The 72,089-nt window shown below is 37.0% G+C and overlaps 1 protein-coding gene across 1 annotated transcript; it reads right to left on the bottom strand.

The window, feature by feature from the left end:
- Positions 1–36,693: 36,693 nt before the first annotated feature.
- angpt2b (angiopoietin 2b) lies at positions 36,694–65,971 on the bottom strand. Its single transcript, XM_081375638.1, has 9 exons — positions 65,372–65,971; positions 55,217–55,363; positions 53,348–53,469; positions 49,282–49,514; positions 48,937–49,061; positions 45,621–45,722; positions 43,947–44,113; positions 40,373–40,503; positions 36,694–37,338 (listed from the first exon to the last, which is right to left on the bottom strand). Exons 1-9 carry the CDS (start codon positions 65,651–65,653, stop codon positions 37,178–37,180), a joined length of 1,470 nt encoding a protein of 489 aa, XP_081231764.1. The 5' UTR covers positions 65,654–65,971; the 3' UTR covers positions 36,694–37,177.
- Between the last annotated feature and the right edge of the window lie 6,118 nt (positions 65,972–72,089).

Below are 72,089 nucleotides of genomic sequence, written 5' to 3'. Positions count from 1 at the left end.
CTTAGAAAAAGTGCATCATGTCAGAACAGAATGCCAAAGAAATGTTTACCCGGCAAAGCTTTAAAGCACGAGCATGAACTTTTGTTAAGTGCACAGTGTCATCGCTGTAGGGCGATACTGCATATTTTAGTTTCCATTCTTATTTTGTTTCCACGATGTGTAAGATGTAGGGCTACCACCAGCCGCGGCGCTACCATTGGACCCGGTGGGCATTTAGGTCCGGGCCCACCCATTTTCTATAGCCTATGGTTTTGTACGTTTCTTCATTCGGATCTATTTGCGATGATCGATCCAAATTCTAAACAAACAGTTTACATGCTTCGTCCTTGTTACATTATTCATTAAGATAATAATTAATAAATGCACGCATAATTATCAGTGAACTTGATAAATGTTGGAGATATGTTTTACATGCATGCACAAACAAATGCATTTCAACTTGTGTGTGCAAAATTCAGAATAAAATGAATGTGCAGCAATTTGTACAAATACAGAGTCTGTAGGCCTACTGTGTTGTTACCATTAAATAAGCTCATTTAGTTCCATTTTTGTTAAAATATAATAATGTTATTTTGATTATGAAAAGTGAACCGCACACACGAGTAGCCTATACGCAATATCGAGAGACATGGAGCGGGTCAGAAATGATTTTGACCACTTAATTAAGTTTTGTTTTGCAGAAAACGATTTTTTAAGTGAATTTCGTTTTGTATAAATTGTAGCCTATCTTAATTTTAATATTTTTTTTTATCAACCAATTGCCAAATACCAAATATAGCAGACAACACAATCATAGAGGCGCCCGCGTGGTCACTTGCACTGCTCGTAAACAGGAGCGCATCTCATCCTAACTTAACGAAACTCAGCATATGCCTCACATAGCCTACATGAAATATATCTTAAGAAAGCTTGAAATGTCTTTTTAACCATTTAAAACGAAAAGAAATAGGCTACTCTCTGGTTAATGATGTGCATTTCTCTCTATAGGCGTGTTCACTACTACGGAGATGGCGATCGTCAACTTCATCTTTACAGCTGTTGTTGCTGTTAATAAACTAAAAATAATAGGCTTATAATTTTATTAAACAATAAATTAAATGAAATTTTTATTGTATTAAAAAAGCAATAAAAAAATCCTGTTTAATATATTGATATATATATATATATATATATATATATATATATATATATATATATATATATATATATATATATATATATATATATATATATATATATATTAATATAATATTGAAAAAACCGGTCAAAAACCCCACTGTCAGTGTTTTGTAAGGAACAGGCAAATATGTTCAATATAGCAGGAGACATTTTAATTGTTTACTAATAAAACAGTTATTTTTATGTCAGTGTCGGCTAGACAGATGAAGTTGACGACTCGCGATCTACGCAGCGCTACCACATCTTTAAATCACTATTAGTAGGCTATTATTTAAGTTAACATAAAATACATAGACCTACACCACAAAAACTAGTTGAGGATAAATTCGTTAAAATTGGGCGATTCCAGTGAATGGACGTGACATTTGCAGTCAAAACTTAAAATAAAAATTCTCAGAAAATGCATTTATTTGAAACGTCTGAAAGGAGTCAAGACATTAGAAAAATATCAGTCTACACATGCGTTTTATATTTAATATGAGGGAAATACACATGTGACGTGACACAAAAAATCTTTAACTTTTAGGTGGCAAAATATTTTTTAGTAGGCTAATTCTATAAATTACACTGCAAACCAAGATATATATACCCACCGGATGAATAAAGATCGGCCTCCACAGAAAATTACATTTTATATTATTTTTATTTTATTTTTCGTGTTTGCATTTATGTAAAAAAAAATAAAAATAAATGTTACGGACGTGACAGTTCTCCATTACGCACGCACATGACTGCTCTGAAGAGACTTTAACAATGGCACAGAGACCTCAAACAGAAAGTACAAAGCCTTTCTTTAAAGTGAATTTCGTTTTTTTTATTAATTTTATCTTAACTTTAATCAATGTTTCATCTGGATTTAATAAATAAGAAGTAGTCTAAATATAGTAGAAAATAGATAATCATGACACGGAGGCGCGGGCGAGTGAACTGGACTCTTGTCTCATAAATGAACCGAAACTCAGCGTAAGGTAGGCTACTTGCCTCATAGACCTGAGAAATATATAGAAAGCTTGAAATGTCTGCTTTTAAACATGCAGAACAATTCAAAACGAAGGAAAACAGACTGCTTTCTGCTTATGAAATCTCTCTGGCACGTTCTGAGAAGATCGCGACGCATCGTCAACTTCATCTTTGCAGTCGACACAGAAAACACTTGTTTATTAAAAACAATTAAAATTTCTAGCAATATATGACATATTAATAATCATTACTTTTGCCGGTTCTTTGTGACAGCTTTTAGATGCTTTATTCGCAACGCCACCCACATGTTGAACGAGTCACACCGCATCAGCACCGAAAACATGATTTTTTTTTCAAATCTAAAATAAAAAATCGTGATACGAACCGAATCGTAGGTTTGGTCTATCGTTACAGCCAGATGAGAAAGCAAGAGTTTATGGTTTAAAAAACAAACAAACAATGGCTATCTGAACATCTTTGCCAAGCGCAAACCAGTACAGAACAATAAATTATCGGGGAGGGTCATGCCTTTTTTCACAGTCATTTTGGAGGGTCATAGAAAAAATTATTGCTGGCGAAGGGAGGGTCATGTCTTTTTTGACAACAGATCTCAAAACTCCTCCGGTGGCCCCTTAAATAAATAACGAACAGTCCCTAATGTCCAGCAATCGATATAGCTTACATCACAAAAATAATAGTCTTTTTTTTTTTTTTTTTTACTATAACGGTTTCCACAGTTCAGTGGTATTTACCTAGATTTTTCTTTGTTTTCTTTACTCATTGTGTCTCAAAAGCTGTAAAGATATTAGAATTCAAATCGGATAAATATGGATTGTCATGCACCAGCCGAGCAACTGCTTTTGAGATTAATTAATGGTATTTTTCGTAGGCTTCATTGTGTAAACCTTTACTGTTCATGAATAAGGCAATTCTGTATATACAGGGTAATTTTTAATTGGTACAACATCGTACAAAGGACATCAACATAAAGGATAAATGTCAACTGTCAAAGTATGTCACAACTGCCTTTGTGAGTGCCAATAAACAGCTTTTTAAATGGCACTCAGAAGTCCACAGAACTGCTAATTTCTGAAAGAATAGATTCTGATTCAGACCATTATTATTTTACTTTTCTGTTAGTGCAACCTTGTGCAAAGTAATAAAAAGTAACAGAATAAAAATCAAATAGACTACACCACGCATACCAATTTGAACTATCAGTGAATGTTCTCCGCTTCTGTACTATTATGGAAGCTTGTTTCCGCCACAGAATAAAAAAATACAGTTTACATCTTGCAATTCTGACTTTTTTTTCCCAGAGTTGTGAGATGGTCTAATTCACAGCAATAAAGTCAGCTCACAATTCTGGCATTTTCTCACAATTCCAAGTTTATATCTCGCAATTCTGCCAGGTCTGCCTGGTTCCTGCACTACACTTCCCATCACGCTCCTCTGTTCCCACCTGCACGTCATTCCTGATCACACACACCTGCACCTTATCATCACTATCATCACCACCACTATAAAGACAAACTCTTCACCTGTTCACTGTCTGGTCTTGTTCATATGAAGAGGACTACTTACCCTGCAATCTCTAACCTTGTTTCTCCAAACGACTAGTCTCCACTATAGTGATGGGAAGTTCGGATCATTTTAAGAAGTTCGGACTCTCTTGTTTGATCTCGTTCATCAAAACGAACAAATGTTTTTTTGAGTCATTTTGTTCATTTAAGGGGCTTTAAATTTTATATTTTTAACAGGCAAATTCCCCGAACACATCCACCTACGCAATCTTGATCATATTGTGAATTAAGAAATCATTATAATGCAGTCAAAAATAATTTACAGGGAACCTAAATTAATTACTTTACCTTTCGTTCATTTGTCAAGTGACAGACGCAATGAACGGATCGTTCATGAACGACTCATCACTAGTCTCCACTCCAACATCTCCATTGTCTCCAGCGTTCTTTGTTCCAGCCATCCGTCTCACCCACGACCCTGCCTGCACACTGCTCTCAAAGTATCATTGTTCATATCAGTTACCAGCATTCTGTCTCTGCTCAGTGTTAAACTCCTCCTCAATAAACTCCTATTAACTTCATTATTCATCTCTTGAGTCTGCTTCTGTAACAGTGAGATTATATCTTGCAATTCTGAGAAAACGATCAGAATTGCGAGATATAAACTTGCAATTGCGAGAAGTCAGAAATGAGTTTATATCTCGCAATTCTGACTTTATAACTTGCTTTATAAACTTGCAGACTTTATAACGTGAGTTTCTATATCACAATTCTGAGAATAAAAAAAGTCAGAATTGTGAGATTTTAAACTCGCAACTGGGATCAGAGTTGTGAGAAAGTTGCAATTACTTTTTTTTTTTTTCTCGGTAGCTGAAACAAGCTTCAATAATACAATTCAGTGAGTGATGCACCATTTTGTCACATAAAAGTTGCTGACTTGCCATACATATAATAAAGCTGCTATGAATAAGCTGTCTGACTATAAGGAAGGATTATAGCAAGTACACTCATCTAAAGGATTATTAGGAACACCTGTTCAATTTCTCATAAATGCAACTATCTAATCAACCAATCACATGGCAGTTGCTTCAATGCATTTAGGGGTGTGGTCCTGGTCAAGACAATCTCCTGAACTCCAAACTGAATGTCAGAATGGGAAAGAAAGGTGATTTAAGCAATTTTGAGCGTGGCATGGTTGTTGGTGCCAGACGGGCCGGTCTGAGTATTTCACAATCTGCTCAGTTACTGGGATTTTCACACATAACCATTTCTAGGGTTTACAAAGAATGGTGTGAAAAGGGAAAAACATCCAGTATGCGGCTGTCCTGTGGGCGAAAATGCCTTGTTGATGCTAGAGGTCAGAGGAGAATGGGCCGATTCAAGCTGATAGAAGAGCAACTTTGACTGAAATAACCACTCGTTACAACCGAGGTATGCAGCAAAGCATTTGTGAAGCCACAACACGCACAGCCTTGAGGCGGATGGGCTACAACAGCAGAAGACCCCACCGGGTACCACTCATCTCCACTACAAATAGGAAAAAGAGGCTACAATTTGCACAAGCTCACCAAAATTGGACAGTTGAAGACTGGATAAATGTTGCCTGGTCTGATGAGTCTCGATTTCTGTTGAGACATTCAGATGGTAGAGTCAGAATTTGGCGTAAACAGAATGAGAACATGGATCCATCATGCCTTGTTACCACTGTGCAGGCTGGTGGTGGTGGTGTAATGGTGTAGCATTGTTTCTGACCATGTCCATCCCTTTATGACCACCATGTACCCATCCTCTGATGGCTACTTCCAGCAGGATAATGCACCATGTCACAAAGCTCGAATCATTTCAAATTGGTTTCTTGAACATGACAATGAGTTCACTGTACTAAAATGGCCCTCACGGTCACCAGATCTCAACCCAATAGAGCATCTTTGGGATGTGGTGGAACAGGAGCTTCGTGCCCTGGATGTGCATCCCACAAATCTCCATCAACTGCAAGATGCTATCCTATCAATATGGGCCAACATTTCTAAAGAATGCTTTCAGCACCTTGTTGAATCAATGCCACGTAGAATTAAGACAGTTCTGAAGGCGAAAGGGGGTCAAACACAGTATTAGTATGGTGTTCCTAATAATCCTTTAGGTGAGTGTATATTTGGCATGCAGCAACTTAATAAGTATTAACTTCTGGTTGCCATCTACAGGAACATCTGAATAAGGAGATTCCTACGGTTATGTTGCAAACAGTCAGTGAGAATGGAGTAGGTTTCTTCACTGGGCCAAATGCGTGCAGAACTGCTTACCTCACAAACTCATCAACAGGCTTGACAGCCTTATTGTGTCCTGGATGCTCACTTTCCATAATCTGGGGAAACTTCTGAAGTTCCAGAAGTGGATGACAGGATATGCTGTAGTGAGAGGAACTGGGAGGCAAATCATGTCAGGTTACAATGTTCTATTTGACACCAGAAGATCCAAGCAGATGGCAGATCCAGACCAGCACCCACTTTCCAACCTTGACAGATGGTTTGGCTCTTTACTAGAGAGCTTGCTCTGAAAGTCTCAAGCTGTAAACTCAGTCCAAGAAATGTAGGACCCTTCAAAGTTATAAAACATATCAATTCGGTTTCATACTGTTTACATCTCCCAACTAATTACCATATCTTACCCCCTTCTGGTGAAGCCAGTGTCCTCAATCAATGATTACAAGGATAATGGTTCAGAAAAATGATGGTATATGAATTCATTTCCAAAACTTTTGCTATGAAAACCCAGAACATCCAGCTCCTAGGCCAATAGAACATCCAAAACGGGCAGGTTAAAGGGTTAGTTTAAAGGGTACCATCCAGTTACAGCTTTTGTAAAAAAAAAATTTTTTTAAAAAGTAAAAAAAAAAAAAAAAAGGCTGAGAGTATGCTCTGTTCCAAACCTGTAAAACTTTCATTCTTGTTTCGGATGAATGAATGAAGATTTTTTTTTATTTATTTTTTTAAGAAATCTGAAAGATTTCTGTCCCTCAATTAACAGTCCATGCATCTACCACTTTGATGATTCAAAAAAACTTATAAAGAAATCTTAAATCTAATCCATATGAATTGAACGGAAGAGACACGATCACTTTATATGATGAACATGATTTTATTCACATATAAATATTGATCAGCAAACTTAAACAGAAGCTCAACTGAACTTGCTTGACACCTGAGAACAACCCTCATTGGTTTCTGCGGAAGCTCAAATGTGCTGTGTAACACACAAGAATGAACCTCATTGGTTCTCGCACGTCAAGCAAGCATGCGTGAGCTTCCGTTTATCACTACTGATGTGTGCATTGATGAATGTGTGGAACTGTCCGGTTGGCATCAGCACCTGTTCTATAAATAAACTGGATACACAGCCAGCTAGGTTTCCTTAACGTCACATGTCAGGCATCAAAACACATCATTAGTAGTGAAGAGAGGAGTCTGACAGCTAAATTAAACTCAATTATGCCATCTAATCCAATAACGTTCTCCATTGCGAATGACATGCATTCAAAGCTGTCAAACTGTGCTGCTAATAAACTAATACCACCAACAATAGGTAATTAGGCATCCCAGAGTAAGCAATTAATTATCATTTTACAATGTGGCTTCCCTCGTTAAAAGTTGGTAAAAGACAGCTCACTTGATGTTTTGTTTAATAGTCATAAACTTTATTGCTTCTCAAACATGAAAAGTCAATTACATGTGACTGAGGATGCTTAACATAGGTCCCTGCAGAAGGGGAGGTTGATTGAGGGCACTCAATTCCTCAAAGTATTAAACGGATGCCGGCCAAATAAATGAAAGGCTGATAATTAAAAATCATCAAGAGACAAAAGTATCAACTCTCTCAGATTCCCTCTCGCTTTCAGTCCACCACAACCCTATAAAGGTGTCACAGTGAGACATCTAGATTACCAAATCCCTTTGGCAGGCGATGTGCTCTGTAACATTCATCTTTTTTTTTCTCTCTCTCTTTTTTTTTGTGAAATATTTTTTTTATCATTAATACGAAGACCACTTTAAATATTTTATTATCTTAAATGTTTTAAATGGTAAACTAAAAAGTAAAACTGTAAAAAATAAAAATGGTCTCAAAACAAATGCACATTTAAAATGGTCTCTCTTAAGAGGATTGCAGTGATGCTATAAATGGACATAGTGGTGCTCCAGTAGTTTCTACAATAGACCAAACTGGCTGATGATTCATTCACCCAATACTCAGAGTCACAGCGGCTCAGAGGTTTCTGGCATGTCATATATTGTTAAGAAAGCTACTTGTAAGAAGACTAAGTTTGGATGGTTGACAGGATTAAGTTTAGGTGGCTGACAGCGCTAAATTTGGTTGGCTGCCAGAGCCAAGTTCTGATGGCTGATTAGGGTCGTCCTACAGGGGCGAAAGCCAATTGTGCTGAAATGTTTTTATGCTGAAATATGGGAGATGGGGGATGATTGAAACACTTTTTGCTTTAATGTCTGTAACTCAGTGGGTTATTGTTTGTTTTTTCTCTCTATTTATTACAGACGCTGACATGGTTTTCTGACATTTATCTGCTACAAATTAAAGCAAATTAAAGCTAAATAAAATGTTTTGGAGTTGGTAATGTTTCTGAGTTCTCCTCAACAAGGCTGCATTTACTTTAAAAAAAAAACAAAAAAAAACAGTAGTGCTGTCAAATCGATTAATCGTGATTAATCGCATCTAACATAAAAGGTTGTGTTTACATAATATATGTGTGTATATATATATATATAATTAAATATATATATATATGCATGTCTGTGTGTGCGCATGTCTGTGTATATACACACACACACATATATATATATATATATATATATATATATATATATATATATATATATATATATATATATATATATATATATATATATACACACATGTTATTTAAACACAAAATTTTATGTTAGATGTGCGAATAATCGATTTGACACTGAGAGTATTAATTCTAAATACAATAGGCAAGTACTTTTTGTGCCCACATGCTTGCACATAGATAACAGCTAGGTATGGCAAATGCCATTACACATACGTTGATGAGGGATATAGAGAAAATAGAGAAGAGAAAATGTTTCTACTGCATTTCTCAGGCTCGGCCAACATAGCTCTTTGAAGCCATATTGTGTTTGGTTAGATTTTGTTCTTGTCTATTTGTTTGTTTCTGACATGTAAACAGGACAGCTGATGGGCTTGCTTTCTGACATAATGTGGCTGCTTGAAGTTTCAGCTGACAGTGCTTGAGAAGTTCAGCAGTCAGTCAGAATACCTTCTCTCTGCTGTCCTCAGTCACTGAGCCAAAGCTAAAGGCCGCCTAAGGCTGGACAGACGTCAAGGCAACCTCTGGAACATGCCACCTGTCACCAGCACATCAAGACAGAAGGTTTCCTGAAGTGAATTGCAGAAGAGGGCCAGGATATGAGGGCATCAACTAGTGGCACATCTAAAGGAAAAAATAAAACAATCCGCTTAAAGTGTCTTCTTTATTGCCAGTTGGTTTTAATGGGACACAATACGACAGGTCATATTGAGTCTCCTTTACTGATAAGTACGTGCAAAAACAAATTCTGCTGGGACAGGTGCACATGCACATAAAACAAATTAAACCCCATGTAACCTACTATTTAAATCGATTGCTGGACATCGTAATGTTATTGGCATCCATCTTCATTGAATTTTGAAATCAGATAGAGCCGGCCAGAGCGCTGCATAATAAGTAGCCACGCCAGCTTATTCAGTATGGAAATACACACAGACAATGACACGCCCCTACTGCGTGCTAGAAACTCCGAAAAACAAGCCGATTTCAACCTCAAAATGTACACTTTTAAATATACCAATACTGCTATCTCAAACATGGAGAGGCTTCTTCGTGATCTCAACTAACAGATTCTGCAAAAAAACAAAAATCACCAATTCTGAAAAAAAAAAACGCTTCTTTCTCATTTTGCACGAAAGTTGTGCTGCCGACTTGTGTCCCTGGTTTCCGTGACGGGTCACAATTGCAATAATATCAAGTTTGTCTGACTGTATTTTAGTTATAGGCAACAAAAATCACTCTTACAATGTTCAGAAATAAATGAATAAATGTGTTATTCACTCACCAATCACCATATTCAAAATCTGTATGATGTTTTAATCCTTGAAAAACAAGATGAGAGGATGGTGATTGTCACGGTCAACTACCATAAACGTAGTCCATGCTGATCCAAAGTCTTCTCAATTCATTCGGTTGATTTTTGTGAAAAACAAATCGAAATTTAAGTTGTGTTTACTCAAACCCAATTTTGTTTAAGTTGTATGCGCAAACTCCTTTTCGCCAACTGGATCATTCGGACGGTTTGATTCAATCAACTGGTTTATGTGTTTGACATATGACATATATCTAATAAGTTGTTTTTAAAATCACTCAGAGGGGTCTGAGCAATCGTCATCCATTCACACCATTCCGAGCCATACATTTGATTATTATTGTTAAAGGGTAGTCGATTTGTTCCAGAAAAAAAATGCAAATGCTAGTTGAAAGTCTCTGCACATCCTGATAGCAATCACTAAGTTAAGTGGTCTAAATATATTTATACATATCATCTGTGGAAGGCATATGACCATAAAATGTTTGTCCAATCATTGCATTCGGTACGAAGCTTTCAAAGCTAACTTCATACCGTAATGCTAGCCGCTCCGAAAATTGCCTACCCTAGCGTTAAATATTAAATTGTAAAGAAATTAAAGGTCCATCTTTGACTATAGACATAATTCCTGGAGAAGTTCACCCTCCAGCCAATATGATTTCATGTAGCATTTTCATCGGTCAGTCGAAGAAGTCTATTCCGACTGGTTGATCACTTTTGACAACGTTTAATCTGGCAGCTTTCTAGTTCAGAAGAGAGATTGGCGAGAGCACAGGACACAGTTTGAGCGTGCACATGCAATATCTGAGCGAGATGAGAGAGAGAGCGAAGAGAATTTGCGGTCGTGCATTACATGGATATGCTCTCGAGTTACAATAATGTGCTTCTAACTTTTTTTCATGACTGTAAATTGTTACATTATTAAGAACCCTGCACTTGTCGGCATCGGTTTTCCTGTTTACTGCAACCACAAGAAGGAAACTAATCCTAAAACTCGTGTTGTCTGTTGTTCTCTTGCCTGAAGAGCAGCCCTACAGGCAAGTGTATCAGCAATTCCTTGCACAGCATGTGCTCACTATTGCAGACTATCACTTTCCAATTCTTGGTGAAATTTCTTACAGCAAACCAGAAAACAAAAGGTGGCTTCTCCTGTTTTACCAGAAGATTGTGTCTCCAAGCACATGAGATGCTCTTTCTGACCACCTTTCCTCTTTCTCCACTGCCTCAAACACCTGAAAGATACACATGGCCGACCAGCCACTATTAAATTTAGATTGTTTATTTGTATGGAGTTTTAATCTTGTCAAGAAGGTTATATTGAACATCTGCTAGGTTTACAGCAGTATTTGTAATGTATGTTGAACAATAGTGTGGTTTGCTCCTGCATGTCTATGGATCTACAGTGACCCCTGATGGTTGGGTGAAGCAGTCTTGAGTCTTGAAACAGGAAGTACAGTGAATGCAATCCATGACCTACTTAGTTCCTCTATGAGTTTCTTACTAATCTCAGAGAATTGTGTGCAGAACTAATGCAAATAGATCTGCCCAGAGTAAAGCAAAATATCACAATGGACGATTACAATTAAAATCAAGAAGAATCACATGTACCATACATATTATAAATAACTTGTTAACTAATAAATAAATTAAACAGACATCTGTGTGATGTAAATCTTAAGATTGAAAGTAATTAATCTCAGAGTAAAATTCACACTTAGATCCAATATTAAAGCATACAGCCTTTCCTTTCCATTACGATTTTACCCCACAGATGTGTGCTCTCCTGTGTAGTTCAAAATCCAGATGTCTGTGCATCTCTGATTCTGCACCCACTAGATCATGAAGAGAATGACTTCATCCCTTGTAAAGGCATCTGATCTTTGCAGGAGTCAGTAATAATGAAAGCCAGCACTTGTTTACACAGACAATTTACTCAGACCTACTAAATGTATGCAAAGTGCTTTGAGTGTCACTCTTACAATTAAATGAGGTGAATTACTATTTTAGGTCACAGGCAACAAAACCAGCATCTGACAGTGAAATGCAGGTCAAAGCTTGTGGATTTGTTATAAAGAAGATTTTAAAAGAGTGCGGGAGTTCAGACAAACTCTAAACCAACAGATCAAGAGAAAACAACGAGTGGGATGCCAACATGAGTGGGATACCAGCAACAAGGGATCAGTATTTTTAACAATGTGCTACTTAAACAGTATAGTTAACTTTTTTTTCTGTCAAAGCAATTGCCCGTATTATTGCTTTTCAAATATTCCCTTTCATGCAGTGTGTAACATAGCTGTTTGTGAATGTAAACATTCTGCAAAGTTGTAAAGTCGAAAGTGCACAATAAGACAAAGTTATTGTCTCCCAAAAGAAAGAATTGACTCTGAACAGACTTTACGAGTCGTTTTTGTTTCAAATCCTACTGCTTTACGGTTCTACGTCACTAAAAGACATTTGCATAATGCTGACTATGTTGTACGCTGTCCGCCCGCGAACAACTTGACACGGCCACAATGCGGGATTTGCAAATTGCTTTTTTTCATGAAAGATGGGTTAGTACTCAGTTTTGGACCAGCTTGCTCCTCAGAATCACAACCTGTAAGTATGATTCATCATTGATGTATATATTTTCTACCGGGAGTTCAAAAGATGTAGGTTTGTGTAGGTCTTATTGAAATACTTCTTTTAATCAGCTGTGGGCCACTATTACCTAAAACTGTGTCTATAAATTCAGATTGTCTGTCGTTCTTACTACTTTGTGTAATGATAAAGTCATTCACGTTAGTGCTCGGCTAACATATGCACCGTTATTGATACAGTTAATAGTCCCTGCATGTGCAACGCAATAAATTAGAAAAACGTACATGCGCTGCGCTGTACGCGATAGACCATTCACAATAGACTGGGCCGTCTGGCCAATCAGAGCAGAGTAGCTCACGAAATGTGTGATGTGCAATGTATATTATGAGAAAATGAAAGTGTTTTTTGACTGTTGATGCATGTAAACCTGTTGTAGGAGACCTCAAAAACAAAATGAGTAAACTTTATAATAGCATATATAGGGGCACTTTAAACAAACAAAGAGGTCCTTTTAAGAATCTGCTAATCTCACTATAGTATTGAGGATCCGTAATCTGCAAGTGAATCATAATTTCAGGTAACAAAACTACAGTAGCTACACAGCAGGCTACATTAGGAAGTTACTTAAGGCGACAATATGTTTTTACAATTAAACTAGTTGGCTATGATAATATAGAATTGTATCATATTTTTAAATGAACAACTGACCAGAGTTACAGTACAGTATCATTCTTGAACAGATAAATTTGTACTACATGTAAATAGGTCTACAACAAAAACAACCTAATTTACATAACCAAGTCATAATGGAAACAAACCACTATACTCGAATGGATCAATCATTTTCGTATTTTTTTTTTTTTTTTTAAATGAACAAATGCTCAGACTTTCCCATACTATGTATAAGAGAGCGGACCGTTTCAAATTATCTGGTTTGTGAGAATAATAACTTTCCTACTGAGTTTGAGAGAGAGGACTGTGAACCAATTCACTTGAATAACTCATACTTATGTGCTACATCCCAGATAGCAAATGACATCTGGCCCAGTTGTGGGCCACATCTCCCACATTCTTCTGGCCCACATAACACATGGAATGGCAGTGATGACTCAACCTGAGTGTGGCTGGCAATAGCATACAAATCCGGGCCTCATCTGGGCCAACTATGGCACATTTGGCTCAGTTCTGGCAGTGTCAAAGTTCACATTGGCCACATCTGGGCAACACACAGCAAGCCACAACTCACACTAAAACCGGCAGATACGGCACATATGACCTTTGCCGTTGCCAAAACTGAGCCATATGTGCCATGGTTGTCCCAGATGAGGCCCAGATATGTATACTATCTGGGATAAGAGTGAGAGGGACGGTTTTTGAGCCAGTTTGCTAGAACGATTCTGACTTTCAGGACTGTTTAGGAGAGCCCATTGGATTATTCCTTCAGCTCAGACATTTAAAAACAGCATTGTAGCGTTTTCTCGTGCTACATCATTACTTGTTGAATAAAGCAGCTTGTTACTGAAAAAAGCTACACACTTATGAAAACTACTGGCAAGTTGCAATGAATGTGTAGTTTAGATGTGTTAGCTGCTCCCTAACAGTGCCTCACAGAAGATAAAGCCTCAGCTTTCTCAACCACATCAGACTGCAACTGGGATTTTTCCATCCAGACTAGGCTACCTAAGGGCACGGCGTGACGCTCTGGTTCATTTTCTACATTCATATAATGTTAGGTTTTGTGGGGATGAATTTTTATCCACAAAGCAAGTCTACCATATCTTCCACCAAAGCTCCGTGGCTCCAACCAATCAAACACTTCCCTCTAGTCGCCATAAAGTCTCAGTCTGTTAATTTCCTCAAGGACCCAGTACCTCAGTCCAGGGTTTAACCTTCCTGAGCGTACCCTTGCCCTTCTTTTGGCAACAGCACTCTTTTGACTTTAAACTCTGTTGACCTTGCTTTCCTCTAAGAGGATGTGTTACCCAGACTGCACATCAACTTCGGTATCCTCTCAGAGAGTCCAGTCTGCAATTTTCTTTCCTGACATACTCAATACACGCCATTACTGAATTGATTATGAGATGAGAAAGTAATTTTTTGAACCTTTAAGTTTCAGTAATAATATATTTACCATTTTAATGTACAGTATTAATTTGGGTTACACTACTTTGATGGTCCCTTTAACACATTCTGTTAACTATAAGTAATGTTGCACCTAAATACTAACTCTCATTAGAGGTTATGGTTTGAATAAGTTGACATGTGGTTGCAAAGTTACTTCACAATAAAGAGTTAGCAGGTTTTAAGCAGACATACTACTTATACTCTAATGAGAGTTCATTGGCATATAGTTACAAAGTTACTTATACTCAACAGAATGTTATGCAAAATCTTAAAACTAATCCAAATGAATTGAGCAGTTTAGTCCAAATTTTCTGAAGAGACTCGGCCGCTTTATATGATGAAGATATTTAATTTAGGCCTTTATTTTTTTAAGCTCTCAGATTTCATCAAAAATATCTTCATCTGAGTTCCGAAGATGAACGATAGTCTTACGGGTTTGGGACGACACAAGGGTGAGTTAATGATGACAGAATTTTCGTTTTTGGGTGAACTATCGCTTTAATATCCAGTGACCATGTCTGAGAACATGGGAGGGATTCTCTTGCATTCATCTCGTTGACCTCCACAAACAGCTCTGCCCTATTCCTTACGTCAAACCGCAATTTCGCTCTACAGATGATAAACCTTCTGTGAAACTTCAGGGGGGTCATGGCAGCATCAAACATAGCAGAACCATTGATGGAAGGCCCAGGTCTCTTTGACAACTTATTTTCCTTGGTATATCCGTCACCCATGTTGATTCCATTAGCTGTTGCTGACGGAGAGCCTAAGCGGCTGGGAATATATCAGTCTGGTGTCAGGCAATGCAGAGTGACTGAACCCTTAAAGCATCGCGTTCTTCTATAATAGCCCCTGGAGGTCTGCTCCACTCTGAGAAATATACAAGTGAGTGATGATAGTTTCAGTGCCAATGTGAAAGAGAGGATTACACACTGCCCCTTATCTACTCTTGAAAAGGGGCATCAAGGTAACAGTAATTATCAAATGGTTATGTTGTGATACAGCCGTGAACTTCGGCCTCTGATTATAATGTTAAAATATTCTGCTGTGACTTTTATGTCACTTTTACTCTGTGGTCCCCTTTACACTATACCGTTCACAAAATTGAGGTCAGGAAGATTTTTCTTTCTCACAATAGTATTGCTTTTCTTTTTATTCTGCTGTCATGTGAATAAGATAACAGACACTCTTAGGATTTGCTCACCTGCTTTAATCAACACTATCTAATTATTTATTGAAAAAGAGTGCTTTAAAAATTATTTATTGATTGATTATTTATTGAAAATGAATTAAAAGAATTCTGTAATACAAATTCCTGTTTTCATAAAGGAAGTAAATGCAGTAAATGGCAGAGAGCATTTTGAATTATCCATCAATTAGCTAAATTATCAAAATGCATAATGCAACCTCTCATGCAATACGTAGGGTGATTTGCATTTTGTGCGGGAAGTGACGAGTGGGATTGAACATACATGCATGCGATCCGGACATGAAAGGTGTAAAGAGGACCTGTGTGAAGTATATTGCTGGGAAAATGTGCCATGTAATACACTGCATGTCCATTGTCATTGACTGACTTTAAGCATCCATTGGTTTTCTGTTTCTGCCTTGTTCAAAATGGGTCTTTGTGGAAGTGACATTGTTTAACATGGCTGATTCTGCCATTTTCAAGACATCTTTGTTGGTATATAATATTGAAATCGTGTTTCTTCTCAAGCTGCGTTTGAGCATCTCAAACCTCCCTCTTTAAACAGTTTGGGGTTAAAAAAAATAAAGCGAATATGCAGATCAGAGACCAATTGTTTAATCTTTAATACTGACACTTTTGAATTTTTCAGTCTGTTTGCACTCTCTTCGTTTCAGAGACAGTGCCAGCACTCACATTACAACAGCCAATAAGCAGCTTCAGCCCTGTTCGATGGGAATGGGAATCTGTCCCCTTTTTTGGAGTGCAGATTAGGAAATCAACATTCTTATCCCTCTTGACATTTTTATTAACTTCATATCCTGCGCATTCTCAGATCCTGAGATTGCCATGCACAGCAGTCACAAGCTGCAAATGTAATAGGAAAATAAAATCATAAGAGATCTCGAAATTTCAGTCAAGAAAACAGCTAAATGACCTTCCGTTTCAAATACATCATATGCAGCTTGTTTTATTTTATTCTGTCAGGGAAGAGAGTCATAGAGTAATTATATTAATAATCCATTATCCTACATTTTAATGAAAAACACATTTATTCCTTTTTTTTGGTAATTATTTATTTTATTATGTGTTTTTATACAGTGAGAAGGTATACGTTTATTAATGTTAATTACCTGTGTGCGTGGTTGGACATAATTAATAAAAGTGTGGTGAGGTCCAGAAAAACATAAGCATTAGATATTTTTAGGTTTAGAAAGCTATACAGAGATTAACGCAGTTTGAATTGGTCTCTTAAGGTAGTCGTTTACATTCATTTTTATTAAATGGCTCCTCAGGTTATTGATTAATTACGGAGAAACTGTTAAATTCACATGCAACAGTGAGCGTGAATTGAGATAGAGAGAAACTGTGAACATGTACGTACATACATGTCTCTGATAACTTAAAACTCTTGATTAGAAAGAAATCTGTGAAAATTGAGCCTCCTAATATGGTGTAACCAGGTTTTTCTCTCTTCATGCCATGTTTTTACAGGCAACAAGCAATTACTTTGTGGGTTTGGCAGAACGAAATGCGTGTCTATGTGAAAAGAATATGAAATTTTCATCCAACAGGAGTTCCCTAAGGCCTCACTGTCTGCTGAAGGAATCGTCTGCGTCTGTGCTGGTTGAATCTCAGTTCAACATCACATTTTATGTTTATAATCAGCGTCATCGGGAATTCATATACTGTATGTACACCTGCACGCTCGTCCCTTTCCATTTCCGGAAATGATGTGATCGTCTCTTGAGATAAACTCAGTAGAAGTGCAAATGCTTAAGGGGTCTATCCTGATGTTTAGAAGAGCGCAATGCATTTTAGGGGGCATGACTAATGTCCTTGAACATATTGCTGCTATGGCTGGTTATTCTCATCTCCAGCTAATGAGCTCTGCTGAAATCACAATTACCGTCACAGTGAACGAATTAATAAATGAACGGGTTGCACCCTGCTGGTGAACTCTTATGTCTGTCATTATATAATAATCATCAGTTCTCTCTATGTCTTCCTCCTTGAATGAATCTGACTTTTGTTCAGAAGGGGTTAACCCACACTGCCCCCAACATGCAAATTGTTGTTGTTTATTATTATTATTATTATTATTTATTTTTCTTGTATTGTACACAATAATTAGAATGTCTTTAATGGCAGTAAATGGAACCTTGAACGCTACAGAGTTTCTGAAAACTCAAGTGTCATGATGATGTTGAACTTTTTAATAACTGATCATAAAAGCATTAATAGGAGACAAAAGCTGAATATACATGACTCAATAAGTGAGTCACTTAAATATCTGCATATATATATATATTATATATATGCATATTTTTATGTTAACAAATACGTATGATTGGAATATGCATGTTGAAATCAAACAGAAATAAAAAGAAATAAAATACATTAATAAAATAAATTCAACTTTATTTTACAGTATGTGTACTTAAAGTAGGCATGTGTACTTACAGTGTATTACCCAAGAAAGTACTGGTAATAACTACTGTACATGGGTTAAGGTTAGGTTTAGGGGTAGGTTCAGGGTTACGAACTAGTTATTACCCAGTTAGTGTCATTACTACGATAAATATATAGTACTGTATATTCGTGTGAAACAGGACTGTAAAATAAAGTGCTACCAAAATAATAACATGCTTATTTTTTTCTTTTGCACAAAATCACAAATGCAGGGAGAATTACCTTTGACCCTTACTGATTTGTTTGCCAGTATCATGTTTTGACACGCCATTTTCCATGGTACATAAAAAAAACAAACATTTTGTTATCTTTAAAAAAAAAAAAAGGAGATAAAATTATTATAGTACTGGCTGTTTTCCCCTGACATCAAGAACAGACTCATTAAAAAAAATAGGGCTCAGTTGGAGAAAAGTACTGATTCTTGTTGGCTTGGAGTGAAGCTCCCAGTACGCATTTCACTACTACACGTACCTAACACCGTGTCCTAACCAGACCCGATGTGATAAGGGGTGCTTCTCAAATGGACAACTGCTGTCCTTCCTAGTCCAGTCCTTCAGAGGCTTGTAAACTACAGTCCTCCTCAGCATTAAACGCTATGGGAAGGTCACACCCAGTCATGACATTAAAAAACGATTAAAACTTAATCGTGGAAAATAAAATTGTATTGACTCTTTCCCTGCCAGTGTTTTATATAAATATATATATATATTTTTGATAATATTCACAAAACTTTCATGGCCCCCAGAATATTTTGTTGAAGGAATATCTAATCTGAACAGAGCCTCTTCTTTTAAACAAACAAACAAAAACTCTATTCTAGCTTCATGCATTTTTTATGAACGCTTGATTGTGGGTTTCATAAAAAAGCAACATTTTGAGCAAAAAGCTGAGTTTCAGAACGATCCATCAACACCCTCAAAAGCTTGCACAGTCCTACCTCGTCCTGGGTCAACATTTCATTCGGCAGTTTTGATTTATATGTTGTTTAATGTTGACGATCGCGTTATATATATGCATCTGCTTACTGTATGTCATAGAGCTTGTTTCTGCTTCTTTTTCTGTTTTAATCCAGAGATTCTGTTTTCTTTCAGATCAGAAGATATGTAATAGCGCCCCCTACCCTATAACAGTGAAAACACGGAAACCATGGATAACAAGGCGCCAATGGCAGGGAAGCGTTGTCTCATTAATGTTAAAAATCTTCATATGAACTGGCTTTCTATTAATGCAGTACAGTGAATGACAACCGTCTGTGGTCTCCTAGTGAATTACATTATTGGCAGTTTAGTGTTAAGTGATTAATATACACCAAAACAAAAGATAATATGCCTTCATCTCTGAAAACATTATTTTTGTAATGTTTTATGGATTTCATTAAAAAGATTTTCATTTGTGTTCTAAAGATGAACGAAAGTCTTTGATAAAAGGTTTGGAACGACATGAGGGTGAGTGATTAATGACAGAATATACATTTTTGGGTGAACTATCCCTTTAACACTTTTAAAAACATTGACTACTGAGTGACTGAAACAAACTTTTTCAAAATGTTAAGTGAATTAGGCTATACTGTCGCTTTCAGTATGGCTACAAAAGTCACGCAAAATCATATTCAAACTCATATTAGACCCTTTTAACATGAGTACCTGAGATTATCATTGATTATCATTATCACGATGCCGCAGAAATACAAACTTTTCTTTCATAAATTACTTTTGAAATACGTCGTCAACATACTGGTAAAGTGGCTATGAATTAGTATTTCTTTTGGCTGCATCCATCAAAAAACAATGATTAAAATGACCTTTTTTTCAGCCAAAGTCAAACACACTTGCTAAACAATTGAACAGATACACTTTCATGAGTGTTTGAGGGGAAAAACAACCACTCACACCTCTCAATCACTGAATTTGACTTTCATGGACTTGAAGAGAGACACAGAAAAGGGCTTGATGAAAAACAGGCCCAGAGGTGTCGAGCTGTGGCGTATCTAAACACCCTGAAGTCCAAACATATTTAGGTTGCAGTTTTCTTTCTCACAACATAAATCGTGAGTGTCTTTGCTATTTTTTTAAGTCCTTAGGGCTCAGTCTGGCAGACCTTATATTGGAACTTTAATAAAAAACAACTCTCTTTTTCAACACACTTATACATGCAGACAGGGTAGCTACAAAATTTATGTTTTACTTACGGGACCAAAAACTTTTCTTATCGGCCATTAAACTGTATTTTGCATCTTTTTTTATTAAAAAAAAATTGGCATAAAATAATTTAATTAGTTGGATATTTTTCTATGCAACTATGGAAGCTTGTTTCCGCCACAAAATAAAAAAAAATGAAATGATAATTGTGACTTTTTATCTCACAATTGCGAGTTTACATCTCGCAATTCTGACTTTATTTCTCAGAACTGCGAGATACATAGTCAGAATTGCGTGAAATAAAGTCGCAATTGCGTGTTATAAAGTCAGAATTGCGAGATATAAAGTCAGAATTGCATGAAATAAAGTCAGAATTGCGTGTTATAAAGTCAGAATTGCGTGTTTTAAAGTCAGAATTGCATGTTATAAAGTCAGAATTGCGAGATATAAACTCGCAATTGCGAGATATAAACTCGCAATTGCGTGTTATAAAGTCAGAATTGCGTGTTATAAAGTCAGAATTGCGAGATATAAACTCGCAATTGCGTGTTATAAAGTCAGAATTGCGTGTTATAAAGTCAGAATTGCGAGATATAAACTCGCAATTGCGTGTTATAAAGTCAGAATTGCGATTTTTTTTTCTCGCAATTGCGACTTTATCACGCAATTCTGACTTTATAACACGCAATTGCGAGTTTATATCTCGCAATTCTGACTTTATAACACGCAATTGCGAGTTTATATCTCGCAATTCTGACATATTTTCTCAGAATTGTGAGATATAAACTCAGAATTGTGAGATATAAACTCACAATTATGAGATATAAAGTCCAATTCTAAGGGGGGAAAAAAGACAGACTTTTTTTTTTTTTACCTCTGAATAGTTTATCTCACAATTCTGACTTTATAACACGCAATTGCGACTTTATATCATGCAATTCTGACTTTATATCTCCCAATTGCGTATTATAAAGTCAGAATTGCGTGATATAAAATCGCAATTGCGAGAAAAAAAGTCAGAATTCTGACTTTATAACATGCAATTGCGACTTTATATCTCGCAATTCTGACTTTATAACACGAAATTGTGACTTTATTTCACGCAATTCTGACTTTATATCTCTCAATTCTGACTTTATAACACGCAATTGCGATTTTATTTCACGCAATTCTGACTTTATATCTCGAAATTCTGAGAAATAAAGTCAGAATTGCGAGATGTAAACTCGCAATTGTGAGATAAAAAGTCGCAATTATCTCTTAAAATGTTTTATTCTGTGGCAGAAACAAGCTTCCATAGCAAACTGCGCATCTCTTGCTGAAAACTGAATCTGTCACAGTCAGTTTCGAGAAAAAAAAGCATTTTCGAGGCTTCCTAGAGAAATATATGAGTATAACTATCATTTTAAACTAAATGAAGATTGTAAGTTCAAGTTGAAGCACTAAAATTACTAAATAAAAAAAAAATTAAAATAAAATAAATCTCAACAATATATATAAAACAATTGAAATAACAAAAATGACTAACAAATGAACTAAAATTAAAATGAAGCTGAAAATATAAAAATAAAAGCTAGTTCTAAACATTAATAAAAACTATAATAGAATATAGACACTATTGCACAGCAATAAAAAGTTTAACTTGGCTGTAAACTCACTAATGAACTTTGAATATCATGGAGGAACACACTCATAAGGTTCATTTGTACTGCGACTCTTGAATGAGAAGTTTTGCAAATTTGAAATGGCTCAGTGGATTCTAGAAGAGTGTCATTTACTCCCTCTCTCTGCACAGCTGCTGTATGCTAGAGCAAATTAAAAATGCTCATAGGCATATTTTATCACGCTACTCCTCACCTAAAATTAGCTGGGGTCAAATACAGTTCCTCTCATTTGCCTCTTCAGAGTTGAGTACAGGATTTAAGACTCGTCTGACCGTGGCAGAGTTTTTTTTTCCTTCATTCATCCTGAAGTCCTTTAAGCCCACGAGAGACCTTAAGCGTTGCTAAAGGACCCTGCAGAGCAGATGTGCCGCCCACCTGCTATATAAACACTAATTCTGTTTAATTTGCTTCTCCCCTTCTTCATCATCTTCCTCCTGTTTCTCAGTCTCTCTTGGAAGCTTTGGGCTCTCAAAGCAGGTGATGCATGCCAGAGGCCTTTAAACACACACACTTTTGTCCTTCTGACCCGTAGCGAGAGGCAGTCATGTGGAGAACATCATGGCATCTGGCCCTTGAGTTAAGAACTGACAGCAAAGTTTTAGCAAGATGACAGCTGAAGGGGCGGTCACTACACTTTTCATTCTATTGGCTTCCATTCATACGCATGCGAATGCGTCAGGCCACAAACGTAAGCTCAATGTGAAAAGTTTTGCATTTTGCTGCGTTCCAAATTTCAAGTTTGGTTGTGAATTCGTGTGACGTGAAGACATGTGACCAGTAGATGATCGATATGTCACATGACCTCTTGGCTGAATTATTAGAATGATATTTTTGCAGTGAAGTCGAGTAGACTATATTTTTTGAGTGTATTACTATTTGTTATATGTTGAATTCATGTTTTTAAAAATGGAAAGAATTTCCATTATGAAATCTAGTAAATCAGCTTGTACCTTTCTATTTGACTCAGATTACTGAGCATATTCATATATACTGTATGTTTTATCCATGGTTAAATCTCAATATAACTCACTACATCCCGTACAAACTTTCGCAGGGTATTGTAAAATATTGCTGAAATATTGTTCCCCCAAACTTTTGAATAGTAGCGTAAGTAGCAGTTTATATATTCGTACTCTGCCAAGATAATAGTTTGGATTAAGACATCCATTAAAAAAAAGAATAATATTAAATATTAATTATTATTAATATTAATAAAATATTATAGGCCTATACAATATAAAACATGGTATCAAATAAAAATATATAAAAAGATCAAATGTATTTTTGAAAGCATAACAATAGTTATGCAAGTTTTAATAATACTGAAATACTCACTTTATTATAATTGTCTGCTTCGGCTTTTTACTCAATGATTTATCGTACTTACTATAAACACACTCTATTAAGTTGGGTCATCAATTACAACCTGATTGGCCGAGTGGAATGTTTCTGGCTTCCTTTTACAAAACTAAGTTGTTCATAATGTATCATATCGCCTGCCAAAATGTACTTCTCCCGACCATCTGCTCAGGAATTCTGGAGTTTCACATGACAGAAAAGAAGCACTTTTTTTTCAAGGCCTCCTGAAAAATGTCCCATTTTTAGCTGTTGTAACACAAACACATTCTTCATCATGTTCCGCAATCTTTAAATAAGACATTTTTATGAAGAAGAATTGGTCCTTGTGTTAGTTGCTGGACTACAAACAATATATGTTAAACGGACTCTGCTGGTTTTAGATAAATGGTACTAGTTCAGAGTTAGGAAATCATTCTTCTGTGGACTGTTGATTTGAAAAAGCCATATAAAGCTTGAAATAACAGATAATATTACGCATTGGGATTTGCTGCTTATGAGAAGACCGGTGCTTTAGAGAATACCAAAATGAGCTCAGACACATCTATGGGAAATAGAGAATTTTGCAAAGGAAGTAACTATAAAAGAGGTTTAAAAAGGAGAGGGCACATTTAATGGGCTATGAGGTTTTAATTCAGGCATTCAAAATCAAAAGGATTGCAACAGCACAGAAAGTTAAAATGCATCCGTGTTCCTTCACCAGTGCAGTAAATGGACCCTTTGAACCTCACAATTCCTCCCATTTCCAGGTCACTCTAGGAAGCTGACTCTGTTGAAACTAATGGTGTTTTTGCCAGGTTTATCAGCACCTTCTCCTCTTACCATCCTTGTTTCACTTGAAGGATTGGGATGAATTGAGAAAGGATATATTGGAGGGTCGAGTGCAGTGCAGGAGCACAAAGTGGCTGAGGAACAGTGGCGGCAATGAGCTGCAGTGTGTAGCGAGGGAGCAGAAAATGTCATCAGAAGGGGGGGAAAAATCAATTGGCCTGAATTAATTTCTTCCAGCCATCAAATATGCCATGACAACTCATGCATGAGCCTCATTTCTGAAGTTTCAGACGCAATTGCGAGCATTCAATAGAGATTGAGATGGAAAGGATGGATTTTTCAAGAATTCTCAAGGATGTAACCGAATAGCCAAGATTTGGGGGAAACAAATGTAAAAGTTTAAGATTATTGATGAAAACTGAGTGATCGGCGAAGGGTGGCTTTTCAAAACTTTAAATCAACTGAACCAATTGCTTCACAAAATGATCCACTCTTTGTCAGCACAGACAAGGCTTAAACTAGTCCAAGACTAAAATGAATGTTTGAGCTGTTTTAACTAAAATCAACTTGCACTGGCATATCTTAAAATATGTCAGTGCCATTGTTTTGTCTCAAGATGCACACCGGTTATGATTTTTCTGAAGCACGTTTATAAAATATATTGAAATGCCCTAATTGAACTAAGGCCTAATCCTAACTTAATTTAAGCCCTGTCTGTGAAACCAGGCCTTTGTAGTTAGTTAGTATTTAGTCTCAGCCTCAGACGTCACACCCACGGAACGTTGGCTAAACGTCTGATGCATATGGTACACTTAACTGGAAACACTTCAGGAATGTCGAAGTCGTCATCTGATTGGTTGAATTTTATCGGATTCCCGGGGGGCGCGAGTGTCGCGTTTATTTTCGGTCACCCGGGAAACAAAGCGCAGACGTGTGATTGCGGAAGAAAAACTGTTGTGTTTACATGAGTGACAATGAGCATTTATCAAGATCAGCTAAATGTAGGATTCTCAAAAGTATACGTGCACGAATAGATCAATGACTTACTGCTTGTTTTCTTCTCCTTCTTTGATTTTCTATGCTGACTGACTTGTTGCACGCCGGTCTGTTGTTTTGGGGACATTTCCACGCCCCGAAACGTGACGCTGAACGATACGAACTGTAATTGGTTGTTTGACATGTCGGTCAAACGGCCTTATGGGCGGGCCTTGGCCAAAGAAAGCTGCTATGAATTCCAGACCTTCAGCCATCAGTCTGAAGGTCTGGCTACGCGAGACTAGTTAGTATTAGTAGACTGCTTTATATCTGCTAGCGCGATTAGTCGTTAAAACATTGCAATCTCGATTCAGACACCCACATGATCTTAGCCCTAAATGACAACGATTCAACTGTGTCTATTAAACCTTTGACAAGTACGTTCACAGTTCACATCTATGTTGGTCTTTTCAACCACATCATGTCTTAGTTACATCATTATTAGAAACAATAATTCAAATCAATACAGAAGTACTGGAATAAAAGTTTGTTCGGATATAAACACTGATGTCTATATGGTATAGCAATCAAAATATACTTAGTCACCTTTTTAAAGTAACTTGACACTTCAAATAAAGATTGTATCAATTACATTGTCACACCAGTAGGTGGCGACAAGTGACTTAAACAACATATTTGTCATTAAATCGATTCAAAAGATTCGTTCAAATACATCCAGTAATGAAACGAGTGAAGTCTTTATGTGTGAGTCATTGAATCATTCATCTGAACCGATTTAAAAAAAGAAAATGTAACAGACTACAGCAGTAAAAAAGTAGTCTGTTCAGAATCATGGAATCATGATCTAAAATAAAATGAAGATTCTCAATTTATCCAGAATTGTGCAGCTGCTAACACTTAATTTTGATGCTCCCCCAACAGATATTCTTCTGTATAAGTACCTTTTCAAGTATGTGTAAACTTATTTTACTATTCTATTCATTCTACTATAGTTAGTAGAATGTCTAAAGTGAACTATTTAGATAAAGTGTAACCTACAAAAGTATTGCAAATATTTGGCAGGCAAACGCAAGCAACATTTTGTTCATTTTGTAGTATATCCAAAGCAACGTAACATGAATCATGAATAAAACAGCAAAGCTGGCATGTTCTTGTCCTGAATCATCTGGTAAACCTGTGAAACGAGCCTGAGACTTACAAGCTTGAGGCAAAGCGGTGTCAGGAGAAGGGCATTTGATGGGAATGGGTCCTGATGGATCTGATATAAAAAAAAAAATTTGGGGAGCGTATGGGACATTGCCTGGATAAGCAAATCTACACATGTACTGTTATGTTCGTATATCACCTGACCTGTATTTGTCTCTGCAATTTTTGGACCTTCTATAGAGACAATAACTGCACTGTAAAAAATGAAGAAGAAAAAAAAAAACAGGTCTGTGCAAGTTATGGTAATAAACTGCAGCTGTGGTTGCCAGAACTTTACCCCCCCCCCCCCCAAAAAAAAACCTGAAATTTATTTTACAATAAAAAAGGATATATATTTCATTAAGTGAAATAATGTTTATATACCAAATTAATAAAATCTCTTTTCTATGAATATCCAAACTTGAGCTGCCACACAGAGAATTCATCTTGTACATCTTGTTGATGACTTGTCCTTTTTCACTCCCAAAAACATTTGAGAAGAGAAGAGATGTCGTCGCAAGAGGGAGGGGAAGTTATTCTGACTGAGGCTGGGACTAACTTTAATTTTTTCAATCGATTAATCAATAATCGGTAGACACATTTGACGCAAATTGACTAATTTACATAATTGGTTACGTCAACGCGTCGTTCCAGCCCAAATGTGTGTGTGTGTGTGTGTGTGTGTGTGTGTGTGTGTGTGTGTGTGTGTGTGTGTGTGTGTGCATGGATAAATTATGTATGATAAATACTGCAATATTTCATAAAAAAATGAGAATTGTATTTTTATATAATTTTTTTACTTAAACAGTATTTTACTCTAAAATGACATGCAATGTCCCTTTAGATCTACTACAATAATTACCATCTACGTTTTATACAATGTGCAAGCACGAGTAAAGATGTTATACAAAGGTCGATAGAGCAGAACAGCACGTGACCCTGAGGACAATGTGCTTTTTTTTGCATTTGAGTACATTTGTTTCGGTCCATTAAAGAGCATTTTAAAAGGCCACAGCAAAACTTTCTGAAATAGAATCATATCCCTCCCTCCATTTCTCCTCATTAAACACCCAAGGTCATTGAAAAATCGCCGCTTGAGCCCGGAAGGGTTGCATAAGTCAGGAAACACATGCAGTAGGTGAGAGAACCACAAGAGGGGCAAAGGAGAGGCAGTGGTGTCCACTAGACGTATAATAGTCTTTCACTGCATCGATGTGTCTGCACGTCTGATATCTGCCCAGCTTTTTAAATGTCAGGCCTGAAGGTGTTTGAATAAAACATCAACCTGCTTGCTCGAGTTCATTTTCACCTCAGCTTTCACAGCCGTGTGCCGTCTCCTAGCAGTGACCTCCATCCACATTAAGAGTCAGAGAGGTGTCGCTTAAAACTCACCTTCTCTTCCACTTACCCTTCAACAGCCCTCCCAAAGAGCCACTTTACTCTCCGAACAAACAAGGAGACCTTGGACAATCCCTGACAGTGGTTAAAGGGTTAGTTCACCCAAAAATGAAAATTCTGTCAGTAATTACTCACTCTCATGTTGTTCCAACCCCGTAATACTTTCGTTCATCTTCGGAACACAAATTAAGATATTTTTGATTAAATCTGAGAGCTGTGTCACTCCTCCATAGGCTTCTATGTAATTGAAACTTGTCGGCCCAGAAAGTAAAGACAATGACAATGTTAGTAAAGACAACGAGAATACTTTTTGTGCGCAAAAAACAACAACAAAAATAACGACTTTATTTAACTATTCATTTTCTTCTGTGTGGGCCTCCGAGTGAGTTCACGTGTAACAGCGCAGCGCTTCTGGGTTGTACGTCAGAACGTAGGCTAACTATTGGCTGACGCTGGTCATGTGTGTGATGCATGTGATGCTGAGCCTACGTTCTGATGTACAACCCATTACACAACCCATAATTACATTTTTGGGTGAACTAACCCTTTAATAGTAGAGTTCATAAACGCATAAATAATTTTTTTTTTTTAAATTGGAGTCATTTTAAAAGTCTTTTTTGACTATGCCATAAAATAAAGGCATTTTTAATATTCCAGGAGAGTGCCTTGGAGTTTTTCTTTTGCATAAATAAATGTGTTTATTCATTATACACAAACAAGTTCATCTTTACATGCCTCTGGTAAATAACAGTCCATGTGTCTCTAAATATAGGATGTTTTCTGTAATGATTAGTAATGATGGACAACATGGCCAGTGTAACCAAACCTCATTACCTCTCTCCGGTCAAAGGCAATGTGCATGTTAGCACAGCGGGAGCTCTCTGCTGATCATTGGCCATGTGGCCAACCCCTCTGTACTATTGCGACAGTAATGGCATCTGTGCAGAGGTGAAGTGCAATGTGGTATGTTTCCTCAATGCTAAAAGAAATGTAAGGTAATCTTTTTTTCTAGACTTTCTAGACAACATGCTTAAAAGCCCACTGAAGTTCCCTGAAACGCACAGCATTATTCGATGTGTTGACATGATTTCCACTGAAACAGGAAGACAGGGCGGGACAATTCGAATAGCTCCTCCCCTTTTTAAAATAGCCAATAGCGTTTTGTTTATATCACAGCTCGGTCAGAGCCGTTGAGCTCAGTAAAGCCGCAGTATCCTCCTAATCTCCAACCGTTTATCCTCCTATTCTCCTCCGTATCGCTTTCAAATATAGCATTCTGTGCAGAATTCAAATGGATCCGATACGTTTTGTGTTCTGCACCGCATAAAATCCTCTCTGTGCTATCGTGTCTCTGGACCGGAACAGACTTTGTGCGCGCTGCAGCGGTTCGTGTGACACTAATGTGAAACCAGACTTCATTCGCCTCAAAGGAAGATATGTACACAATATTTACACTGTGTCTGAATTGTTCCCTATCCCCTACATATTGCACGTTGTGCCAATCACCATGTAGAAAATAATGTGTGAACAAGTGATTTTAGCCACAGTTTAAAGGAACCGTATGTAAGAAATGTATTTCAATGAATCATAAAATGGCCCTGATATGTCACTAGACATTAAGAAATCATGTTCATTTCAAATACTTATATCACTGACAACAGTAGTCCGGCCAGGATATTGTCATTTAAAAGTGATAGTTGCAGCCCTCAACTGATGTTAAGGTTGTCATGTTGTGTTTTGGCCTGATGTGCCACCCTCCACCTATCTACCAATCACGAAGTCAGTAGTGTTTCGGCATCCGGGTTGCCAGCTCTGCTCTAGTTACCACAGCTGCAGCTACAAACGTGTCGGATAAAAAATATCTAACGTTACGAAACCTAAAAGACCTCGTTATGAATCCGAAATACGTCGTGACAAAGTCCGAAATAAAACAAGGATTTGTATAGGAGACTCGTCACTTGCCATTGGAAGCTCCTTGTAGCAGCCTACGTTCCTGCTGGATCCTGCAGCATATCTGGCAACCTCGAGTCAGGGGGGATGGGGAGGGGACACACCAGTCTTCAGTAATTTGAAAGTGATTGCAGTACCAGTTTTGGCCACAATCTTACATATGGTTCCTTTAACGTCTATTTATGATGTAGGGGGCAGAGTGCTTTAGATACTAGAGAGAATTTGATTGGACAGGAAATCTGTTGAGAAGTGATGTCATCAAAATCATTGACCCATATTGGTGGAAGTGAGAGACTGTAAGTTTTGAATGCTTATGTCTGGCTTATAGATAACAGTAAGGCTAACACATTCATACTAAAAGCCAAAAAACTTAACTTAAATATATAATATTTAGAATATATATAATCTAGAATATATAAAATATTTAGTTTTTAGCTTCCGCCGTATGCATCGATTTACGCCAAAAGAGTAACACTTGAACTTGACGCACAACGTAATGACGGCAATTGATGCCTCTCGCGGTTCAAACAAATAGGACAAGGCAACCGAGTTCGTCATTACGTTGTGCGTCAAGTTCAAGTGCTACTCTTTTGGCGTAAATTTTAGTCGATAAAGTTTTAAATATGGATATGTTTCTTACATGAACGCATCGCTTCACTTAACTTAAGTCACTTAATTCACTTAATGAACGTGTCGAGCACTTTAATCATGAATAGATGCGCTTTAATGGACTTCCAAACTCGTACAGCCATTCACTCCCATTATTTAGCTTGGAAGAGCCAGGACATTTTTTTATATAACTCCGATTGTATTCGTCTGAAAGAAGAATGTCATATACACCTTGGGATGGCTTCAGGGTGAGTAAATCCCACCCTAACCCTATAGTAAGTACATGTAGTTGCTTAATATTAGCCTACTTAGTACTTAAATATATAATTACACTGTAACAATGACACCTTAAAATAAAGTGTAACCGAATGATTTCTGAAGGATTATATGACACTGAAGACTGGAGTAATGGCTGCTAAAAAAATATCAGCTTGTCATCACAGATTTTTTGATTTTTCAAAATATTAAAATATTAAACAGTCAAAAAATAAAATGTGAAGGGCCGTATTCTTCTTGGCCAACTCATCATGTGCTCTTCTCTTAAAGTTGTGACTAATGGTTTCTCTGCTTAAAATAAAGTATTCTCATTAATGGGAATAATGACACAGTGAAACATAACAAAAAAGTATGTGGTGCAGAGAGATTTGTCAAATGAGAATGTTCAAATTCGTGAGCTTGTTTCCCGCCGTCACTTCTATTTCTAGCAACAAGCTGGAGTGGGTCGGCTGAGGAATAGGCTTCTGAATCAGAGCAGTTTTCTGAAGTTTTCAACATCGTAGGCTATGAATGCATCCATCTATTTTCAACTTTTAGGTTTATATAATTCCCAACGTGTGCATTTGTTTAAGCAGCGTGAGTTTAAGTGTGTGGTTGCTTTAACTAGGGAGCATCATCTCATCATCATCATCATCTTTAGAAACTAGAAATTCTTTTATTTTGTAGATGTCCAACTTTTTCCCTCCTGGAATGCATTTGGAAATTAAATCTTATAAATGTCAAAGCAGCAATTAGCTCTAATTGCGCCTTCTGGATGAATTCATGATGTGAGTCACGGGGAGAGCCGATACAAACGGGGCTATTTGCAGTGCTTAAGGAAATAAAGGTTATTAAAATGCATTTTTAAATGAATTGTGATCATTGGTTTTCTGCACTGAAATTATAAATGGCAGCTCTGATGTGAAGCATTGTGAGCGCAACATCTGCTGTGGGACATACTGTACTGTGCATTTCAATTAGTGTGGTCTACACAAGCCCCTTATATTCCCATCGCTCGACTACGCTACTTGCAAAGTGTCTTGTTTTTTAACTAAAACTTGTATCTAAATGCAATGTTCCCTTTTTCCTGGCATTTTGATTGACGGTTGGTGGTGTATAGTGAATTTGAAGTTGACAAGCCCAAGGCTCTATGTACCCATTCAGTCAACAGAGCTACTTCCATTCCTTTTTTCGTGTCTCAGCACACTGCAATGGAGACAACCAAGCACGACAGAAGAAAAATAACTTTTTTCAATAACACAGTTTCTCCTGCGTCTGTCTGTCTCTCTCTCTCTCTCTCTCTCTCTCTCTCTCTCTCTCTCTCTCTCTCTCTCTCTCTCTCTTCCTGCCTCATCCTCACACACAGGAGGGAGCCAGTCAACAAGTAGCCAGGGGTCATACCAACAATTTTATTTGCGCTTCTTTTTCGCTCCTAATACATATGCTATTGAAGAGGGGAGTTTTAAAAAGAAACTTAATAAATAAAGCATTTTCCACCTAAATCAAATATTTATTTTGTGCCCTTGGTCAAGAATGTGCCTTGCTTTAATAGATTGTCATGATTTGTTATGCTTTTCCTTAAGTTCTCTTTGATGTTGAAGGAGGAGACACCTCGGGTGTCAGGTTTGAGCTGGAGATGCAGTGTTCTAATTATACTTAAGTTTAAAGAAAGTAGATTATTAAGAGTAAAAAAAGTTATCTTTTTTACAGTGACATCATATTTACTTTTATCATAGTTACAATGCATGTTCTACTGCTAGGATAATAAGCATGTATTTCTTTGCAGCAGACTTTATTTTGTAGGAGTTATGCAGTTAAAATAATGTAAATGTCACAAAATCATTTTTGAAATGCAGCAGAAGTAGGGATGCACTAATATTAAAAATATCATAATGATAGGCCAATCATTATTTGCATGTGACCGATAACCGATAATTGTCAAATATTGAAATTTGTAAAAAAAAAAAAAAAAAAGTGAAAAGTGCATCACAACATAATAATGTAAATGAAAAATGGATATTTATTCTGATTTTTGCCAAAGATTTGTAGCAAGGTTAGTGTTTAGATTAACTTTAAGTGAGCATTCAATGAAGACAAAAGTAATCTAAATGTGAAAATAAGAGAAATGAGCATGCACAGTTATTTGGCTAATAATGACTAGTTCTTATAAATTAAAAAAATTCAGCTAATAACCAATATTGTGCATCCCTGACATTCCAAACATTTCACGGTTTGCCAGGTGACATATATTGTCCTTAAGTGTTGTATGAGCAAATGTTAAAATTTCAGTAATTAAAAAAAATAATAATAAAAAAAGCAAGGACACATTAAATTGACCATTTATAGACATTTATAATGTTATAAAAGCTTTCTTTTTCAAATAAATGCTGTTCTTTTCGTATCACGGTTTACACAAATATATCAAGCAGCACAACTGTTTTCAACATTGATAATAATAAGAAATGTTTATAATATTATGATTTCTGAAGACTGGAGTAAAGGATGTTGAAAATTCAGCTATGCCATCACAGGAATAAATTATATTTTAAAACATATTCATTTAGAAAGCAGGTATTTTAACAATATTACTGTTTTACTGAATTTCTGATCAAATAAATGCAGCCTTCATATTATTATGACTATTATCATAAATCTCATCAACCCCAAGCTATTGAACATAACTGTAATTCTGTAATTAAATGATGACTAAAATGTTTAGATTGTGATCTTGCATTCATCGCTAAATGATTTTGTATATATGGCAGAATGCACAGTGAACATGTGTGGTAGAATGCATTGTGGACATTGTGAATTTTATAGTTGGTTTCCTTTCCAAAATGACACTTCAAACAAGTCCAAATAGAGCTGATCTCGGCCCCCTCTAGCCCTCCTTGTAATTCGAAAACTAGGTGAAGGCATTATTGCTCTGCTTGCATCCTCTTGAGAAATACCCCTCCTTTTGGAATGACAACAGCAGCGTGCATATGCCTGAGTCGATACTCTTTTATATGTAAATATACTGTTAGAAATAATAAGCTTAAGTAAAATGAAATGAAATCAAGGTTGAACAAATGGAGTGAAAGATTTACCACAATACAGCATTCAGTTCATTATGTGTTGTTCTGAATAGCTCAACAAATTAGAATCTTACAGTCAGGATGACATAGCCTAAATACAATATAATCTTATTTTTGCATATGCAGCATAAGACACCCCCGACACAGAGAAGGAAAGACCCTAGACTTTGAAATGCTAATAGGTTAGATCATTACCCAGCCGATGCTGACAGATGACTGGGTTTGCGGATGCATTTGCAACATGTTCTCTGTGTTTCAGAGACATTAACGAGCCCATTCTGGTGCTCTTCCAGCCTTTTTTACTTGTTAGTGCACATATTATTAACAGATTTGAGATGCCTTATTATTAGCAAGTATCACACGATTCCCCCCATTAATCGCCCTTTTTCCAAGTCCTTCATTCAGCCATCTGTTTGAGACAACGGCATAAAAGATGCACGTTAGTTATAACTATTGCAAGGTGACTAAGAAGTTGCAACAAAAACAGTATGATAAGGGGGAGCTGAGTGAAGACAAACTCACAATCAGTTCTGTAATCCAAATACACAGCTTCTATTTGGTTCTAGAAACATGGTGTGCTGTTGCTGTGTCTCAAGTGCCCCCTGCTGGCAACAAGGAACATTTTGTCTGCAACATGATTAGAGTGACAACAAACATGCTACATGTAAACAAATAAAATGAGAGAGAACGCGAAAAAATGGTCAGTAGTCTCCGCTCTGCTGAGCCATCAGGATCACAACGTCCCCTGGATTCATTATGGGACATCCCTGAGTTCACCTGTCTTCACATCCAGTCCTCCATGTGGAACTGAGGCCGGACAAAGATTTATGTGTGGAAACTATGCAAACCCTCCCTACTGAGCTTTCTTTCTTCTCCATTCTCTTGCTCAAAGAGATGATAAATTCTTGGAGGTGCTCAAAGGCTCTACTGGCGCAGAACCCCCTGTCAGTGTAGGGCATCTCATTTGCAAACTGAACCAAGTTGGGGTTATGATGGCGTCAACAAATAATATACTCTCCAAGCCGAGGTTCATAAAAGGGGAGGAGCCAGCTGTCTAGATCTCTCCTTAAACCCAAATATGATGGAACCCCCCTCCAAGGTTAACCCTCATCTCACCAGCAGTAATCTATCACGTACTGTATTCTGCTGGACCCATAATAAAGTTGTGCTAGATGTTATGGCGCCTGGGGAATGTCTTCATCTATACATGCCTCGCAGTATATTTCTGGCAAATAGCGAGCAAATCAATGCGGAATCTCATATGGAAGAGTACGGCAGGTAAGTTTCCTCGCTCACTGGCCACGGATGAATGGGGTTGTAGACCAGAGCATTAAATCATGACAGTAGTAGCATGGCTAAGTGCTGGGTGTGAACACAGGTCAGCAGGCCAAGAGAGAAGTGTTTTTATACAGCACGAAAGGCCTTTATTGAATGATTCATCAGGCGATTGGCGTAGAAGCAGGGCTAATATAGGCTCTTATCACGCTGCATGGATGGTCAGTCTTCCACAGCAGCTTTAAACCAAACCTGCTGCTTTTGCAATTATGAAAATGGCAGAGTGCAAGCATAAACAACACGTTACTTACCTCATAGTGGATTCGATGTTGTGTTTTCTGCATCGCTTTCCAGCAGAGCCGCTCGCCCAGCTGCTGAATATACAGCGCCATAGCAAAAATAAAACATATTTGACCTGAGTTGTGAATGTGAGTTACCAAGCAGTCTGTTGTCTGTTTCGAATGCAATAAAAAGGACTCGTCCTGTAAAATAATTATTATTAATTGAGTTGTTGTCGCAGGCTGCATGTGAGATCAACCATGAAGCGCATCCTCACAAACATATGAATCGAGAACATTCAGTGCGACCCATAGATATATAAACATGGATTCCACATTATTGGCTGTTTCCATGGGTCGCTATATGCAAGCCATCAGCCATATTGGAACACCGGCCCTTGAATACTCGAGAGCAAGATGACTGTGCGTCTTCAGTAGATGATTTTGATAAACTAACACAATACAACAAAACTGAGGCGTCAACGAATACAACATTAAAATGTTACCTAAAAACACAAACCAACACATTCTCACATGTAAAAAAGGTTATCCCAATTCTTCGGGAATGTACACCTCAGCGGTTTCACAACCAAGAGCTACGCAATGTTAGGGCATCATTGATTCTTACTGCGAATGATGACAAGCTGACCATTGCAAGATGGCGGGCGCACAGACGTGTCTGAAGCGGTCGAATGTATATCTACGTAAACATATCTATGGTGCGACCAATGTAGTGAAATTCCTGAACAAATCTGCTCTCATGATCCAGTTCTTTTTAGTGAATCAAAAACACACAGCATGACCAGTCTGATTTCCGAACGAATGAATCGTATGAACTAGTTCTTGTTAGTGAAACAAAAACATACAACGGGACCAGTGTAATGACTCATAGCCTACGACCCGGTTCTTTTAGAATCATAAAACTTTGTAATTCCGAACGAATTACTTATGAACTAGCTCCTATTAGTGAATCAAAAACCTATAGTTGAAACAGTGCAATCTGATTCTTTTAACAAATCAAACATGCGCCGCAACCATTGTAGTGAATCACAAACTAAATAACTCTTATGAGCAGGTTCTTTTTTGTTAAATCAAAAACTGTATGATTCCCAAATGAATGAGCCGGTTCTTTTAATGAAGTGTTCGAAAAGATAAATTTCCGGTTTGAATCAGTCGACGAATCCTTTACTAAAATAAATCGATCAGGGATACATTTCTCAAAAACATCATAATCGTAAGTAGATCGTAGAACCATTGGCACCAATGGTCTCTATGATCAGCTTAGCTCATGATGGTTTTGAGTAACTGAATCAACATCTGTCTCACATAATGAACTTATGTTATTAAAAAGTTATTATTTGTCAGTCGAAATTAAGCATTTTTTTTTCTTTTTGTAAAACATACTGTACATTCTAATTTTAAACAAACATTTAAACATATCGTTAAACATACATTTGCAACTGAGTTTGTAATAAATGAAGGAATATAGGCTACTTTGTATAGCTATACAACAGAATTCTGTAGGAAAGTAGGATTCTGTAGGATTTGATGTCAGTTGTTTTATTACAAATATATATTTTATAATGAAAGCTATGCTTATAAAACATACACCTGTTTCAGTGTCTTGAGCACTTTTATAGACATATTCTCTCTTAAACCTTTACTAGCACTAGAAATCTCAGGAGATCCACTGTTGCACTGAAGGGAGGAGGAGGATAGGTTAGTGTTTTACCACACAAACATCGGCCCAAATATCAAGTACAAATGTGAACACTGATCAGCCATTCCAGTTCATTGCATTTTACATTGGAAGAGCTTTGCTATACAGATAAAACATTTATGGTGCAATTTGTGTCTGTTTCGACAGACTAAACAAACAAAACGGAGACAGATTGAATGGCCACAATGACATGGGCACAAGCTGTCCAAGTCTCAAGTTGTCCATAATTTTCAATGATGTCACCAGCTTGTTTGGATTATTTGTCTGTCAGTAAAGTCAAATGACCCTTTTGTGACAGTTCCTTCCTGCTTTTAGAAGTCCACAGGCCGTATCATCATAGTGGTCATGGTCGCCATCCAGCTCGGCCCTTTCCAGTAGTACCACTTTATACTGTTATAGCGTATCACATTGGAGTTTCCAGAATAGTATATCCCATTGAGATTGGAAGGCCCGCAAGCTTCAAACCACCACCCTGTAGTGACAGAGAGCAAACGATTTCAGCTATTTCTCTATTGGGTCAGTTTTCCTTCATTAATATTAAAGAGGCCATATCAATCGGATTTTCCTTGAGAGAAAAAAGCAGCACGATGTTTTGAAGCTGTCAAAGGGTTGTGACATCACAACGTGATGTCAGCTTAGCTCATTAATATTATTTACATTTGCATAATCTAATTAAAATTCATTAGCAAAACCTTGCCAAACAGGCAGTGTTATTTTAGTATTATTTATGTACTGTTATGGTATTTATAATCATTTATATTTATTTATATTAGATTATATTTTGAAAACTAAAAATATAAAATTAAAAGCTCATTCATTTTAATGTTGGTATGAGTACTTTAGCTTTATTTTTGTTTCAGTTTTAGTAATTTTAGTACTTCAGCTTAAAGGGATAGTTCGGCCAAAAATTATATTAAAGGTCCCGTATTATGCCCCTTTTCACAAGATGTAAAATAAGTCTCTGATGTCCCCAGAGTGTGTATGTGAAGTTTCAGCTCAAAATACCCAACAGATCATTTTTTACAGAAAAGCGAGCTGTTTTAGTGTTTGCCCTTTAAATGCAAATGAGCTGCTGCTGGACGGCCCAGGGGGCGGAGCTTCATGAGCTCGCGCTCAGTCTGTCAGGACAAATTCATCTCACGGAATGATGATAATATCAGAAACTCTCAGTAACGGTGTTCATTTCGAGTCGGACAATAATGCCTACAGAGTCAGAGTGCTGTATAGAGATGAAACAGGTATAGTTTAGTAGTTTAATTACGGTTATTATAACGTATTTGTCATCTGCTTTTATGTATCCATTATTTATTAATAGGCTACAAGTCTGCTGTTTCGGACCAGGTCTGAATGATGATCAAACATATACTGATGAGTTTAATAAAGTTTATTGTACATCACACAAAAGATGAAGCGTCAGTTTCAGAAAATCACCGTAAGAGCTGAGTAAACACAGTAGGCTAAGTTATAAGAAGTGCGCAAGTAGCCAGTAGAGTTGAGGGAGCATTCCTGTGGGCGGAGGTTAGTCAAAAAACGGTTCTTGTGACATCATTAAAGAAGGAAGTAGAGGGATGTAGTCCAAACGAGCCGTTCATTGTAGTCGACTTCTGTTAAATAAAATATCTTGCTTGGCATTGAACTTCGAGCTTTATAATTTTACAGATATTATTTATGCTCTAACAGCAACATTACACACTAACTAAAGTTTGAAACATGGGATCACGAAGAACGGGACCTTTAAACCCATGATTTACTCACCCTCAAGCCGTTCGAGATGCATATGTCAATCATTTTTCAGACGAACACATTTTCAGTTATTTTAGAAAATGTCTTAGATCTTTCAGTGGTTATAATGTGAAGTAATGGGGTCCACCTCCTTCAAGTCCCAAAAATGTGCATGCATCCTTCACAAAAGTAATCCATCCGGCTCCAGGGGGATAAACGAAGGCCTACTGAGGGTAATCCGTGTGGTTTTGTCATAAAAATATACATATTTAAAACTTTATAAATGAAAATAAGTGGCTTCCGGCAACGGTCGACGTGCGTTCACGGGAGATGGATGCTGACGTATTATGTAGGACGTAGCGTAGGAAGCGCCGTGACATAGAACGAACGCGACAGCGCAGCCAGAGAGCAGAGCAAAACAAAACTCCACTCAGGATTTCCACGATTTAAAAAACGTGTATTTAAAAGAAAATGTCGGAGGATTTTGATATTAGAGAAGAGGATATTGAGTTGTTCTACGTCACAACGCTTCCTACGCTACGTCCTACGTCATACACCGGCATCCATCTCCCGTGAACGTGCGTCGACCGTTGCCGGAAGCCAGTTATTTTCATTTATAAAGTTTTAAATATGTATATTTTTAGGACTTGAAGGAGGTGGACCCCATAACTTGACATTATAACCACTGAAAGATCTGAGACACTTTCTAAAATAACTGAAAATGTGTTTGTCTGAAAAATGATTGACATATTCATCTCGAACAGCTTGAGGGTGAGTAAATCATGGGTTTAATATCATTTTTGGCCGAATTATCCCTTTAAGCCTAATTTATTTCAGTTAGCTGCCAAGTTGTTGTTTTTTTGTTGTTTTTTTTTTTTTTTTTTTTTTTTTTTTTTACATATACTGTACGTTTTTCATCTGATATTCATATTATTAAAATATTTCTTTTATTTCATTTTTTTTTTTTTTTTTATTTAACAAAAAACATTTTTTCAAGTTTTAGTTTAGTTAACAATAACAACAGCAGAGTATCACTCCGACTTTGGGATAAAATTGCAGATTTGATTCATGTTTGATGAAATATTTTTACACAACCTTCTAATGTTTTGATGTATTGTGAGCAGCACATAAGGGATGGATTCAGGGATGATTTGGAATGTTACCTTTACCTGTTGGAGGTAAGGAGGGATCTTGGTTCCAGCACCTCTGATCTGTGGCTCTGTTTAACTTTAGTAAAGAGCATCTGAAGTTTGTTTTTTAACAAGGTCCCTGATTACATCAGCCCAGCCTTCAGAGTTTGCACAGCACATTTCAGTGCAGATTGTTTTGTGGTTCTGTCACAGTGTAATGTAGGCTTTGGAAAAAGTTTGCTGTCAAAAGACAAGTCACAACCAACTGTATTGAACCTGACAGCAAACCTTCCAGACTAACACTAGTGGACCTTTAGGGGGGAAAATAAAAAAATATATGATATGACTCCTTTGAAATGTTGACAGAAAAACTCTGAAAACAGATTTTGGGCTTATTTTGTTTGGATCAATGCCATTATTTAATCCAAGTGAACTTGAACTGCTGTTTTTTTTACAGGCTAATATCTATACTTTCTCAGTTGTCATGAAAATACAATACTTGATACAGTAACATTATTGTAGTTCTTGTCTTGGGTGTTGCTGGAAAATTGTTTTCCATTATATGTATACGTAATGCATATGCACATGCATATGTTTTCCATCAGATTACACAAAGTTAGAAATAATATATAAATGGCAGACAAGCTGCGGTACCTCCAGTGGCCATCTGAGCGCATTTGCAGCTGCACTGGTCATTGTCGTGATCCTTAGTGCTGAACTGGGTTCCTGAGTGGGTTAGACTACTGGTGCGTCCAGCTGTACCACTGAAACCCCTTGCATGAAGACTGGTGAGAAACAGACAAATACTAAATATTTCAACATATGGATAGATACAGAATATGCATTTTTCAAACTTTTTGATGCCACAGACCCCCAAATATAGTGATTCTCTTGTGAGAGACCCCCAATATAAATGCAGCTGTATACACTACCATTCAAAAGTTTGTGGTCAGTAAGACTTTTTTTTTTTTATATATAAATTCATTCAACAAGGATGCATTAAATTGATCAAAAAGTGACAGTAAAGACAAATATAATGGTACAAAAGACTTCTATTTCAAATAAATGTTGCTCTTTAGAGTTGTGAAAAAAATGTATCATGGTTTCCACAAACTTAAACAGTACAACTGTTTTCAATATTGATAATAATAAGAAATGTTTTTTTAAGCACCAAATCAGCACGTTATAATTTTTTCAAGTTGGCTCAACTTGTTTTTTCAAGTTGCCTTGACAAGATTTTTTTAAGTTCGAAAGACTACCTGTTACTCATTAGATGAAAAAGAAGTTAAGTTGACTAACCGGAGCATATTAGTTGAGTTAACTTGAGTGTGATAGGTTTCCTTATATTTTTAAGTTAGCTCAACTTTTTTTACAGTATGAAGGATCATGTGACGCTGACTAGCTGCTTTGCCATCACAGGGATACATTACATTTTAAAACATATTTAAATAGAAAACTGTTATTTTAAATTGTAATAATATTTTCACAATATTACTGTTTTACTGCATTTTTGATCAAATAAAAGGAGCCTTGTTGAGCAGAAAACAAAATTAATTAAATTAAAAAAACTTTGGAACGGTAGTTTATTTTCATGTACGTGTATTTTATATATTTACATGTGCATAAATATTTATACTGTGGAAAATATAAATGAGTAAAATATTATTAGGAAAGAAATAGTTTTATATCTTATTTATCAGTCAAATATAATCATTTGGAATGAATCTCATGTTTTCCGACAAGTGTTCAAATTAAACTAATAGTTTCAAATTCACATTTTACAATTATTTCGCAAAACTTTTTTACGGAACCCCTAGCGCACCCTCGTGGCCCCATAAATTTGAAACCCCCTGCAGTATATATGCTGAATAATAACATATAAACATCAATACTTACAGAAGGCATGTTCATCTAAACATTTCTATCAACAGAACAGTCTAAAGCTAAAGGTATGCCAGGAAAGTGTGTAGCTACAACTGTCTTTTTTTGCCACTTCTTGTGTGTCGAGTTCCAGCATAGCCTTCTTAATCAGCTCAGACACATATCCTGTTCTAGATAAATTAACTTAAATACTATACACAAAGTATCACTTTAAGGTATGTTGTTTTTTTTATTTTATTTTACATAATCAGATGAAAGTGTCTACATCTATTACATCCACTGTTAACCCCAGTAATTGGACCAGCTGCGAGCCTGTATAAGATATTTCTAAGCGATTTATCTTTTTCTCTTTCTCATTTCAGAAGGCTCTAAGACTCATTAACGTGCACTCCAAAGATATTCAGCCTCCATTATCCACAATCCATTGTTGATGCTGTCTCACCAGGAAGGATTGCGAGCACACACAGTGCCAGAGAGGACCACACAGCTAGGTACTGCAGGAGATTGTTTTGGCATGAAAACATCCTTGCACCATAGGTTGCTTGGCTGGTAAGTCCCAAATGGGCTCAACACCCTCGAGACAATGCCAGCATTCTCAGCATGCTAATAAAACGCACACTTACCATATGAGGTAAACTAGACAAACATGGTGGGATTTGGCAAATGTTTGTTCAGTATTTTCCCTACCTGTTTACACGCACACAAACACACAATGGAGTTTCTATCTGATATCAATGCTGCAACACACCCATTCTAGTAGTATTCCAAATCATTTATTTTGAGTTAAATGTAATATTTCTGGTTCTGGTTCATTCACTGTACAAGTATGCCCACAAGCTAAACTAAAGGTTTAATTGCATCCCTTAAGAGAGGTGTGAGATCTGTTCATTTGGCAGTTTTCTGGAAAAGCCTCATGCTCGAAATTGTTTGCCTGGGATAAAACCAGACTAGAAGCAATAGGGATGCTGTGAGAAATGATAGTTTACCCTTAATGTAGCTCATCATTTTGATTTAAGGACATAATCACACAAGTGTTCCTTATATCAGAAAATGACAAAGACAAGCCAAACAAAAACAAAAAAGAAGAAATTAAACGTGTCAATAAGGGTGTTAAATGTGATAAATATGTAACTCACATTGTAAATCTACATGTAAATCCAAGTATTAAACTAATTCTAAACACCACAACATGACAATGTTTAAAATAACTCTGGACAATTAGATATTGAATATATTCTAATTAAATGACACACAATATCTAAGGAATAATTCACGATGGGTCATTTAATTATTAGAAATTGAATTGTCTCTCAATGGCGGCAGAGAGAGAGAGTGTGTCTGTACTGTATGTGTGTGCGTTTTTATGGGTGAGAGAGCAGGGGAAAAAAGCATGCTTCCACAGATAATAAAATGTAATTTAGTGATGAAAACATGAAAATATACGGGAGATTTTATCTTTTGTTATTTATGTTTTTCCAAATTCAGTTGGAATCATTTACGTTAAACACAATTTTTTTGGCCATGGCTCTCGCTGCTCATGTCTACGATGTTAATACATAGGAACCATCTTCAAATGTTAGGCAGGAGTTTTCATTTTGTGAGTGGGTATTATAATGAGACTGTGCTGGAATTCATCATTTTTAATGTTGTGTTGAGTGATTGTTGCAGTTGAGGAAAGAGATGGCAGGATTTCTCTTTACCGCACACAGCTCTGCACTTTTCTACAGCTTGTTATCCGTTCCAGTTAAGTCACAAAACAAAATGCAACCAAATGTGTTCCTGCTGCTGATAAATGTCTACTGATGTACAGCTGCAATTGTGGTTTATTCAAATAAAAGGTTATATTAGGGAACCCCTCGTGCTTAAAGCAAAAACATTGCCACTAGACCAAACATATCTTACAACCTCTGACTCCAAGTTGATCTGAATTAGACAGAAATGATCAGAAAAAAAAATCATTGGCCCATCAAATCATTTTGCAATGAGAAGTCAAAAACAGCAACTCAATGTGTTATTGAAACTCAATTTTTTTTATACCTTTTAAATGGTAATGTTTTTGCTGACGCTGCAGTATTGACTTGGAAATGGGAAAATCCTCTACTACAGATCTGTAGTAACTCATCACTGAAACTATTTATCAAACAAGTAAAATAAAACACATTTAATTATTATTTGCACTTAACGTCATATATATTCATAATCTAAGTATTCTCTAGTCTCAACCTCAGATGTCACGCCCACATTGGCTGAACGTCTGATGCATATGAAAATAAAGTGACACCCAATTGTATGCATCACGACAGTTCATTAACATCTAGAGTCAAGAGAACATGAAACATTTCGGTACCTGTACTTCTTATCCTCTCCGTCAATGTAGAAATGGTCATATTGAGAATAAGCCTGGTGTCCCTCTGTGTCTTTGAGGTGGACCTGGAGAATGTTGTCTTTTGATGTGGTAAGCAGGTGGATGGCATCATTTCCTAACCAGTGTTCTCCTGACGGATCTCCAAATCCCTGTCGCATAAGAAGAAAAGGAAAAAAAAATGCTTTATTTTCTTGACATACACTCTTCTTTTCACAATCTCTGACAAACTACAGAATGGAAGTACTCAAGTATAATGGAGAACTCCCAATTATTTACGTATGCAAAATTTTCAAATTTATAAGAATTCATTCTACCATAGTGAACAAGCAGATGATTGCTTCACGACCAATTTGAAAGTTCAGAGCGACTGGCATTAAGAGGTTAAATGTGACAGTCGTATGCAAATGTCGGAGATAGAGGAAAGTCTGCTTCAGAAGAACAATCCTTGAGTTCCATGTCACATACTAGTACAGTAAACATTTCAAAATACCTCCTGTAACCATAGGAAAATGTTGCATTTCCCTTTGCTTGGACTAGTAAATGAGACAGCACTTTTGATCACAGTGAGATGTGGTAGTGCAGTTGGGCATTCAAATGCTTCAATGCACACGTTATCAACAATCTACAGGGGCTCCCGACTCCCACGCTCCATCTGGGGCCAAATATTTATTAATTCAAAGCATTTTTCTTAGAAAACAAGGAAAAGAGAAAACAAAACTTGCGCTGTTCTAAAGCGCTCCCAGAGCAGCCATAGCAATTTATCTGTTGAAGTAGCCCAGGTGAGATGAATTACCACCGTTTTCGCATTTAAAACTCGATAACAGTAGTTTCCAAACAACTCAGCTCTTCGGGGAGATGTTACGTTTATAAGTAGACCATGATTTTAAAGCAAGCATTACTTACAATGTCCAAGCGAAAAGGACTCTCCTTACATTCTGTAACTTGTTTTAAATGGTGGACGCAAAGTGTGAATAATGATGCCCTATTTAAATTCAAAACGTCTCTTATCTTTTTTTTTTTTTTTCTCAAGGCTTCAAATGACCCTGTGACCGAATTAATATATACTCATTCTCCCACATAGGGAGGGAATGCAGGTGTAACAACAGAGGGAGACATGGGAATGCAGAGACGGCCAATCAGAATTCTCTTCCTCAAGGAAAGGTCATTAGGGTCACCAATGCATCAGTATTCTATGGCTATAAGCATCAGATGCCACATATGAGTTAGACTTTCCCCTTTAGTGCAGGTTAAATATGTGTTTTAAATGTAAGGTGCCTCAGATTAATGGTAGAAGAAGCTTGCATTCATCAAGAAATCTCAATAAGAGATAGACAGGCTCACATTTAAATTATACTTTATGTCTTCATTAAAGGAGAGATCATCAGACTTCATTGTCTTAAACAAAATTAAGAAAAATTTGTTTTAAGCAATCTTTAATGACGGCACAAAATAAAATTCCTGCAACTAGGTACTTTTAGGTATTCGATGCATGAAGACATGCTTCATTCATTGTCAGTGCTAAAATACATCTGATACTGAGAGAACTGTGCTTTAAAGTGAATTTATAGCCAAACTGTGAAAGATAACCACACTAAAGCTATGTATACAATTAAATAAATCAAATGTGGAAAGGCTCTAACTGATATTGGATCCTACCAGTTTGTAGTCATTCCAGCCACAGTTGAAATCGACTGATCCATCATAACGGTGCTGAAAGACAGTCCAGCCTCCCCCTCTAGTTTTCATGTCACAGAATACCTGGTCAGAAACAACCATACAGAAACACATACATGCCATAAATATACAAATATACTTTTTTATCATTTATAATTTTATATTTTAACAAGAGAGAGAAATAGAGAGATAACACTTGTGTTAGTTACTTAAGGAACTTAAGTACTAATTACTTAAAGTACTAGTTGGACTAAAAGAAAAGTAACACTTTATTTCAATAGTCCACATTAGACATTCTACTAACTATAAGTATCTTTGCAACTACATGTAAACTACCAGTCATTAAAGTATTAGCAGACTGTCTGCTTAATATCTTTATTCTTTATTTTTATGGTCCCCCAACCGACATTTACTGACTATAAGTAACTTTTCGAGTACATCATGTCAACTTATTCTACTAACCCTTAGTATAACCCTAAACCTATCAGTCTACTAATACTCTAATGAGAGCTAGTTGCAAATTAATGAGAGTTAGTTGACAATTACAGCTGTAGCTGCATGTAGTTACTTATAGTTATTAGAATGTCTAAAGTGGACCATCGAAATAAAGCGTAACCAAAGTTCCTTTTCTTTTGAGCTAATATTTGTGACAAAACTATGGTTTTCATTGGGTTATTTAATAAATAAATAAATGCTGAGAGACCCTTTGCATGTGCTATGTTTTATTAAACAACATCAATAAAAAAGCTAATGTAATTTTTCCTTATTTCATTATTACAGTAATATTTAAGTCAGAATTTGCTGAATTCCTAATACAAAAAGCTGCAGTTTAATGATTTGACTGCTGTAATTTCCCAGGATATGCCACAAAGCATATCAACTCATGATGTTTTGAATAGGGACATTTCAGAGTCAATTATGAGGCCTTTCTTAACTCTGTAGGTTCTCTGCACTGACAAAAAAAAAAAAAAAAAAAAAAAAAAAAACACTGACCCACAGTCCTTTTTAAATATGCATGGGGAGCGAGACTGGATCACAAACCACCACATTTGGACTTCTGATTCAGGACATTCTGTTCCTGTCCAGCGAGATGGCGGGTCCTCAGGCTATGAGTACTCTGTTAAGTTTGTTTTTATCTTTTGGAAATTTGGTTAACCACTGTGCAATAAACTTGCCATACTAATGATGGATTGTCCCAATTTGAGCCATACAGTAAACTAAGTCTAACGTGCAGTTTAAACACTAAACTGTTTAGTGCTCTTCCACTAAAACTTTTACTATCTATTGATTTAGTATTGAACTCAATCCAACTTAACAATTTACTGTTTTGTGAGGAAAATAGCAATTTAGTTGGAGCTATGAGCAGCAAAAATAAAATAATACAAGGGCAGCTCGTTGAATTCCATCATCCGAATCCGTCAAAACTAATTAAAGCCTATCCCGTAAAGGATTTTCTTCACAAATATGAAATATTTCTAGCCTGTGGGTGTCAAGTGAAAACATTCCAAGTCAATATCCTCAATATGATTTTTCTCCAATTTTCCCAGCTGTTTCTGGGAAGAAATAGGCTTAAGGAGAAGATGAAAAGCAATAAGTTCTTCTTGGCAAAAACAAAAAGTGGGATAACAACGTACATTTCCATCCCTTGGCGGGACCAACTCATTTAGCAATACATGATGCTGGTCTTAAGACCTTCCATTGTGAAACTTTAAACAGCTAATCAAGGTTTAAAGACAAAGCACTTGCATTAATGACATCTGTAGAGAGAGTGCTTTTGGGGAGAAGGAATTGATTTCACTCTTATTCAGCACAACATATATTTCTATTTGCATAACAGATGTGAGATGTTCTTTGTTTTCTGCTTCTGAGCTATCCACATCAAGATGACAGTCAAATTTTCCAGCAATATTTTATCTCCTGAGACTGCGTATTTATAAATCAGACACATTTATACAATTGTATTTATATTTATTTAATTATTTACTTATTTATATCAAATACTTGCACAATTGTATAATATGAACATGATGCCTGCATTTAAAGATAATTTCAAACTCATTCAGGGCTGGTCAGTCACTGTTTTCCATACTTGAAGAGAAAAAGTTTTCTGGCCAAAATATATTTAAATGTCTGGTACATAAATATATGTACTGAAATATCACAGCTTAAATAAATATATTTTTCACATTAGAAATATGTTTTAAGTTTCTAATGCCAAAATATATATATTATATATATATATATGTATAAAATGTATATAAAATGTAAATAAAGGGGCAAGAAAATGCACTTCTAATCTTAAAATATATATTTGGTAAATAGAAAAAGTAAAAAAATAATAATAAAAAAAGCAGAATACTTTTTGGCTAATTTTGCCAAGAAAAAAGTATTTTGTTTATATATAAAAGCTTGGCTCTGGCAGCAAAAACCTCTTCAAAACTTTCATGGTAACAAAGGAACCATTTGTTATCAATAAACTTGTATCAGTACTGATCAATATCCTGTATAAATATCTTAATTTGTATCATTAAGGAAACAAAGTGAAGTAGAAAAAAAAGAGCAATTTAAAACTCTCCAAATGAAAGGAGCCACCCAGCGTGCTGCTCTGAGGGGTGGCACAGTATGAAAGGGTGGTGATACTACATATACCAGCTCGCTCTCGCTCACTGCATTAAACCCTGTGTTGGCAGGAAGCTCCCGAATCTTTGCCAAACACCTGGCGCCTATGCCCACAGGAAATGGAGGGGAAGACGAATGAGCGCACAGGAAAATAATGAATAACAAAAACAATTTTAGCCACATTTTTAAAATGTTCATCACCCCAAGAGCCAGCCAGAAATTAAATTTGACTCAAAGGCAAAGCTCAATGGGTGGTTTGCTTGTGGTTCAGTAAGAAAAGATTTTGAAATAGATATGGGTGCATATTCACAGTTAGATGCACCGAGAAATGGCCTGAAGGAAATGTTTGACTTTGACTTCTTGATTTGGTTTTCTGATCAACATGACATTTTCATCTTAGCCTTTTTTCAAAGACGTACTGAAATTGCATTATACTAAAACGTTGTCCTTCCAGATTATAATGTAGTCCTCAAAAACAACACAAAAAACTAAATGTCAGGAGAGCTCAGTTTCTTCAGCAATCAAGATACATGCCAAGATTCATGCTTTACAAAATGATATTATATTGCATGCAATATATCATCTTTTTTCTTTATCTTTCTTTTTTTGTATTTAAATTTCATCATAGTGATTTGAAAACTGGTTATTTTCCACATGAAAATTGTTTAAATCTACTAACCTTAATTTTCTGGGTTGAGTTGGGAAGATGAATGCTGTATATCCCACTTTCTGTAACTCCCGATTTGAATATCTCAGCACAGTCTCTGAACTTTAACATCTCCTTTTCAACTGGAGTTGAAATATCTGAAAATACATGGGACATTTTAACGTTTGTGAAAAAGAAATAGAAGTATAGGTTGATTGGTTTGAGCAATACTGATTTAAATCTCAGTCTTCCTGGAAAAAATGCCTGATGGACCACCATTGGGAATTTAAGCAATTGCCCTGTTCAGAGAGACCCAATTTTGTTCCTACTGAGCTGGTCATATGCAGCTTAGCCTGATAATGTGAAGTTGGCACTAACCGTTACAGTGAGAGACCATAGCCAGAAGCTGCTGCACTGTGTCAGTGAGTGTGGCCTGCTGGCGTTGGAGCAGTGTGCTGTTACGAGTCGAGCTGGCCAGTTCTCCCTCCAGCAGGCTGACCAGGTGATTCTGTCTGTCCAGCAGCTCCAGCAGCTGCTGCTTTTCCTGCTGGATGACCTGAAGCTCTCTGCTGTGCTTGGCCTCCATAGCACCAAAGCGCTCTTCCAGGTAGCTGAGAAAGAAACACACTGGCTGGTTCATATACCAACACGATCTCATGAAAGTGCTTATCTATAGCACAAATTTTATTTCTCGTGCCATTTATACGGCAAAAAATAGTTTTTGCGGGTATTACATGGCATAAAGTGCGTATCATATGTACGCAAAAACTATTTTTGGCATACAAATGATATGAGAAATATAATTTGTGCTATAGATACGCACTTTCATGAGATTGGGCTGCATATACAGTCTTGCATATTATGAGCTTTTTAGAAAACTATTTTTGCACTGTTGCTGATAAAACAGTCTAACAGCACTGGGATTTTTTTACTGTTTGTTTAACTCCACTTTGTGCATTCCAGACTGTCAAACTGTGCATTAGTTGTGGGGATTTTGTCTGAAGGTTACAGCCATACAATTTTAGTCTTAAAGGTGCAGTAAGTGATTTCTGAGAATCATTATTGAACACTGTTGATATTTGAAATCAACCCAAACAATCACATCCCTCTCTTCATTGCTCCGCCCCAAAAATGCACGAAAACGCAATGCAAGAGTGGATGTCTGGTTATCATAGCAGAAGCGAAGCAAAATAAAGAGAAGATTACGAACGACAAGGAAGAATGAAAAATTAACATAGAGTACACGAGTATACTGTATACAAGCAAGGTCTTTATAAGTGAATCGCTGAGTCATTCACTCAATTGATTCATTCAACAATGAATCATTCAGGAAGCAAATACCATTATATACTAGGAGAGGGAATAAAAGTATTTTTGTTAGCGGAGAAAAAAATAGACAAATTAAAGTTAGAAAATTTAGTCTAAAATGTAGGTTTCTCTAGCCTGGGTTTCCCCATGCTGCCTTGCACGCAGCGCGATTTTATTCATGCTGCTAGGCAGCCTGGACACCATGGACCAGATTTTCCCCTCAAAAAGGGAACCAATCACAAAACGGGGAAGGAGCAGCAAGACGATGACGACGTCTATGCAACACACCGAAGCAGTTTGTTAATATCTATGGATCCAACATGGCATCAGACACGAAGTTCGATGCAGCCTTAGATAGTGTTCTAAGTAATTTAGAACACAAGTTTATTTCGTCTTCTTCCTCGTCGAATTTCTGTCGCTCTACATACGTCATCTGGTATAATTGAAACGATTGGCTATGAGCTACGTGCAGGCGCATTTGATAGACATTCGTATCGCCCAATAAACGGCTCTGGGCATTCGTAAACCACGCCTCAAATACGAGAAAATGAACATGTGGTTCCCAGACCACGTCTCAATGAGAAAGAGGTCTGACGTTAGCCTGGCTAAGGTTTCTCAGTATAAACATGTTGATTGTTGAGCTATTGTGTAAATCAATACTAAACTGCATACCACACTTAAATAGTTGCACCACAGGTTAAATTAATTTTCTATAAACGATGAAACATACAATATCAAAATATCTAGAGCATCTCAAACATAAATCCTGTACCGTATGCACAACTTTAGACAAATATAAATCTTTATAAACCCTTTAAAGACTGACCGCAACTGAAGGTTACATCAAAGTCCCTCTGGTTCAATACAATGATGGGAAGATTGGATTATTTTACCCACTTAATCTTGTTAAGCAAAACATTAACTAATTTTTATTCAAGTAATTTTGTTCATTTCGTTCTTTTGAGCAGAGTTAAATTAAATTAAAATGGCAAATTCCCTGAACAAGCTCAAAAACGATTATATCAAGATTCTCATTTATCAGTAAATGATGAAATACCTTTTTAATTACAAATTTGGTTACACTTTATTTTGATGGTCCACTTTAGACATTCTACTAATTATAAATATTACATGTGAACTAACTCTCATTAGAGTATTAGTAGACTGTTCCGTTAAGGTTAAGGGTTAGTAGTATAAGCTGACACGTACTTGCAAAGGTACTTATAGTCAGTAGAATGTCTGTTGTGGGAACTTCAAAATAATGTATTGGTAGATATTAAGCAGACAGTCTAATACTCTAATGACTAGTAGTTTACATGTAGTTGCAAAGTTACTTATAGTTAGTAGAATGTCTAAACTATTGAAATAAAGTGTTGTTACCACAAATGTATTTAGTACGTTTTACTGTTTGTGTTACTGCAACAGACTATGGCATTTGGATGGGGAGCATTGTGATTTTGTCATGCTCAGAGCAGATCTTTGCCTAAAGGTAGATAAATTGTGCCTATAGACAAACAGTTTGTCTTATTATATTAATTGTCATATCAAATCCTAATTTTGAATGCTTCACTCTGTAGGTAAATAGCAGTTTGTTTGCTTCCGCTGCTCTCAGCGCAGATGACACCCTTGAACAAGCCTATCCACATGTGAGCCTGAGAGGCTGGTAGACCTGTAAACACCTGGATACCGCTGCCATTCACAGATGGTGTTGTTGCCTGGGCTTCTCTATCAAAATCAAAATCAACAACTCTCTGACAGGCTGTGTGAGCTGGCACCGTACCAAGCTCCAAATAAAGACAATAAATCCCACAGGCCTGATCTTTATGAGTCCGACTAATGACTTTGCAGCAGTTTTTTTTATTGAAACAATCCACCCACACAGATTGAACAAGCTACTTTCAGCTAGTCGAAAGAAACATTCCCTAAATCTTTCTTCGCTTGCTTTTCTTTCTCTTCCAGCATGCATCCTTTCAAGGGGATCTGCACTTGAGTATAACTTGTCAAATTGTTTTTAAGATGATTTGTTTTTTTAATCATCTTAATTTGTGGAGATTTATTGTAAAAGACAAGTACCTTGTAAAGTACCAATATTTTATTCCTGAATAGACCGTCCCATTTTTGAACGGCGAGTTTAAGTTTCCACAAAATGCTTGGATATTTTAATTTGAGTTAGCAGAAAGATGCATAATCACAGAGCCAAATTTCCCGAAAGACCAAGAAAGAAAGATGAAAACGCATTTCCTTTATTACTGGAGCTCAACAGACAATTTACTATAACAGAGTGCTGTTTTTTGTGTGAAAGGTGCTTGCTGCTAAGCAGCATCATTGTTTATTTGAACACAATTATAAAGTCATAAAAGAGCTGTGAAACAGGTGATCCTTGTTTTAGAACTTATTTTCAGTATATGAGATAGTAAACACATGGAATAAACAGGGAACATGAGAAATATCTTGAGATGTCTTTGGGCCTGTTTATACCTGATATCAAAGTGTTAGTTCACCCAAAAATGAACTTTTTCATAAATTAATCTTGTCATTCCTAACCTGTCTGATTTTCTTAGGTCTTTGGAACATAAAAGTAGATATTTTAAAGAATGTTGGAAACCAAACAGTTTCAGTTTCTATTGACTTCCGTATGGACAAGAAAATAAATGGAAGTCAATGGGAACCGAAACTGTTTGGTTACCAACATGCTTCTCAATCTGTTCTGCAGAAGAAAGAAATGCATACATCTTTGGAATAAAATGATAAACACATTTAGTTTAGAATTTTATTCACATTTAAACATTGATGAAAGCATATACATAGAGCACATAAAATATGGTAATCAGAAGCACAACCGCAAACCTCATTGGTTCTTGCGCATCAAGCATGCACATTTTACCTTCAGTTTACCATTTTTGATGTGCTCAATGTAGGTACGTAGATGAAAAAAATGTGATATGAGATGTTATTATATAAAGTGTTTATGAGCAACTGTACTATCAAAGGCCATTACCATCTTGTAAGCCGTTTTCCTTTGTATCCAGTTTAAAAAATATGCATGAATGCGCTTTTGCATTTGTAATAACTTTAGAGACAGAGCTCACATGCACAAGGGTGTGACTGAGACGCTGCACATTTGCAGACGACTCACCTGTTTTTGTCATTGAGGCGGGAGACCTCCTGGGTCTGCTCTAAGAGCTGCTTCTCCAGCCGGTTGGTGCTCAGAGAGTACTCCAGCAGCTGGATCTCCAGACGACTGGTTTGGTTCAGCACCTGCAAACAGGCCCACATGACAGACAAGCGGAAAGAGAGATTACCTTTAAAATATTTAAAGACATGAGAGAGTGATGGCGCTTTTCTTGTCCAAGTACTATGGTTTTTATCTTTGCTTGAATGCAAATGTACAGGATTGCATTTTTTTCCAAGAAAACCCTGTAGTTGAACGTTAAAGGTAGTACCAGATGTTTCCCTGCAACATCAAGGCTGCCAACTTTATTCAAGAGCAATGTTTAAAGTAGCATTGTTGGAAACAAATACAGTCTTAATCAGGAATAGTTTACCCAAAAATGTAAATTCTGCCATTACCTTTATGTCGTTCCAAATCTGAATTACTTTCATTCTACCACAGCACACAAAAAGGAATAATCCAGAGACTGTGCTGGTCGCATTTTTCCATTCAATTACAAGCTTCAAAGAGGATGCAAAACCATCTTAAAATGTCATAAAAGACTAAATTTCAAGTCATATAATAGTTTCTAAATATTTATGTACTGATAATCTTCCCTTCAATAAGCTGTAAACTGCTGTGTTCAAATCATTTGATTCATTTAAAAGATTCAACTTGAAAGATTCACATTCACAGATCGGACAGTTCTCATTTAATTTTGGTCTGCTTAGTTGGGGACACTTAACATTCAACAATATTATTGATCTGCCTGCATTGACAACATTATATGAGAACTGAACTGAGCTCCAGAGTGGCTGTATAGATAAATTAACTAAATGAATAACTTTTTGTCAACAAAAATGAACCATCACTGAACTTACTTATGCTGGACTATGACGCTCTTGTCTTCTATATGTGCTGTACAGCTGAAACAAACTTTGTTGCATTATTTTCCTGTTATCACTGTAAAGCTGCTTTAAAACAAATTGTATTGTAAAAAGCACTATATAAATAAAGGTGACTTGACTTGATTGTTGGTGCATGAAAAAGTCTTCAAAATCTTTCCTTTTGTGCTCGATGGAAAAAAGACTTGAATAAATTTGGAACATCATGAGGTTAGATTCAAATGTTTCCTTGAGTTTTTGAAGCCATAATCAAGTGATCCAAAAAAAGTCACACATAGTTCAGGAGTAATTATCACATTATGCCCGTTCATTCAAACAGCTACATGTTTTTCCATGCAGCTCTAACACAGCAAACATACTGTAAGCCCTGACAAGCACAGCCCAATATTTTTTCAGGCTGTACTATGATGTTCAATGAACTGCTGACTGCAACTAAATGAAAGCAAAAACATAGCAGTGTGAAACAATTACTCTCTGAGAGTATAAACACTATGGCTGTTTTAGTTGGGCTATTTTCACTGTTTCTCTGATTCTTTTCCAACACTACTCTTCATGGCCACTTAACCCTGCTTCTGTTGGCCATGAATTCAGATGAGTAAAAAAAACATGCACACATTATCCAAAATAGGCAGCAGTGCTTTGACTGTCAAATGTGATGCACTAAGGCCTAATTTTGTGAACTCACTTAACTGCGCAAGGGTAAATATTATCAGCCACTGAAGAATGTAATTTGATTGTGAGTCACCAATGCAAATTATTGAGCAGTTTGCTTACTATAATAGAGAATGTTGAACAAATTCTGGCGTGAGAGGTGCTCACGTGGCTGCTTGTCTTCAAAATGTGGTTTAAGCCATTAGAGAAAAAGCATTTCAACGCAAAGACAGACAGAAGCATGCTGCAGTGCCATTTATTTTTCTGGATGCTGTCAGTGTCATCTGATCAGCCTCACCTGTGTCTCCACATCTGTCAGTTTGCGTGTGTTCTCTGCTGATTGGCTTAGAAGATTGGTTCCGATCTCCAGCATGGTGGCTGTCTGGGTGTGAATGACATTCCGTTCCATCTCTGATCTCACATTCTCCTGAATATAGTTCTCCAGCTGCAAACATGACATATGACACATCAACAAACACACACCAACATCTCCATCTAATATTCTAGTACATAACCCAAAGAATTTTCAGCATGGAGAGGCATAAAAACAGGCTTTCAAAAACTTTACATTTTAATTATTCCAAACTTTTGACCGGTAATGTGTATTAGTAAGTTTGGAATAATTCAGGTGTTTGTTTTTTTGTTGTTGTTTTTTTATAAGTCTCTTATGCTCACCAAGTTTGCATTTATTTGAGCAAAAATATAGTAACATATTATTACAGTTTAAAATGACTGTTTTAATATATTTTAAAATATAATTTATTCCAGTGATGGCAAAACTGAATTAATCCAGATTGGTGCTAAATTGTTATCAGTTATTATTAGTGCTCAATTGTTAATAATGGTTCTTATTATCAATGTTGGTTGATATTTTTGTGGAAACCATGAAACATTTCTTTCATGATTCTTTTATGAATAGAAAGTTAAGTATGAAAAAAAAAAAAAAATCAATGCCAACAGACGCCAACAGGGGTTCACACTGATCCGAATAAAATTTGGCAAAACCGACAAAAAGAACATGTCTGTCTATGTTTGTTGCCGTCTGCTGATGCAATGAGCCTTTAGTGAAAATGATATATAATATTGAAAAGTGCCTGAAACAGGCCAAAACAGCACAAGAACAATCAATATGAAATGCATGGTCTGACATCAACGCTAAAACAAGTGCTGTACAATCAATCTTACTGACAGTGCTTGACTCCCTTCGGACAAATGGACTTGAGTGCACACTGTACAATTCTAATGAGGCAATACAAATATGTCCTCATCCATCTCCAGTGCCATTGTCTACAACCAAATGACATCTGCACACAGAGGCTGTGACACAGTGCACTTCATACCATAAGCAGACATGGGCAGTATTTGAATTAAATGTATTTTAAATACGTATTTAATTACTTTAGTGTATTTTGTAATTTGTATTTTGCAGGTGTGGAAAAAATAAAATGTAGTTTGTAACAAAATATTTTGAGGGAGTGTAGAGTATTTCAAATACTTAAATACTTAAGAAAAATCACCATATGCTTATCACCATAGTAAATGATTTTGCCATATTTTCGGTCTGATGTTGGCAATGGCAATGTCCAGGTTAGATGCACGAAAATCACGTAACACCCTGTAGACCAGGCTCCCTCCAAGAAGTGAATGAGTTTTGAACACAGGAGAAGAAGTGGCGCTGCTCCTCTTAAAAACGACATTAATGTAAAGTGTTTTGTAAAAAATATACAGTCTACACACACATATTGCACACTGAACAGCATTATAGAGAAAATAATTGTGCCTTATGAGATCAATGCACTGTGTTGTCATTCATAAAAGGACATCATACCTATTATGAAACAGCGCTGTCGTAACTCCACTGAAATCTCCATGCTAAGCAGGCGTTCACAATATAACATCCATCTGCAGTTTTTACACGTTTTTAAACGTATTACATATGATAAATATTGATATTCCGTTGGATTTTGTAGAAAATAATCATCAATCCTATTGTTTTTCAATAATTGCGCACGCAGCGTGATTCTACTATAGAAAAGGCATACGCGGTCAGGGCAGTTAGAGTCTCGTGTGTAAAACAAACCCACACATATTATGATTAATATGATTAATCATATATATTATAATTAAAATGGAATTTTGATTTTGTGACGAAAATTCTCGGTCTATTATTTTTTTCCCCCTGGAGTACTAGCCTATCCCCAACATTTTCTGCAGTAACGTTAGTTCTCCACTGATCTGAGCTAATGAGCTGATTACCTAGTGAGGTTACCCTGGAAATCAGAGCACAAGTTGAATTTGCTCAGCGAGTTACTCTGGCGTCGAGTAATGATACTCATTAAATATGTTCTTGTATCCGAGCTGCACCAATCACATCGCTGTATCTGATATAGGCGGGCCAGAGGCGAGCTAAACAGATGACGACAGCGCTGTGACGTCGAAGTCATTAGTAAACATTGCAAGATGCCTATGGATGAATACCAGTTGTTTGAAAAGTTGTGGCTTTGGCCGCTACAATGAATGAGTTAGACTTGGCTTTTTCTCTAAAAGAGGAACAGAAGACGGCGCTCGAATCGTTCCTTTGCAAGAAGGACGTTTTTACTGTTTTGCCGACCGGATACGGTAAAGAGTGTTATCCAATTGCGTACAGTGAGATTTTCAAATGCATGCTTGGTGCCGCCCCTCGAGCTGGCCGATTTCCGTTAGTCGACACCAGACCATTAATCTTTTAGATTTAGGTCTGGATTTCCAGGCTAGTGACGTCCAAGTCATTAGTAAACATTGCAAGATGGCTATGGATGAACTCCAGTTGTTTGAAACGGCTTTGGCCACTACAATGAACGAGCTAGACTTGGCTTTTTCTCTAAAACAGGAACAGAAGACGCCGCTTGAATCGTTCGTTTGCAAGAAGGGTGTTTTTGTTCTTTGCTGACCGGATACGGTAATAGTCTAATCTACCAGTTAGCTCTGCTGGTAGCTAAGCAATAACTTGTTGTGATTGGTCGTAGTGTTATCCAATTGCGTGAAGTGAGATTTTCAAATGCATGCTTGGTGCCGCCCCTCGAGCTGGCCGAACTTCATGAGTCGACGCCAGACCATTAATCTTTCAGATTTAGGTCTGGATTTCCAGCCTATAGTGAGGTAGGGGTCTCGGGAGAATAATATATATATATACCACTCTCAAAATCTATTTTAAAGGTCAGGCTATAGGCCTACTGTAGTAGGCTTAAAGGCATTCATTTAATGTACATTCAGTAAAGCAATATGGTGTGCATTTTCCTGTATTAATTATGAAGAAGTAATTGAAGTGAATAGATTTCATTCTGGCTAAATGTTTTATTAATAGAGCTTATTCTTTGGTGTGTAGTAATTTGAGTTATGGCTGTGTAAATTGCAACTGATAATCTAACAATAATATTTTTAACCATTTAGTTTGAAATGCAAGACATCAAACACGTTTTGCTATTAAGGGCAGCCTACCACACCACTGATGTGAACTTAGCTATACATGCCATTTACGTAAGAGGGAGCTATTTCAGGCCCTGTAGAGATTTAGTGAAATGCCCATGCTTTTTTATTTTGCTACTTCGCCATTTTGAATTTACACATTTCTCATATTTCTGTTATTGCTACTATTTGTGTTATTGACCTTTCAGTAATAAAAAAAAGACTTAAGATTATTGTGGGAGTATTTTTGTATTTTCAAAATACTAATTACTTGTATTTTATTTAAATACATTTTTCACATCAGTATTTTGTATTTTATTTTGTTACATTTCATGAGCCAGTATTTGTAGTTTGTAACAAAATAGTTTTTGATGTATTTGTGCCCACCTCTGACCATAAGCACAATGCAGCCATGGCTACTGTGCCACCCTGCTGAGACACTGGTGTGAACACCTTTGGGTAAACTACATTTTGTTTGCTCAGTTTAATTCATCATTGGCTGTGATAAGGGAGGTAACAATAAATAAATAAAGATCATGACCATTTATGCAAGCTATAAAATTGAGCCACCAAGCATCTGAGAGTAATAAACCATTCTCAGATTGATGTGGCCTTTTCATAAAAATGACAAAAAGAAAGAGAAATCCTGTCAAATCTTCACTGTACCATGTAATTTTAACGTTTTTCCAAGGAAGGTTTTTTTTTGCCAGTCCTTAAGTAGGTGAGCTTTGCAGAAAACTAAAGTGGCATTGATTAAACTACCTTTAATCTTGCTGTTCCGCCACTCTCAGTAATGAACATTCAAAGAGTTTTAATTGAGTTAAATAATGAGGCATAAAAAAACGGAAGTGAATTAAAAACCGGCCAAGTCCATTTGTATTTTCCCATTTCATGGAAAATGAGATTTATTATTAAAAGGGGCCAAATATGAACACTCCATCTGTGAAGCTTTACTGGAAACAATAGATCGGCCTACTCAAGGACAGTTGAGCAAGAATAATTGTATTGAGCAATCTTTAATTTCTTTAGAGGAATCATTCATCTGAAGAAAAAATATATATATGACGTTCAAAACCTGTATGATGTTATTATTATTTTGTATCCCTATATGGAACACAAAAAAAGGTTTTGTAAAGAACATTCAGCATGCATGTTTTCTGTACAATGACATTTCATAGTGACCACATGCTGTTAAGATCCAGAAATGAACTATAAAAGCAAAAAATGTACATTTGGTTAGGAGACACTTTTGAACCAATGACATTTGATGTTACTGCCATCCAACATGCCCTATGGTGCCATATTTAGCATTCAAGTTATATGGACAACTTTTATGCTACTTTGTCATTTTTATCATTTTATGGAAAAAATAACCACAGGTTTGGAATTACATGAGGGTTAGTAAATAATGACAGATCTCTCTTTTTGGTTTGAAGTATTCCTTTAATCCACTTCTCTTTCTGTCTGTCTCTCAGTCTTTTTCTTTTTCCAATCCTTTTTTAGCAGGACGTGTCAGTGCATCTTGGCTGCTTTAAACAGAGACAGAGGCTGCATACGCAAGCAGAAGATCTGTCGTAGGAGATTATTTTGGATTAGAATGCAGTGTTAAGAAAGGATGTTGGGAAGCCAAGAAACTGTTACAGCAACTGCCTGTGTATATTTCATGTAGGAACGTGTTCTTGCCTGAAAGAGAGGGAATTTTTTCACCTCTAAAACAAAAAATACAATGTTTTTTTTTGGTTTGTTGTGTCAGTACTATGACACAATAAGCTTGTGATTTTTCATGTTTGCTTTTTTCTCTTTTCTGAACAGAGCCAGGATAAATGTTTCAGGGAAAGAGGATTTGTGTTAAAGGTAGGGTAAGAAAGTTCAGAGTGGCTAGCAATAGCAAGCTAGCTTTGAAATCATTAGATCCCACCCTCCCTTCACAGCATCCATGCTTCCTTCAAAACACATAAACACATGAACACACACTGCAGATTCTGCTAAGGCTTCACAAATGCTTTGCTGTATACCTCGGTTCTAACAAGTGGTTATTTCAGTCAAAGTTGCTCTTCTATCAGCTTGAATCAGTCGGCCCATTCTCCTCTGACCTCTAGCATCAACAAGGCATTTTCGTCCACAGGACTGCCGCATACTGAATGTTTTTCCCTTTTCACACCATTCTTTGTAAACCCTAGAAATGGTTGTGCGTGAAAATCCCAGTAACTGAGCAGATTGTGAAATACTCAGACCGGCCCGTCTGGCACCAACAACCATGCCACGCTCAAAATTTCAGAGTGGCTAGCAATAGCAAGCTAGCTTTGAAATCATTAGATCCCACCCTCCCTTCACAGCATCCATGCTTCCTTCAAAACACATGAACACACACTGCAGATTCTGCTAAGTGTCACGAGATGAGAATCTGTGTTAAATAACCTCATGTCTCTAAGCACAGAACATTACAATGAACGTAAACAACTTACAGAGCTCTAGTTGTACCACCTGACTGCTGCAGATTCATTTCGGCATTGATAGTGTTGACAAAGAAATGCATAAATCTGAGTCTGAGGACGTGAACAGCTCCGGGTAGTAAGTCACAGGTTGCCATCTCATATTTACAGTTACGACATGGCGTGAACGCAGAATAAGCTCGTTGTTTTGGTTCAGGAGGAACTGTAAAAGGCCACTGCTGTTTGTTTGCAGCACTCGGCGACGGTCTGTACACAACCTTACGGAACGCACCGATGACGTGTGATGTCTGCAGGAGCAGGGTGCACGGAGGTATGGAAATACATATGTTGACAGGCAGGTGGGACATTAAATCATTGCATTCGGCCTACCCTACTTAATTGCTATGTTCATACTGTAACGAGTTTGTTTAGTTTTACACCCAGGTCACATTCAATACTCATATCACTGAATATGAACATTAAAAAAAGTGTGTGCCATCTGACTGTGAGTGAAAATCAGTGATGTGGAGTTACTTACCAAAAGTAGTGACACTACCAACTCACCATATATTTCTATTGAAATGTGTTTCCGCCACGTAATAATTTTTTTAGATAATTGCGACTTATTATAAAGTCGCAATTGCAAGTTATAAAGTTCGAATCACAGGATATAAACTTCCAATTGCGAGAAATAGAGAAAATAAATCAAAAAACATTCTCGCAATTGCGAGTTTATATCTCGCAATTCTGACTTTTCTCAGAATTACATGATATAGTCGGAATTACGTGTTATAATTACGTTATATCAAGCAATTCTGAGAAAAGTAGTAAGAATTGTGTGATGTAAAAAAAAGTCTGAATTATGAAATTAAATGTTGCAATTACCTTTTCAAATTTTTACTCCATGGCGGAAACAAGCCTCCATATATTTCTCCTAATCCCTTTGCTCCCTTTTTTTTAAATAAATAAATAAATATTAAGCAGCACAACTCTTTTCATACATTTAATAATAAAATGTGTCTTGAGCGCCAAGTAAAGATGCTGAAAATTCCGCTTTGCCATCACAGGAATAAATTAAATTTATATGAAAAGAAAACTTTTTTATTGTAATAATATTTCACAATATTACTGTTTGGCCAAACAAAGGCAGCCTTGGTGAGCATAAGAGAATTCTTTAAAAAAAAATAAAAAATATTAGCAACACTTAAAGGTAGGGTAGGTAGGATTTTTCTAAAAAAAAAAAAACATTCCAAATTTGTTTAAACTGTCTTTATATACCAATACATAATTAAAATGTAAGTACTCTGAAAAAGAGAGTATAAAAATCGAGTGTCTGTAGACCTCTCACGACTGTTGTAAACACAGCTAATTATTTCCATTCACTCCACCCCCTCCCTTCTGAGCTGCTTCCAAAGCCACGCCCCCAAAACACATGAAAGCGCGACGCCAAACCCTCAGGCTCACCTGGAAGACGCATTTATTTACCTGAGACGAGTGGAGAGGAAGGAGCGCAGTGACATCATGTCAGAATCACATATAATAAAATACCTAACTTTATCACTATAAATACAAACATAAGATTTCTTTTAGTACTCACTATCAAGCTAGCATATCGATACTGGTAAAGTTTAAAATATACTTTGTTTGATTCGGTAACAAGCTATATTTATAGGTAACGAGCTATATTTATAAGGCAAAGCTAAAAACAGGTTGCATTGATACACGTTTTTCCATTACCATCAGTTACACTGTGATGAAGGTGAATTTCGTGTAAGATTCATAACATATACTGTGTTTTGCATGTAAGAGTTTCCATGATGAAAACATTGTTGACTCTCATGAGGACTAACGTTACACTCCAGAGACAAGTACCGCATCGTCGGTTCGAGGACAGGTCCGGGGTCGAGGGCGAAGCAGAGGAGGTCGTCAAGAGTGCGGGCAACCAGGGTCCAAGGAAGTAGTTTTTGCCTTGTTTGCCTTCGCTGACTGCATATGCAGGTGCTTTGAATTTTGAATGCTCTTTCTCTGCCATAATTTTACTCTTCGTAGGTTCCGCGCCTCCTCAAATCAAACGGGTGCGCGCGCATATGGGCAGATCTAGCAACAGGGGTGGTGGCCATGGTTGCGAGAGAGAGTTACAGTCGCCCAAACCAATCAATTGTTTCGTCCCGAATGGAAATAATGAGCTGTGTTTATTGCAGATTAAAAGGTCTACAGTCACTCGATTTTTGGAATATGGAATATGAAAACTACTAACTAACAATGACCAGCCACAGGATTAATGTGATTCAACAGAAGTCATGATGCTGAACAAAAATAAGCCCTTCCAATAAAAATAAAAAACAGTTGTCCCTGACATGTAATTCGGCATGCATGTTCCCTCTTTGGAATTTCATTGAAGAACATACAGGATTAGCTCATGTTTTCTTTAGGGGGGTTCTCGAAGACCCTGGAGGTCAGATAGTCATGTGGGAGTGTGGTGTGTGATACAAATACACCGTCTCATGTGTGGCCTCTGGCCGGAAAGTCTAGTAATGCATATGCAAAGCAGAACGTCTGTGGTGTTGAAAAGCCAGTACAATCCACTCAGCAGCGGGCCAGAGTTCAACGCTCTCCAATGCTCAGGAAGCTGCTGCTTCTACCGCGCACTGCACTCAATGACCGGAGAGGGAGTGAAATAATAATTTATACAACATTTGGCCTGCTGGTGAAAGCGTGCATATAGGCATGTCAGGAGGGTCTGTCTGGACCGCTATTTCTGAGATATAGTAGTCGCTTTACCTTTTTTCTATACCTCCTACTGTCAGAAAAATGCATCTTGTGCCAGACGTAGGGTCTGTAAAATATGAAAGTGAGCCGACTCATGAGTGATTTTGACCCTTTTTGTAATCCTTTGGCATTCAGGAGCATTTCTGGGGAACACGTACGATACTAAGCCCCCTCCGTGTTCAATGGGAGGCCTGAAAAAGGAGACAGACTTTCTAGACGGCCCATAGTCTGGGTGACAAACAGAGCAGGCCAAAGCCTGGCTGGGACATGTAGCTATGTGATTTTTTCATTTTTTTAGCAAAGGACAAGGCATATACTGCTGTTCATAGGACCTAAATAACAGAATCTGCGGTGATGTGACAAGTAATGACCTTCTGATTGAAACATACTGCAAATGGCACAGAGATAAACTGTCTCAAAACACACAGTTTATTTGAATTACTGTGGGAAATGACAGTGCCATAATGTTATCAGACTTTAAACGACCTTCACTGTAAAAACAACATTATCTCAACCATCCACACAATAATCTGCAGGTTTTTAACTGTTGCTATCTGTGAAAAGAACAATATCCATTTTAAACAGAATGTTTTGGAGATAAGCCTGAATTATGTTAGTCAGAAACACACAGTGATAATGTTTGTCAGAGAACCTAAAAATGACATCTATGGACTTATCAAAGTCAGAATATTACTTAATATGACAAGATTATTTTCTATCCATGCTTTATATAAAAGGGACAACTCAGTTGATAAATGTAAACGTAGCACAGTATCAACCTGTCTACAATCGATTACATCAACGAAAGTCATTTTTAAAGGGGTAAAACAGATACACTTCTACTTTTTACAGTGCAGAATCAATACTGATATTTTAAGTTAGAGCTTTTGAAAATATGACAGAGAGAAGTGGATCTGGCCCTTAATGGAGGAATAATCCTTGTCTTTTTGGTTTTAAAATAGTTTCAGATACTGACAAACTCCACCAGCCTTAAAAGATCTACACATCCAGGAAATCTTGCTTAAACATGTTCAGGATTTACCTCTCTCTTGGTCTCCTTCCCAACTTCAATAACCTTGAGAGGATAATGTGTAATGCAGATTGGGACATATCTATAGTGCACAAACATAAATAGTGTGCATAAACTTGTCCTATGTAAATTCTGGATCGTGAAGCAAAACCACTTGAGAAAATCAAGTGGCGACCCAACAAAGTATCAAAATGATTTATTGTACAAAATTAAACAAAATCAAACACTGAAATATATTAATATTTCCACGAACTCCAAAATTATCCATGACGTAGTCTGAAGTAACAGGACAAATATTTACAATTTGGTTTCTAAATTCCGATGCCCGGCCGCCCATAATTCACCATACAAACACATTGTGGTCGACATAAACCATGTTGTTCTGGGTTGTATTTCCTTTCACAACTCTGTTCATTGTTTTCCAGGATGTCACACCAGTTAGCATCTGACAAATTTGGCTATAGCTTCTACCAAGATTCATTTATTTTTAATGCGTTTTTGTGTTTAATTGAAATATTGAAAATTCTGCACTTTAGTTTCTAGATCCCTTTGCAAAAGAAGAATGTACAAAATTTTGCAGCACATTACCATAGAGTTTGATTGGATGCACATCCTTTGTCATCAACAAAACGTATGTAACGTTTTAGCATTTAGCGCATTTTCCCTGCCTTCCCTGATCAGGATGAACCTACAACCCAATTTGAGAACCACTGGTGCCATAAAAGATGAACAAGAAACAGACAGAATGAGGTTTAGGAGGATTAAGCTAATTCACTACCTTTTGCAGCCACTGTGTATTGTTCTCGGTTGCACTCTCTAGGGTCTCCAGCTTCCTTTCCTGCCAGGTGGTTTCAGCGTGTGGCGACTCCGGGGCCGAAGGCGAGTCCCGCTGGAGGGAGTTAGTCACCTGGAAGTCCCCCGCAGGTCGGCACTGCTCCACCTCTGGAAGGATAAAAGTGTAGTGGCAGGGGCCATCCTGCACCTGGTGCTGCCGTCTTTCCGAGCCAATCGCCACAACCACTGCCGCTGTCAGGTAACACAGACACGGCAGCCAGCCCATCCCAGGAAAATGCTGACGGTAGGAAAGATATAATCCAAGGACGGATGAAACTTGGGCACTCTTCTGGAAGCAGGTCGGATGAGAGAGCTTCACCGGGATTATCACTTGTCCAAACTTTTCTGAAGTTCGGAGTTCTCTGCTTCTTTCTTTGTTCCTTTTTCTTTGTTTGATGGGTCGATGTAGAGATCTCCTTCTACAACAACACACTTGTAGAAATGCAGTAAATTTAAAAGCAACACTATCCAGACGAAAGCCTGGAGAGGAGAAATCGTTTCCTATTCCTCGCTCACTTTACACTCAGGACAGCTCAGAACCAGAAACATCCTCTCTGTTTATTTACCCTCTGAATAGTTTTTCAGTTTCCTGCTCTCTCTCTCTCTCCAATCTCGTTGCGACTGTCCGGGGTTGGAAGCTTTGAGTTTGGGAACTTCTGAACTTTGTGCCAGAGCTTTTTAAGGACTGAGTCTAACATCCCTTTTTTTGACACATAATCACTCACCCCCTCCTTCATTCTCCCTCTCTCGCCGTCTCTTGCATACTCCCCCCTTCTCTGTCTCAACATTTTGAGGTGGAAGCTGCAAAAATGCCCACAGCAACCACCACAAAAAAAAAACCCCAAACAGAGAACATTCACTTTTCATTAACCCCCTCCTTCTCTCATGTTCTACCCCCTGCCATCTCTCCCTCATAGCAATGGTTTATGAATCCACACCTGCACTGCTACACAGGAAAAAAGGATCATGAACATGGTGATGTGAGACATCATCAAGAGTTAAACTGGGATTTTTGGGAGGTTTGGAGGATATAATCGAATGATAATTCTGGAGTTGCTTTATGGGGCACCGCTGTGATTTTGAAAATACAGATATACAGTCAGGTAAAAAAAATCTGAGATCAAAGTCTGAGAATATCTGGAATTATTACATTGTTTTCTCTTATATAATAAATTATTAATATACTCTTTCCAATTATTATGGAAAGAGTATAATATATATTAGAAAAACTGCATTTAAAAAAGCAATTAAAATAAATATAAATTATTGTCTTATTGTCTTAATTATTGACTTGATATTTAAACATTTGATTTACTGTTATTTATTTAATTAAGGTATTTTTATTTAAAAATTCTGCAGTTTATTTTACTAAATCTGAAATTCAACTTTTCACTTTTGTTACGCTGAATACAATTTGAAATAAATAAATAAAAAACGACTGTTAAATTTATAGAAAAAGAACAGCAGCTGTGGCTTCCAGAAATTCACCGTTAAAAATAGGATGATAATGTTTTAGCAATTACAAATTGGCAAATTTTTGGTGTCTACCTATATTACACCTTATGACCACATTTTAATTAAGTTATATAATATTAATATGCTAACGTTAACATGACACATAAACAGGGTGAGTACTTGACATGATCACATGAGGGCAAGGAATCACATGACAAAATGGAACCATGACTGTGAGAATTATACCAAAAAAAAAGACATGAAAACACAATCTTGAAACGAAACCACAAAACAGACGTGACATTGCTAATTTAATTAAACTACCGAAATCAGATTTTTAGAGTTAATGTAACTCAAAACACCCTAATTTACTTTATTGACAACATCCAAAAAAAGGGAAGAAACAAAAGTATTTATATAAAATATAAATCATATCTGATGTGTCACACAGGGATTTCTGGGAATGCCCTTTTACTGTTTTTCACCATCAATTATACAATAAATCATAGTTTTACAATTCAATTATTATGTGATGTTAAATCAATTTCCACCATACTTTATATGGTAAGGAGACTTACTGGTAACCGTTTCATTTTTATTTTTTTATTTTTTTTCCAGTAAAAGTTACATTTCTCCCCATGTAGGGATCTCAAAGTGGGTCTGCTTCTAATTTAATGTAATGAAGTAAAGCTTGAAGACTCTGGCATCTTTATTGGCATTGATGGTTCTATGAAGAACATTTAATATGCATGGAACCTTTTCCATGTACAAAGGGTTCTTTACCCTGAAAAAGTGTTCTTTAGATTATAAAATGTTCTTCACACTAAGAAAATAAAAATGCTTCTTTTATGAATTGTTAACTGAAAGGTTTTTTGGAGAAACAAAAACGGTTGTTCTATGGCATCACTTCAACCACACCCTTTTCAAACCTTTATTTTTAAGAGTGAATATGTGTAGAGAAACAATCCACATACCACTGCATATGAAAAGGAACTGATTGACAAAGAACCTCCAGACTCAATTTAACCCCCATTATTCTCATAGTGTACAATGTAGACTTTGTGTGTTCTATTAAAGTCATCCTTTACATCCATTTCTAGTTCCCACTGACTACAGCTTGACGTTGTAGACTGCGTACCATCAACCGGTATGAATAGCACCAGCTCTCAGAAACACCTGAGAGCTTAAATCTTCCTCTCTCCTTTCATTTGCTTTTGCCAGACACAGTTTAAGTGAATGGGACTGACTCTGTTAGATTTTGTCCTGTTTCCTTTTACACTTTTCCATGCCATAATTCATAAATGGTTTACACTAAATGGAAAGTTAGTAGCTATAAAAATCCTGTGGGTATATAATGGGATTAAGTTGCCAACACAAACAGAAATTAATTGTCTATACATGTCTCTTCTTCGACAAGAGCTTGTCTCCCTCCCTCTCCTTATCTTCTTTTACGTCTGAACCAACACAACCAGGTTCATTTGTCTTGCTAAATTCTTCAGCGCAGCAGCTAAATAAGAACAGTCTGCTGGTAATGATGTGATGCCTCATGGATCAGGGTGTTCTAAAGAGTGTGTGGGCGATGTTTTGCAACTCTCTGAAAGCCTTGATTGTCGCAGTGTCCATCATAGAAAGTGATCAAAGTATGCATAGCGGTGTGAGGGCAAGGTCACAGCAAAAGCTAAAAGCTATGATCAATAGTGCAGATGTGCTCAGAGAAACTTCAGAATGTGATATGGTTTGTTTAGGTTCAATAGTTCATCGTAACAGAACACACCACTCATTTTCCGACTCCGACTGGTGAAAATAGTCTTGTTCCATCATTTCCAAACTCACTTTCACACTGCGAACCATGTGCTGATGTTTTGCTTGAGTAAAAATGAAGTGATTATCACAACATGAGCACAGTAGTGATTGATATAAAAAAATAAAAGAACAAAGACATTTTGACATGATATTCCAAAAAAAGAATCAAAGTAATCATGAACATTGTTTTTAATATAAGAAAAAAACTCAAATTAAGGTTAAGATTTAGGGTTAATCACCCTAAATTAATGTGTTAAATGTAAAGGCCTAATAATAATAATAATAATGCAATATTTAAATAATATAATAATAATAATAATTTTATTAATAATATTATTATTATTATTATTAAAGCTGCAGTCCATAACTTTTGGCGCTCTCTCTGTTTATGTCTATGACGAGTCACACAGGGTACTGGGCTACTCCGCAACGGTATGACCCGTACCAGTCTAAAATAGTCTGAATATGAACACTTATTATAGGTGTACCGTGATTCAGGATAAGACAAAAACACGGTTTGGAAAATGGATTCATGAAGTACTCTCTTATTATATTATTTTTTGTCAATTTTGAACAAAAAAAGTTACAGACTGCAGCTTTAATATTAAATTCTTCTAGTGATTCTACTGTATGGTTTTTATGGCCACTGTATAAAGACTCAAAGTGAAAAAAATATTTTACAAAAGCATTTGTTAAAATATTAATCAATATAGAATTATAATCATTATTATTAGAACTACATGTGTTTTGTTGAAATAATGATGTTGTAATCGGCAAAAATTCTCTGGCCAAATTTGTACCGGTCCAATCAGCGAACAGAGGGAGCAGCTGAGAACGATGACGTTGAGGTCGAGCGCTAGTTTGAGTTGTAGGGTTACGTCACGACCAAACGTTAGCGATTGGTTATGGCAGATCCAGAGTGGCTCTGGGCAGATCCAATAGTTTTAAACTTCAACAGAGTTCCTGCCTTCAAGGAAGTTAACGCTACAGTCGGCAAGTCTGGCAGACTGAGGTGACTTAGTCAAAATTGTGAATGTTTACAACTCTCATGCATGCCCCTCCCCCACTACCAGCGAGCACCCTCCCATAGACACAGAGCGTATTTAGGCCACGCCCACACCGGGGGGGAAAACAATCCAACCGTCTCCATTGACTTTGCATTGCGAGAGGCTGCCTCCTTGTCATTTTTTGCTTCTAACAGAAGACAAAAAAATGCCTAAAAGCTGCTGTGTGACAAGGTGTACAGCAAACAAGCTAAAAAACCCTGAAATAAGTTTTTATTAGCTCTCAACCCAAAAAAATAAGTGTTGAGGACATAAAAGTGGATACAGGCAGTTGAGACAGAGCCTCACATGTCTCATTACTCTGAGAACTAACGTACGCCCGCTGGAGGAGACCGTAATCGGCAACACAGGATTGTTTATCTTACAGAAATATAATATATAAAACTGACATTTGGATATTTGACTCACCAGTGACCAAATGTTTAAAGGGGACATATCATGCTAAATCCACTTTTTTTGCCCTTAAATGCATTTTGTTGTATATTTGGAGTGTTTAGAAGTACAGAAAATATGAAATTATTCTCTTCAGGTGCTTCGTTGATATCTTTATATTCTGTTTTGGTCATATTTTTCAACCTGTTCCGATTTTTCTGTTATCTATGACGTTTTGTGAACTAATACGTCACAGTATTTGCAGCGGAACTGCCAAATAAGGACATTGACTCCCGGCCCAACACTTCGAGCAATCCGCCATTTCTATTTCTCACTGCAATTTTGTAGTCCAAGCTAAAGGATGCAGAAGTTACGAGAGGGTAAGTTAAAATGTTCGGTTGTTGGATGTAGTAACCCACACTAGAGGTCTTCACGGGTCCAAAAATTCGTGCCCGAACCCGAAAGAGACCCGTAATGTGCTAAACCGAACCGACCCGGACCCGTCTATTATTTCAAAAGCTGGACCCGGACCCGTGCAGATCCGAGAAATGCCTAACTGGACCCGACCCGGACCCGTCTATTATTTGAAAGCTGGACCCGAAACCGACGGGAAGACACAGACCCGACTGGACCCGATTGTCACATATTCCACCTTAAACTGCTATTACAAGTCAATAAACCTGTTGCGAAAAATACAACTTTTTGTCTTACCTAATTTAAGCCGTGGTAGCTTAGTAGTCTCCTCTCCTTTCCTTGTAACGTTACCTGACTGGCTGTGATCATGCATTACAATCCTCCGACAAGAAAGTTATTCATGTTATTCCTCTCGTTATTCCAAGTCCAAGCTTAATCCACTCATTATTTCAGCTTCAAAAGTCCACTTGATGTCACGGTGACGGATGACAAATGCAACTTTGCACATGTAACGTTAACTTACATTCTGACTCGAGTTAACTCGCATAATAACTTTGACTGTTTGCCCTTTTGAACTAACGTTATAATAACGATTGCTCGTTCAGTGCCATGGCCGCTGACGTTATTTATTTGCTATCATCTCTGTGCTCTCTGCTCTGCATCGAGTCCTAATCTGACCACTAAAACTTTAAGATTAAACAAGACGGTTAATTTATATTGTAAAATCTAAAGCGCGGTTTGGCGGTCCCTCACTGAAGCTCTGGTAACTGGTTGCCATAGAAACATGACACGCGCTTGAGACTGCACATGCACGCTAGCTGGATCAACCTAAAATATGCTTTTTAACGCAATTTATTTTGAGTGTCCTAATTTTACAAGTTGCAAGTTACAAAAAAAACACAAGCAGTGTCTAATCACGACCGGGTTTTCTCCGAGTCTGATCTAATGACTCCGATCGCACGGGTATTACACACAATGTTAAACAGACCCGGGACCCGAAGTAATAAATTCGGACCCGACCCGGACCCGGCTGATCATTTAAAATATAGACCCGAACCCGTACGGGTCCCGGGTCGGGTCCCGGGTCAACGGGTCTCGGGTTCACTGTGTAGACCTCTAACCCACACACTTCATTACACCGTCTAATGTAGATGAACTGCCGCGCTTGTGTCAGGACGCATGTTTAACTGAAAGAACGAGCAGAGAGAGAGACCCGGTCGCGCGCGCGCTCACTCTCTCTCTCTTCAGAGCCAGACGAACGTGTAAACAAGACATCACCGTCTCCAAACTAGACGCTGTCTTGCTCTCTCTCCCACCATTGCGATACATCCATATGAAGACGTTCTGCAGATTCGTCGTCTTCATTTTCATCTCGCTCCGGCTCTGACTCTGGCTCGAACATGTAAGGCTGGATGGACAAGTCTTCCGTTGTTGACATTTTGTTAATAACGTGTGAATAAAAAGTTTCTGTGCCGCTAGATAATCGTATCTCTGCTATCAAACTACATAAATGGCTGAACGGGGTGGAGTTGAACCTCTGCAACCTGTAGAGGG

The sequence above is a fragment of the Scardinius erythrophthalmus genome (genome assembly GCF_964197995.2).
Source record: "Scardinius erythrophthalmus genome assembly, chromosome: 10".
NCBI lineage: Eukaryota > Metazoa > Chordata > Actinopteri > Cypriniformes > Leuciscidae > Scardinius > Scardinius erythrophthalmus.
Note: the sequence above shows the minus strand (reverse complement) of the source record. Positions and strands in the feature narration are given on the sequence as shown.

Coding starts and splice junctions, on each gene's coding strand:
- angpt2b (XM_081375638.1), bottom strand. CDS start 65,653: ATGGGCTGGCTGCCGTGTCTGTGTTACCTGACAGCGGCAGTGGTTGTG. Junction 55,364..65,371: donor ATACACAGTGGCTGCAAAAG/GTAGTGAATTAG, acceptor TCATGTTTGCAG/CTGGAGAACTATATTCAGGA. Junction 40,504..43,946: donor GGAGAGGATAAGAAGTACAG/GTACCGAAATGT, acceptor GTTTCTCACCAG/TCTTCATGCAAGGGGTTTCA.